A 72,089-nucleotide genomic window follows, 5' to 3' on the forward strand; every position below is an offset into this window, starting at 1 on the left:
ATCAATGGAAATAAAATGTATCAACCCATGGAGGTCTGGATTTGTAGTGACACTCAAAATTAAAGTGGAAAACCACACTACAGGCTGATCCAACTTTGATGTAATGTCCTTAAAACAAGTCAAAATGAGGCTCAGTAGTGTGTGTGGCCTCCACGTGCCTGTATGACCTCCCTACAACACCTGGGCATGCTCCTGATGAGGTGGCGGATGGTGTCCTGAGGGATCTCTTCCCAGACCTGGACTAAAGCATCCGCCAACTCCTGGACAGTCTGTGGTGCAACGTGGCGTTGGTGGATGGAGCGAGACATGATGTCCCAGATGTGCTCAATTGGATTCAGGTCTGGGGAACAGGCGTGCCAGTCCATAGCATCAATGCCTTCCTCTTGCAGGAACTGCTGACACACTCCAGTCACATGAGGTCTAGCATTGTCTTGCATTAGGAGGAACCCAGGGCCAACCGCACCAGCATATGGTCTCACAAGGGGTCTGAGGATCTCATCTAGGTACCTAATGGCAGTCAGGCTACCTCTGACGAGCACATGGAGGGCTGTCCGGCCCCGCCAAAAAATGCCACCCCACACCATGACTGACCCACTGCCAAACCGGTCATGCTGGAGGATGTTGCAGGCAGCAGAACATTCTCCACTGCGCCTCCAGACTCTGTCACGTCTGTCACGTGCTGAGTGTGAACCTGCTTTCATCTGTGAAGAGCACAGGGCGCCAGTGGCGAATTTGCCAATCTTGGTGTTCTCTGGTAAATACCAAACGTCCTGCACAGTGTTGGGTTGTAAGCACAACCCTCACCTGTCGACGTCGGGCCCACATACCACCCTCATGGAGTCTGTTTGCGACTGTTTGAGCAGACACATGCACATTTGTGGCCTGCTGGAGGTCATTTTGTAGGGCTCTGGCAGTGCTCCTCCTGCTCCTACTTGCACAAAGGCGGAGGTAGCGGTCCTGCTGCTGGGTTGTTGTCCTCCTACAGCCTCCTCCACGTCTCCTGATGTACTGGCCTGTCTCCTGGTAGGGCCTCCATGCTCTGGACACTACGCTGACAGACACAGCAAACCTTCTTGCCACAGCTCGCATTGATGTTCCATCCTGGATGAGCTGCACTACCTGAGCCAGTTGTGTGGGTTGTAGACTCCGCCTCATGCTACCACTAGAGTGAAAGCACCGCCAGCATTCAAAAGTGACCAAAACATCAGCCAGGAAGCATAGAGAAGTGGTCTGTGGTTGTCACCTGCAGAACTACTCCTTTATTGGGGGTGTCTTGCTAATTGCCTATAATTTCCACCTGTTGTCTATTCCATTTGCACAACATTTGTCAATCAGTGTTGCTTCCTAAGTGGACAGTTTGATTTCACAGACGTGTGATTGACTTGGAGTTACATTTTGTTGTTTAAGTGTTCCCTTTATTTTCTTGAGCAGTGTATTTTTAAACTAACTGAAATATTCAGTATTCAGACCCTTCACTCAGTACATTGTTGAAACACTTTTGGGTGTGACGGTACAAGCTTTGCACACCTGTATTTGGGGAGTTTCTCCCATTCTTCTCGGCAGATCCACTCAAGCTCTGTCAGGTTGGATGGGGAATGTTGCTGCACAGCTACAGTTCAAGTCTGGGCTCTGGCTGGTCCACTCAAGGACATTCAGAGACTTGTCCCGACGCCACTCCTGCATTGTCTTGGCTGTGTGCTTAGGGTCGTTGCCCTGTTGGAAGGTGAACCTTCGCCTCAGTCTGAGGTCCTGAGTGCTCTGAAGCAGGTTTTCATCTAGTCTCAACTAGTCTCCCAGTCCCTATCGCTGGAAAAAGATCCCCACAGAATGATGCTGCCACCACCATGCTTCACCGTAGGGATGGTGTCAGGTTTCTTCCAGATTTGACTCTTCGCATTTAGGCCAAAGAGTTCAATCTTGGTTTCATCAGAACAGAGAGTCTTGTTTCTTGAGTCAATTAGATGCTTTTTGGCAAACTGCAAGGGGAAAGGGTGTGAAAATAAAAAATAAAGGACAGGATCTTAATACATTCCGAATGCACTGTATATAGTGTATTTCAGGCTTAAGGGTTAAGTTTAGGCTTAGGGGTTTTGCGGTTAATGTTATGGTTAAGTTAAGTTAAAGGTTAGGGAAAATAGGATTTTGTATGGGGAAATATTTTACTCAGGTCGGATTATGTTTTGTCACCTGTTGAACATGCTCAACAGTGACGATGTGACAGTTAAGGAGTTAGCCAGTACCACTCTCCTTCTGGACCTACAGGAACACTGAGGATAATTTCCTGGGCTTCAGGGGAAAGGCTTTGGAGTCTGGTCAGACTTGCCAGACCTCAACGACCTGTGCAACCGGACTGGAGTGGAGCTCAGGTGGACACGGACTGATATGCAAACTGAGCCAGTGACTGCATTTGATGCAGTTGTGGCAGATTGCGGTGTTGTTGTGGAGGCTTCTGTCAACCATAATGGAACATCTCATCATACATCCAGGACAACACTCCTTGGTATCAGACAGATGTAGCTCCTGCAACACTGGACTGGCCTGAGGCTGCAGGGGAAACTCGCTGCTCTGGACTGTGCTGACCACTCCGTCTCCCATTCCATGTACCAGAATGCTGCCATTGGCGAGGACATTCTCACCTTTACGGTTAAGGCGAGGCTGCAAGTTCTACCAACAAAATATAATCTAGCACTCTGCTACCCTGCAAACCATGACCCATTTTGTATTCTACATGTCAAATGTAATGGAGTCCATTGCCTATGTTGTGAATGGCTGCTGTTCCTACAAGGATTTGTACATTGCTAGACATGACCCCCTTGTTGACCTGATAGCCAGCGAGGTGAGACAAGTGGTCTCACCAATAGCACACATGCATAAACATTGTTGTGTAAGGGGAAGCTGGTTTGATGTTGATGATGATGTGTTTTCATGTGGGCCAAATACGACAGATACTGTTGTTGTGGGGGGAGGCCAGGGGGAGGTGCTCCTTTTGGAAGTGGGCTGCTCATTTGGCAGCTACATGGAGCAAGCCTTTGGAGAGAAGCTGCTTAAATACCAGCCCCTCGTGGTACGCCTGAATAGCCTCGGGTGGAGGTGCAAGCTGGTAGCACTGATATTTGGCAGTCTCGGGCCACGTACACAGGCTTGCAGTGCGTGGCCTCCAGATTGCGGGCCTGACAAAAACTAGGGCAAAGCAATTGGCTAGGTACTGCTCTGTTTCTGCTGTCGTGGGCAGCCTAGCTGTTTGGAGAAGGAGGTGCTTTCTGCACCCTTGAGTGCCAGGCATGCAGGGACCTTTGTAATGTTTGGATCCTTTTTCTGTAAAGTATTTCAAATGTTTGTGTGTGTGTGTGTGTGTGTGTGTGTGTGTGTGTGTGTGTGTGTGTGTGTGTGTGTGTGTGTGTGTGTGTGTGTGTGTGTGTGTGTGTGTGTGTGTGTGTGTGTGTGTGTGTGTGTGTGTGTGTGTGTGTGTGTGTGTGTGTGTGTGTGTGTGTGTTCCTCATGGTCAAGGAAGACTTTGGAACATGTGGTGACATGAGAAGGGGGATACTTTCCTGACGAAGTTTCTTGGAGGCCTCAGTAGGTGACGAGAAAGGAAAAGACGAGCATATCTTCGGAAGATATCAATATTCTTAGAGCAGGCTCCTGAAGATGTCATTAGACTGTTTGTGTAGAAAGAGATGTCGTTGTAGATCAGGAGCTTATGGTCATGAAGACCGTGATCTTGTTATCTTCTCAAAGTGCTCTGCAGGAGCCTTCTATCAATGTGTTTCAAATACAAAAAGTGGTAAAAAAAAAATATATATATATGCAAATTGTCTGCGATTTCGCATAGATTAAAAACCTAGGTAATGAGTTCAACAGCGGCAGGTAAATTCTTTAAGAAAAACGATATTTCGGGCCGAAGCAGGTCCATTGTCACCCACACTTGATGTTCATTTGTACCTCAGCATTTGAGCTGAAAAACCTATCCAGAGAGAAGTGTCTGCATGTGTCTCTCATCTCTTTGATGGTGTAAATACAACCCTCCCCCTCTTCCTCCTATCGCTCTACCCCTCCCTCAACCCACCACTCATCCTGCCCCCTTCTGTCACACACAACTCCTCCGCCGTGCTCAGCGGCTAAATTACAAATCTCCTGCATGATATAGCTGGAAGCTCCGGCTGAAGCCCCCATTCAAAAGATTGGTGGGCCTCCTATCTTCTGAGAGATCTATCTGCTCCCCCCTGTTGAATAAGCAATGAGAGAGTCGGTCCCAGTGGCCTGGTCTGTGCGACCCTCCCCTCCCTATCCCTTTACCTCCCCCTTCCTGTCCCTGTCTCCATCTCCACAGATTGTCTTCCCCCCCAGCCCTCCCGCTCTCTCTTTTCTCAGTCAACAGGACCCTACACAGGCACACAAAAGAAGGCTCCTGGCTTAGTAGGCTGGTGATGGATGCATTTCCATAGCCATCTCCGTTATCTTGGCGTAACAGGTCTCAGGCTTCCCTTTTCTCTCAGCTCTTTGCAGCTTTTCTCTCTGGCCTTTTTCTTGTAGTCCACCGTTTTTTCCGAAGGTCACTCATTAGTACTCCTGAGCATTAATGATGACCCCCTGATCACTGGCTTGAATGCTGGGTTCAACCCGATATTGAGCAGCCAAGCCCTTGTCCCCGCCCCTCTCGGACACCTCTCAACCCGGGCTGAGTGCTGGGGCCTGCTCGCCAAGGTCAAGGACTGAGTGACATAGGGGACCCAAAACAATAGGAGGCTTCTCCTTGTCCTCCCCTCATTTCCATAGACACCCCACGGCTCTTATCCCAATGGTCACCCAAAATCAAGATGGTCTCAAACCATTTTCAGGCCCAAACAAGGGAATAAAATGGTAGCCAAATGTTTCTGTTAAAAAGTAGATTCTCTTTATAAGTCAGGAAAACAACATGCAAATTGTATGCAAAGCCGACAACAGAACGCCTCACTCTTTCAAATATGGCAAACAAGATTATTTTTCTTATTAATATACTAAGCAAAGCCTTTGACAATGAAATTAAAATCAACCAATATTTCCGCTTACAGCAGACCTTATTATTTATCTTACAGCAGGCCTATGCCGGAAACCTTGAATCACACAATAACAGGGATTGTGGTGGAAAATCCTCAACAATAACCCCCTTTCATTTATGCTCGCACTGCAGTTTCTGTTTCCACTTCGCTTCTCATCTCACAGCTCTGGAGTTTCACTAGTAGTGGTCTTGATGGCTTTTTTTCCCTGTGTGGCTCTTTTTGGCCCTCTGGGTCAGGGGGCGAAACAAAGCAGAACCCATTTTGAGTCTGACATGGTCTCGACCCTCTGAACCCAAGGCAGTCCCCCCAGCCATGGCTCGACAAGAGGCTCTTCCACGACAAAGGTGCAGTTTGTAACAACCTTTGGTAGGGGGGAGTACAACAGAGAGGGTTATTGGGCGTTACTTTCACCTTTTAAGCCCTCCTGAAAGGAGTTAAAATTTTTACTACACAAGTCACGAGGAAGTCCCAGCTCAGCACAGTGAGATTGTATGAGATTCAAAGCTCAACAAAACCTTAATCAGAGGAAAGTCATGGTTGTATGGGATGTCTGAATCCTTGTTCTAATGGTACCATGTTGACATCTACAGTATGAACTCAGATAGAGGTTCTGTGTCTAAAGAGAATGGCCAATAATAGTGCACAAAAGTACTTGTGTTCACAATCTTTTAAAATCATAACAATTCCGACACAAGAGTCCGTCAAATCATTGGTTGTGCCATGTAGCCAAGTTAACAGCCTAATGGATCTCGGTGTATCTGTCATCTTAAATCACGAAAGTTCGAGTCAAAATCAGATACCACAACCCTTGCTAAAAACCGCATTCCGTCTCGTAAAAACACACCCATCGTTTACAGCGCGGTAGCAAAAGAGAACACATGAGCACACTTTGCCTTTTGTCATTTACCAAACATTTGATCAAATCTTACAAAGCCTGCTTAATATTTAAAGCCACAGCCATGCAGCCTAATGGTCTGGGGCCACAGCTAAACTCTGCAAGGGTCAATTGTTTTATGAGGATTAATGAAGGGGTGACACAGGCTACGTCGTATCTGTACAGTTCTCCCTTTGCCTGAGCACAGCCAGGGCATATTAAGAGGAGTGAGTAAGGTTTGCCCACTTAGCTGATCCACATAAGTGGCTTATGGATGTTTTTCCTGGGATGCTCCACGCTTACGCTCACCATTTCTTTCCCACCAATTCATTTTTCACCATCTGATCAACTCCCCCTCGCGAAGCCCAATGAATCCCCTTTACATCTACCCTTGGTGTAGTTTCACGGGGAATGCGGAGTTTGTATTTGGGTTAGATTTAATTACGCTTGAGTTTGTTTTGAGAAATGAGGCTCCCAGATATACAGCCAAAAGAAGGTGGTCCAGACAGACTGCCAGATGGAGGGTGAGGTTAGAGGACTTGCCACAGCGGGTTGCCCAACGCTGTAGACCCAACAGTTTTAGCTCCCTAAACGGAAACCTTGCGGATGTCAGTGGTAATTGCTTTGACGCCCCTTAATTTGGCTCTAATCCCATTTGGACACCAATTTAAATCCGATGGAAAGAGGAACATGGGGCCACATCTGTCCCTGTCCACCTGGCTGACATCTGTACACTGCTTACAGTGAATGAGTGTTGGGCACGTGACGTAGGCCTTGATCCGAAAGGCATTACAGCTAACTTAAACAGACCCTGTTCCTATAGCCCACTTCCGTCCCTGATGAAAATCTGCTTTAATGTTACGAGACTGAAAGCCTCTGAAACTCTTAAGCCCTTTAAAAAACTGCAGGCCAAAACATGTTTTAAAAAAACATGGGTGGTATTTCTTATGCACACTAAAAATACTTGCGGCCCACGGAAAATGGTGTTGCATTGGTTGGTATGGCTTACATATGGATGATCCCTGGGTTTGGAAAACAAAGATGTCAAATGACAGAAGGCGGCTCAGAGGGATTGTTTCCACTGGACTGCCCTTTTCCATGAATTTCCATGTGGACAATCACTTGGATCCCCAATCACCCTATCCAACCACCATCTTCACGACAACAAACAGGTCTTTCATGTTGTTTTTTCTTTCTCTTCCCTCTGTCCTTCCTCTCCAAAGCACGCCTGCATGCACTCTGACACGTTGCAACTTGGACTCAGGGGTAGACGTACCATACAAAATGTAAACCTAGCACACTCCAATTAGTATGACATGTTAAATGTCATATTCTATGTATTCATTTGTGGATGTCTATCAATTGCAATTCGTGCAAAACGTTCTGGATTGCAATTCGTGGCCATAGTGGAGTTTTGAGTGTGACTGTTTGAGGTTGTGGACAGGTGTCTTTTATACTGATAACAAGTTCAAACCGGTGCCATTAATACAGGTAACAAGTGGAGGACAGAGGAGCCTCTTAAAGAAGAAGTTACATGTCTGTGAGAGCCAGAAATCTTGCTTGTTTGTAGGTGATCAAATACTTATTTTCCACCATAATTTGCAAATAAATTCATAACAAATTCTACAATGTGATTTTCTGGATTTTTTTCCTTCTCATTTTGTCTGTCATAGTTGAAGTGTACCTATGATGAAAATTACAGGCCTCTCTCATCTTTTTAAGTGTGAGAACTTGCACAATTGGTGGCTGACTAAATACTTTTTGGACCCACTTTATGTTAAGAATTTGCTAAACGTATAATATGCTATGAATTCCGATTTGTTGTGGCTAACATGACCTAAGTGGAAAGATGGCTAACGCTAACATTAGCTAGGCTAAGGGTTAGGGGTTAAGTTTAGGCTTAAGGTTAAGGTTAGGAGTTAGATTAAAGGGTTATGGATTAGGGTTAGGGTTAAGGGAAGGGTTAACTAACATGCTAAGTAGTTTCAACGTAGCTAAAAAGTAGTAAGTAGTTGAAAAGTTGCTAATTAGCTAAAATTGTCCATCGTGAGATTTGAACACACAACCTTTGGGTTGCTAGACATTCATGTTATATTTCAACCCAACCACACTACTTTCGTTTTTGCCGCAGGACCTCGATGCGAACCTCCTTCAAGCTAATGAGCAGTCATTCTGACTGCAACGTTCTAATAGTACAATTAATGTCATATATTCTTTCGCAAAAATTATTATTTGGTTGTGTTTATGAAGGTCTTAGGTAACAGACTGCAATTCTTTATTTATTTCAAGTAAGGCAATAGAATTTTCATTAGTTTATGTAGCTGTGGGTTGTATTTTTTTTTTTTAAATACACACACAAAGAAACACCACAATTCAAGTGTTCAATAAATATTATTTGAGGAGTGCATTTGTTACTGTATGATTTTCTGTTTCATAGTTGCATGTGTTGGAACAAGGTAACAATTTATTTTCATAACAACAAAATCAAAAAATACCCCAACCATGAAGATGAAAGGTTAGCAAGATGCCCTGTAAAATTATGAAAACATCTGTAGTCATAACATTATTATAAGTCCCAAGTATGCTTGATAAATAGTGAAAATCAGCACAAAAGCAATAATGGCATTATAATTCATAAAAGTGTCAATATGACAGCAGTTAAAAATAGTTCATTATTTATACGTCAGATACTATGGCAAATTTGGTTCAAGTTTCCAGGCGTTGTGTTCTTGTTTCTTTGTCATCCGAATGGAGGTAACACATGATCTCTCTGAAGCGATCCCGTGACATGGTTTCTCAGAAGAAAGGCATCCCCATACATGTCTGACCAGAAGCTGAACAGACATACAGGATTGAAATGAGTGCTTGAAGCTCATCGACAGATCCCAGGCAGTGTTTCCATGCTCCCTGTGTGTCGCAGCCACAGTACTGTCGCTGATGTGCTGCAGCATTTCCATGTCACATATAGGGCCTGCACTCTCAGTGATGTCATTTTGTGGTGATAATCAGCCCATTGCATTGTCTCCAGTTCTCTCTTCCTCTCTCCTGTCTCGCCATTTCATTTGGGGGCTCTTTTTTTGCGCTTAGGCGTCGGAGATGTAGGTTCAGGCTGAGGCTCAGAATCAGACGAATAATCATCAGAGATGTCATAATTAATTTCTTCCCCACCATCTGAATCGTTTCCATTCAGATCTTAAATAAATAAGCAGCATAAAAGCAGCATCTTGATCTTCTTGTCATTGTAAATTATGCACGCTCTCACTGTGTACTCCAAGTAGGCCAGATAAGACTGTTTGGGTTTGGTGGACTAATGTAGGGTATATACCATTTATCAGGGTGACTATTAACTGGGCACGTTCCACTGTTTGGAGAAGGAGCAGGCCCTACTGTTGGGAGATCCGTTTTAAAAAATTAATCTAAAACTGGTTATAACTCCATTTCTGTTTGTACGGGACAGAGGGAGGGATGACTTGAGTCATATTTTTATTTATTCATGAGCAGTCCAAATGATTGCTTAAGCAGTTCTAGTGTTAAGTAACCTTCTGTCTTATGTAACCATATCAAACCTAACATATCATTCCTGGATTTACGTTTACTATGTTACGTCTAGTTCATGAGACCAGGCTGCACGTTGAAAATCTCCCTGAGTCAATGTCATGGTTCGGTTCACTGAGTAAGAGGTACACAACAAAGAGCAGTGAACTGAAATGGCCCAGTCCTTGCTACATCTGCAACCGCCAAGCAAGAATCACAAGAACGGTGGAAACGGACATGGAATAGCTGTCCTCCACTGTCAAGAGGATGACATTTACCAGAGCCAGCTTCTTCAGAACAGAGCAGTTCCTTTACAATTGTGTACCATTTACAGAACCGGATCTTGCCTTTTAATTTATAAAAAATATATACATATCTGAAGAAACACCAATTTACAAGTCGTTTTATCTTCAAATGAAAATAACTGATTGACACCTGCACACATTGGTGGTCCATGAATGCTTTCATAACAGCGGGTATCCTGCTTAGAGTCAGGACAAGTATGCTTAGGGCATGTAATTAACAATTCACTTGACACCCAGCGTCAGAACACGTCATGACACGGTCATAATATGTCATAACAGCTGACATAACTTTTCCTAACCTTTTATAATATGGTCATAACACTGTCACGACACATACATTTAGACCTGTTGTGACATATATTGTGCTGTTTTATGGTTGGTTATGACACCTACATAAGAGTGTCCAAAAAACAAACAAAAAACTCCCTCAATGCTCTGTTGCTGATGACTGGGATGAACGCGGGACCAGATTCGAGAAGCAGGACACGACAACCTCTTTTTGTCTGATGATTGACATGAGGACATGTACATGATAGGCCAATCTGGTTCATATGATGATGACAGTCACAGCGCTTCTTGACATTGTCATAAAGTTTATATTCTTCGTCCAGGTAAAGTGACACAGATGGTCATAATAATATGATGACAAAAACAAACACTAATTAGAGCATCCACCAAGGAAACGTCTTGGCAGGGACAAAATGAATTTGAAGACATTTGAGTGTTTACACTCTTATGTAGGTGTCGTGTGTAGGTGAAATAACCAGTCATAAACTAACGCAATATATATCACAACCCACGTAAATATAATGGTCTTGACAGTGTTATGACCATATTGTGACAAGTTGTGTCTGCCGCTATGACATATTATGACATGGTTATGACTTATTATGACATGGTTATGACTTATTATGACATGGTTATGACTTATTATGACACGGTTATGACATATTATGACATGGTTATGACATATTATGACACGGTTATGACATATTATGACACGGTTATGACATATTATGACATGGTTATGACTTATTATGACATGGTTATGACTTATTATGACATGGTTATGACTTATTATGACATGGTTATGACTTATTATGACATGGTTATGACACTAGGTGTCAAGTAAAAGTGTTACCAAGTAAAGTATAGCCGAGGCTAGGTATCCGTTTGCATCTAGCGCATAAGTTAATGTGTTAGTTTATGTTTAAAGGAGCCAAGCTATTTACCGCTTGTGTGCAAAGAAAACACAATTAAATTCAAATCCATGCACATTTCCATCGGCTTAGAAATGAGAGATCAACAGCATGCAGTGAGGGTAAAAATTGCATTGTAAACATGGCATAGAAAAACGAGATCGCTTATCTCCAGCACTAATTGAGAGACAAAATGATTGTCATGTTGACTCGTCAATTGTTCCACCTGTTGGGTATGAGGCAGACAATTTTCCATCTGGGTGTACATAAATCCTTGTTAAATGTAGAGCCAATGGAAAGTTTGCCATACACTGGCAGCAGCAACCTACAATTATGCTGCATCCTGCAATGAAATTAATGCTGTTTGAGAAATCAAGCTCCCTAAGGAGTTAGCTGTTTCAAAACATGTTTAACTGGTAAACCATCCACTTCCATTTAAATGGGTACTATGAACCCAAATACTCCAGCTGGATAGAAAATCATACTGCATGCATTAGAAGTGCTTGGGAAGCCATGGAGAAAAGACAATGTGATAAAGTTTGATTCAAACTTGTCTACATTCTTGTGCATCATCAATTCATAAAAATGTATAGTGTAGTAGGTTCCTCCAGTGGATACTTCAAAGGCTTGTACTGCAAAGGATGAGGAGAGATATTGATCCGATTCCTCAATGATTCCGGTATTTATACCTGCATGCTTCAGAATGCACTTTTATGTCTTTCACTTTGAAGCCCTCCATCTTTCCAGGCGGGTGTTATATTTTTTATGGTGAGCGCCTCTTTAATATTTGAAATACCCATTTCTTCCCCATTTTTGACATTGTTTTCCGGTCCCATTTGAAGGCCTCCATTACACTCAGACAAGTCACAGGAGACAGGTTGGCCTTTTTTTGAGTGTAAATGTGAATGAATGGCGACTGCGACAAAGGCCAGCCAATCTGTCTTTTCTTTAATCTACCATAGACTTGAAATGCCTCCAAGGCAGGTTCAGGTGTAGTGACAGGCGAGTCCATGCCCTCGCTGTCTCTTCACTTTATTGTGCTCTCTGCCAAACAGTCAGTCTCCATGCGCTGTGGGGCCTCTCTCTCTCTCTCTCACTGAGACTCAACATCTGTCAGACTTTACAATGCAGCTCGGGCATATTGCAGTGATCCTACTGATTCAAAAACTGCTTCCAGATATTGAAAAGTACAGTTGTGGAAATGTTGTGGGTGCATTTATTAATTGCATTTGTTTGTTTGCAATTAACCTTAGAAAATAAGAGTGTGGTATTATTTAGCGCTGGGGAATTGGCTGCATAGGAAGGAAAAAAAGACATGTAGCCTAGTTATTTGGTCTGGAAGCACAGAACGGAGGGGATACTAAGTCTGTCTACTTCATTTGAACAGTACCTTCATAACAGGTGCCTAGCGGCTGTCGGTCGACTACACTCATCATAAAAAGGAATTGGTGAAGAACACAGTAAGGATGAAAATACCATGAAACAGCATGTCAACCAACCTACTACAGTCCATACATTAAACTGTGAGTCCAAAAAAAAGCATGCTATGCCATATACTTTAGTATATCCCTGTAGGATGTTACGGGCAGCTGGCATATTATAATTGTATGTCTGTTTTGCCTCTAAAGAAAATGCCATTCCTCCTACTTGGCAATAAAGTCCACGCTTTCAAATGTCTAAAAAAACGGAAACATTTACCCTTTAACCAGCCACAAGGGAATAGTTAGCAAAATAAGAAGTTATTCACCATCTAAAACCCGTCTGTAAACCATGGAAGTTTGAACGAGAGTCAGCATGAGCGGCAGAAAGCTTGTGTACATGGAGACTTGAAAAATAACTAAAAATGAAGTTATGGCCTGTCAGTTTTCTGACCAGTTGCAGGAACCTAGAAGATGCCCATGACGGCCTATACACCATTCTACCCCGACACAGCTCAATACTTTTATATCTGACCCAGGATAATAGTGTAGGAATAGAATACACAATGCAGAGATGCATGAGGTCCCATTGGTGTGTTTGTGTTTCTGTTTGTGGGCATTTGTTCCCGAAGCAGGCACCTGGGGGGGGGGGGCGCAGGGAATAATAGTAACAAGAGTGTGAACCCTGCACTTCACTTATCAACAATCAGCATGTATCCCTGTCTCATTTACATTCACACCCGCAACCACAGAGGCACTCAACACAGCATGTAAGAGTGGGAATATCTGCTCTTGTGGATGGAACCTTCATGGACATGAGAATTGAAATTCACTGCCGGTTTTGGGAGCGGTTTCTCTGCTGCAAACTATTGTAATAATCAAAGTCCTTACTATAATACACAGGTGTTCTGCGTTGCACTGCACGTCTCCGAACCCCGATGCATGTGATCGACAGTGTATGAATTAACTGTTGCAGAGGAAAAGGAAACAAATTCACATCAAGTGTCATCACTGCTAATTTGTCTACAGAAACTAAGGGCGTAAACAACGAGCATGTCTCGTTGAGCGCTTAACATGGGCATTTTATGCTCCGTTTGTTTCTTTGTCATATTTGCCTCCACTTTTCAATGATGGTAATATAGGTGTGGTAGAGTGAATTGGAAATAATGGACATGCATACCACTACAGTAGAAAAAAGGTGCACACCACTGGTTGACTTAATATACACTGGTTGGCTCTGTAGCCTCTTGCTGTTGTAACGGTCCATTATCAAAGTGCTACTGCTAATGCTTTGAAACAATCTCCACCATTTCTCCACAAATGTGAAACACGTGAAAACCCCCAGTTGTTTGCATAATGGTTGTCGCTAGCTATATCTGCTTGGTATTCATTTCAGATCAGACGAGAGACGGAGGTGGAAAGGATCACAGGGAAAGCACCACATCTGCATCTTCCCAGTACTCTAGGCCCGCAGAAAGAGAGAGAGAGAGAGAGAGAGAGAGAGAGAGAGAGAGAGAGAGAGAGAGAGAGAGAGAGAGAGAGAGAGAGCAATTACCAGGAGCACACTGAAGGATCAACTTCACTTCAAAAGAGGCAGCAGCAACACCCGAGTATCCCGCTCCACTACTCTACACAGCCACCTTGCAGTGTTGTAAGTGTGGGTAAACATGAGGAGATCACAAGCCTTTTAATAGCAGACAGATCTGAAGAGGTCCCCACCTTGTGCCTGCCTGCCTGCCTTTCAGATGCTCAGACAAGCCTCACGGAAAGAGAAGACAGGCTTAGCCTTTCAGGTATACCAGGCACTTGTGTACTCTCTCTTTCTGTGTTTCTCTCTGTGGAGAGGGGGTCTTTCTCTCTATATATCTGTGTTTCTCTACACACTCTGCTCTCTTCCTCTCCAGTATTATGCCAACATCATTCTCCCGCTGAGTGAAGAGGGAGAGTGAGTGGTAAGGAGAGGAGGAAAACTGCCTACATTTGATTTTTATATGCATACAACTCTGGCAGGTTCAACACACTCGGAAACTTAAAACTTCCCCAAAGTACATGAAACCTGCAGCCATAATATGATATGATATTTGTCAAAACATAAACTGAAAAGTCAGTTCTTTCCATTCATGTTCCATTTATTCTGCATAGCCTGATACAGTGCATTATCTCTGTTGTATGAGATATCGGTAAATATAATCAATAGTTGTCGTCAAATATATTGGCACCCTTGCACTTTACAATGGACTGCAATGGAGCAAAATGTTCTGTTTTCTCGTTTCAAATAGTTGAAAGGCTATTTTAACCCTGTAGGCACCTGCAATTTACCACATGTGAGGTGAATTACACATAAACGAAAATCACTTGCCTCCAACCAAATTCATTAGAATTTGCAATAATTTAGTCCAGGCCTTTTTTTTTTACTTTAAAGTGAAATATCAACATTTCAGTTTTGATTTTAGACATGAGTCTGTGGATACCAACAATCTGAAGAATCTGAATGGAAATTCTGAGGTGGAGGAAGCCCAGTAGTCAGCAGTGTATTTGCCTTGAATATTTGCACTCATCAGACTTCTATTCAGTTTATGAGTATGTTGATAGGGCTGTGTGGATTAAGAGGATTGCATCAACTACTCCAATCTACAGAGTAATGATATCATCTGGAAGGCTGACATCTGTTGGCTGACAATTGTAATTACAGCTATATTACTGTACATTAAGCCTGGGCAAAGAAGACAACCAAAGAGAACTACAGTACACTGAGGTATGAGAAAGGACATGATGGGGTCCTAACCACGCAAGCAGAAGACAAGGGAGGAAACTCCATAGAGGTACAACATAATGGGTGGGTTGCACCAACATGGTTTATATTAATCTAGGTTAGAACTCATCTAGATTTGGTAAATGGAGGTTTTAGAATTAATCTTAATCAACCAGTGCAGGCAATTTCCTTGTGTCTAGCTAGCATTTTGTCTAAATCATCCAGCATTTGATCTAAATCAATTCTCATACAATAACGAAATGGTTGTGAAATCACAGTGTCATACAGCAGATGACATGGGGTGAGTATAGACTTCTCAAACAATTTGATAGAAGCAGCTTCAATTTGATTGGCTGTTGCATGCAATATTAATTGTGTTTGAGTTGCGTCATGTAACAGCAAAGTTGCTTGAAATGATGTCGCGTGCAACCTGTAACAGCAACACCAATTGGATCTGCCCCTTTTTTTCAATTTTCGCCTGAAGTGAAATACCCAAATCTAACTGCCTGTAGCTCAGGCCCTGAAGCAAGGATATGCATATTCTTGGTACCATTTGAAAGGAAACACTTTGAAGTTTGTGGAAATGTGAAAGGAATGTAGGAGAATAACACACAATATATCTGGTAAAAGATAATACAGAGAAAAAAAAACATTATTTTGTCTTTTTTTTTTTTGTACCATCATCTTTGAAATGCATAGTGTATTATTCCAGTCCAGGTACAGTATACATTTTGGCCATCCAATGAACCATTGCATTTCCGTACAAAATGTTGTGTCAAGACTGCCCAAATATGCCTAATTTGTTTGTTAATAACTTTTTATGTTCAAAATTGTGCACTCTCCTCAAACAATAGCATGGTATTATTTCATTGTATTAGCTACTGTACATTCGACAGTGCAGATAGATTAACAAGAATTTAAGCTTTCTGCCAATATCAGATATGTGTATGTCCTGGGAATGTTCTTGTTACTTACAACCTCACGCTAATCACATTAGCTTACATTAGCGCAACGGGACACCGGGACACCAATCCCACAGAAGTTAAATCATTAAACTATGATTAGTGTCGAGTGATAATGGATTCACCGTAGCAATATATTTGAATTATATTTATCTTGAAACAACCAGCTCTGGTCATCGCTAGCTTGCTAGCAAAGTAAGTTTTCACTTCGAGTCACTGGTGAATTTAATTGTCGAATGAGTTAGCTGACAAGTTGAGTTATGCAAACATGATAAGCCACAGGAGCTAAAATTGTGAATCACACCAAAAATAAAGCACACACTGAGATTGAACTTAAGCCTCCTCTAGTGGCAGTCAACATTTTGTTAAACTAAGTTTAAATGTTATTTTAATTCAATGGAGCAACAACATTACATTTGATATTGTCAAAATTAAACTTAGTTTAGAAGAAGGATTACATTTAAATAGGATTAATTTAAAACTAGGTTTAAAGTTTGGTGCAACACGATTAATAGATCGACCTTGATTTAATCTAGTTTAAGAGGTTCTCTATGTTGGTGCAACCTATCCCATTTCGAGGTCGGTGCAACCCACCCAATAAGTGGGTAGGTTGCACCATAACTCTTAAACTTGGTTAAATCAGGGTTTATCTATTAATCGTTTTGCTAATATGTTCCATTTCATTCTGTGGGAAACTCTGGTCATGAGATCATAAGAAAACACTATCCAGAATGCTTTTAGTACCAGTGCCTTAGATGTAATTTGTTAGTTGGAAAAGCCCTTTCTGCTACTGTGAAACATTAAAATGCCATGCATGTCTGTCCTTGAACAGTAAAGCTCTCCTCTCACCCTTCCCTCCCAACGTTGAGTGACCCTCAGTAAAAAGCAATGCTCCTCTGTGACTCCTATCCAACAGATGTTACATTTCTCCTGTGATTTATGACCGGGCTTAGAAAAGGGTAAACAAATTGTTGTCACAGTTATCACTGCAAACACTGTTTTTCCACCAGGCTTATCTGCACCAGGTCACAAAATGCAAAGTCAGCCATGGGTCCAAAACAGGACAAGGTGGGGGAGAGGGGGGAGTGTAGACAAACTTTACGTTTTTCCTCTTACCACGCTAGGCCAGCACTGGCTGCACATAAACATGCCAAGCTCTCCTTCCTCCCACCTAACAAGCACATGTGCACCCAGGCACCCGCACGCACACATGCGCACACACACACACACACACACACACACACACACACACTCCAAGATGGTGTAGAAGTCAGACGTCTTTGTCTTCGTCTTGTCGTGTGTATGTATCTTTTCTATATATTTTTTCATATTTTTCTTAACCTCAACTTCAACATACTCTCCTGCAATCCGCCTCACCCAATGTGGTATATATCTGCTATTTTGCTTAGTTTAGAACCGGGAACCCCCAACAGAAGCTAGACAGCTAACTAGCTACTAGCTAGTAGTCAGCTAGCCACTGCTAGCGGTCATCAGCTAACCTTAGCCTGGACAACTCTTGCCAATCTGCACTGCGTGATTCTAACCAGAGCATATCAGACTTATTTTAACTTATTTTAGCGAGCAAGCTGCTATTCGAGTGTCCACTACTGGCTAACGTCTCTGTCCCGAAGCAAGCACCAATTAGCCTGGAGCTAGCCTATGCTAGGCCCATCTCCCAGCTAGCTGAAGAGGTCCATCAGCCACTCCTTGGGCTACAATACCTTGGCCTGGACCCCTTTTTACTGCTGATACGGAGCCCCGCCGATCCATTACGTCGGAAGTCCATCACTGGACTACCGACGTAATCTTGCCGAGGGGTTTTGTCAACTAGCTCCTCCGTTGAGACATCCCCTGAATGCCCATCTGCTAGCCACGGCCCGCTAACTGTCGAGAGCATTTCGGACTGTTAGCTGAAGAGGCCCATCGACCCTGCTGATCCATCACGACTGGTCTGCCGACATAACCTCACGAGGGGCTAGAACAGACTTCTTCCATCGCAATGTCCCTATAAGGCCATTCTGCTAGCTTGCTAGCCCCGGCCCGCTAGCTGTCTGAATCGCCTTGTATCCAGCTGGCCTAGCTACTCACTGGACCCCTATGATCACTCGGCTACGCATGCCTCTCCCTAATGTCAATATGCCTTGTCCATTGCTGTTTTGGTTAGTGATTATTGCCAAATTTAACTGTAGAGCCTCTAGCCCTGCTCAATACGCCTCAGCTAACCCTTTAGTTCCATCTCCCACACATGCAGTGACCTCACCTGGTTTAAATGATGTTTGTAGAGACAATATCTCTCTCATCGTCACTCAATGCATAGGTTTACCTCCACTGTATTCACATCCTACCATGCCCTTGTCTGTACATAATGCCTTGAATCTATTCTACCGTGCCCAGCAACATGCTCTTTTTACTCTCTGTTCCGAACGTACGAGACGACCAGTTCTTATAGCCTTTAGCCGTACCCTTATCCTACTCCTCCTCTGTTCCTCTGGTGAAGTAGAGGTTAATCCAGGCCCTGCAGTTCCTAGTTCCACTCCCATTCCCCAGGCGCTCTCATTTGTTGACTTCTGTAACAGTAAAACCCTTGGTTTCATGCATGTTAACATTAGAAGCCTCCTCCCTAAATTTGTTTTATTCACTGCTTTAGCACACCCTGCCAACCCGGATGTCCTAGCCGTGTCTGAATCCTGGCTTAGGAAGACCACCGAAAACCCTGAAATTTCCATCCCTAACTATAACATTTTCTGACAAGATAGAACTGCCAAAGGGGGCGAAGTTGCAATCTAATGCAGTCATACTATCCATGTCTGTGCCCAAATAATTTGAGTTTCTACTTTTAAAAATCCACCTTTCCAGAAACAAGTCTCTCACTGTTGACGCTTGCTATTTGACAAACTTCTGCCCCCATCTGTGCCCTGGACACCATATGTGAATTGATTGCCCCCCATCCATCTTCAGAGCTCTTGGTGTTCAGTGACCTAAACTGGGACATGCTTTAACACCTTGGCCATCCTACAATCTAAGCTTGATGCCCTCAATCTCACACAAACGTTCAAGGAACCTACCAGGTACAACCCCAAATCCGTAAACATGGGCTCACTCATAGATATCATCCTAACCAATCTGCCCTCCAAATACACCTCTGCTGTTTTCAACAAGGAACTGCCTCATTACCTGCGTGCGTAATGGGTCTGCAGTCAAACAACCACCCCTCATCACTGTCAAACGCTCCCTAAAACTCTTCAGCAAGCAGGCCTTTCTAATCGACCTGGTCCGAGTATCCTGGAAGAGAAATTACCTCAACCCGTCAGTAGAGGGTGCCTGGTTACTCTTTAAAAGTGCTTTCCTCACCATCTTAAATAAGCATGCACCATTCAACAAATGTAGAACCAGGAACAGATATAGCCCTTGGTTCACTCCAGACCTGACTGCCCTTGACCAGCACAAAAACCAGCACAAAAACATCGAAAAGGTCCTACAATATGCAACTTTTCAGGGAGGTTAGCAACCAATATACACAGGGAGTTAGGGAAGCAAAGGCTAGAATTTTCAAACAGAAATTTGCATCCTGTAGAACAAACTCCAAAAAGTTATGGGACTCTGAAAAAGTCCATGGAGAACAAGAGCACCTCCTCCCAGCTGCCCACTGCACTGAGGCTAGGTAACCACCGATAAATCCATGATTATCGAAACTTCAACAAGCATTTCTCAACGGTTGGCCATGCCTTCCTCCTGGCTACTCCAACCTCGGCCAACAGCTCAACCCCCGCAGCTTCTCGCCCAAGCCTCTCCAGGTTCTCCTTTACCCAAATCCAGATAGCAGATGTTCTGAGCTGCAAAACCTGGACCCGTACAAATCAGCTGGGCTTGACAATCTGGACCCTCTATTTCTGAAACTATCCACCGCCATTGTCGCAACCCCTATTACCAGCCTGTTCAACCTCTCTTTCATATCGTCTGAGATCCCCAAGGATTGGAAAGCTGCCGCAGTCATCCCCCTCTTCAAAGGGGGAGACACTCTGGACCCAAACTGTTACAGACCTATATCCATCTGCCCTGTCTATCTAAGGTCTTCGAAAGCCAAGTCAACAAACAGGTCACTGACCATCTCGAATCCCACCGTACCTTTTCCGCTGTGCAATCGGGTTTCCGAGCCGGTCACGGGTGCACCTCAGCCACGCTCAAGGTACTAAACGATATCATAACCGCCATCGATGAAAGACAGTACTGTGCAGCCGTCTTCATCAACCTTGCCAAGGCTTTCGACTCTGTCAATCACCATATTCTTATCGGCAGACTCAGTAGCCTCGGTTTTTCTGATGACTGCCTTGCCTGGTTCACCAACTACTTTGCAGACAGAGTTCAGTGTGTCAAATCGGAGGGCATGCTGTCCGGTCCTCTGGCAGTCTCTATGGGGGTGCCACAGGGTTCAATTCTCGGGCCGACTCTTTTCTCTGTATATATCAATGATGTTGCTCTTGCTGCGGGCGATTCCCTGATCCACCTCTACGCAGACGACACCATTCTGTATACTTCCGGCCCGTCCTTGGACACTGTGCTATCTAACCTCCAAACAAGCTTCAATGCCATACAACACTCCTTCCGTGGCCTCCAACTGCTCTTAAACGCTAGTAAAACCAAATGCATGATTTTCAACCGTTCGCTGCCTGCACCCGCACGCCCGACTAGCATCACCACCCTGGATGGTTCCGACCTAGAATATGTGGACATCTATAAGTACCTAGGTGTCTGGCTAGACTGTAAACTCTCCTTCCAGACTCATATCAAACATCTCCAATCTAAAATAAAATCTAGAGTCGGCTTTCTATTCCACAACAAAGCCTCCTTCACCACGCCGCCAAACTTACCCTAGTAAAACTGACTATCCTACCGATCCTCGACTTCGGCGATGTCATCTACAAAATAGCTTCCAACACTCTACTCAGCAAACTGGATGCAGTTTATCACAGTGCCATCCGTTTTGTTACTAAAGCACCTTATACCACCCAACACTGCGACCTGTATGCTCTAGTCGGCTGGCCCTCGCTACATATTCGTCGCCAGACCCACTGGCTCCAGGTCATCTACAAGTCCATGCTAGGTAAAGCTCCGCCTTATCTCAGTTCACTGGTCACGATGGCAACACCCACGCGCTCCAGCAGGTGTATCTCACTGATCATCCCTAAAGCCAACACCTCATTTGGCCGCCTTTTGTTCCAGTTCTCTGCTGCCTGTGACTGGATCGAATTGCAAAAATCGCTGAAGTTGGAGACTTTTATCTCCCTTAACTTCAAACATCTGCTATCTGAGCAGCTAACCGATCGCTGCAGCTATACATAGTCTATCGGTAAATAGCCCACCCAATTTTACCTACCTCATCCCCATACTGTTTATATTTATTTACTTTTCTGATTTTTTGCACACCAATATATCTACCTGTACATGACCATCTGATCATTTATCACCCCAGTGTTAATCTGCAAAATTGTAGTTATTCGCCTACCTCCTCATGCCTTTTGCACACAATGTATATAGACTCTCTTTTTTTCTACTGTGTTATTGACTTGTTAATTGTTTACTCCATGTGTTGTCTGTTCACACTGCTATGCTTTATCTTGGCCAGGTCGCAGTTGCAAATGAGAACTTGTTCTCAACTAGCATACCTGGTTAAATAAAGGTGAAATTAAAAAATCCATACAAAATCCCGGCGCCAACTTTTGTTTTCCTCTTTCGATCGGGCTCAAATTTTGCATTCATTATCAACATAACATTGTTTGTCACTGGCTGGCAGGATTTCCATGGGAGGGGAAAGAACACTTATCTTGTGTGGTGGTTGGTGGTTGGTGGTGGAGATGGTGATAAAAGAGAATATTCCTCAAGGAGATCAATAGTTGTTATTCAGGCTCCGGCTCCCACCACTGAACGCAATGACACTGTCCCATGACTCTGCCAGTGTATTGATTTGTATTTAATTTGAACTAAGTGATGGATATGGGACATACCAGGGAGAGAGGCATCGGTCAAATAATTACCAACATCTATTCATTAATTGGAAGGCAAAAGAGATAGAACAGTCAATATTCATTAAGAGTCACAATGACTTTGCAAATGCGTTGTTCGACACAGGAAGGTCTAGAAATATGCCATCAAATCAGTGGTCACCTAGTCTGTGTAGCAATGTCCTCCTCCTACAAGACTACATTCCTATTTTCTATTGGGCATTGGTGAATCTGGACATACAAAAATGAAGAGTTTTTCATATGTTTTAGTATGAGAGACTTTTCTGAAACATCAACAATTTAACAACTACAGCCGACACACTGGTTTTAGAACAGCAACTCATCAAGGGTTTTTCTTGATTTTTTTACTATTTTCTACATTGTAGAATAATAGCGAAGACATCAAAACTATGAAATAACACATATGCCAAGAGTGTGCAAAGCTGTCATCAGGACAAACGGTGGCTATTTGAAGAATCTCTTTTTTGGGTTACTACATGATTCCATATGTATTATTTCGTAGCTGCAATGTCTTCACTATTATTCTACATTGTAGAAAATAGTCAAAATAAAGAAAGGATTAGTAATAATCTTACTAATCGTAGTAATGAGTAGGTAATTCTAAAACTTTTGACCAGTCGTGTACGAACACACCATTTAGTGTGCAGCTAGAGTTTAGCAACAGCTGATTCTCTATGTCCTCTTTAGTCCCCTATTCATCACACTAAGAAATTAATTAACGGAGTATTCAGGAACTAATTCAAGTCTGACAATCTTGGTATAGTTTTAGTGCTGTTCGGAATATGATTTAATACAGCAGATGGATATCATTGCTGTTATGGGCTGCAGCAGGCATGTCATGCAAATGCTGCATAAATATATAATGAGCTTCAAAAGTATTGAGATATTTTTTGTTGTTTTGGCTCTGTACTCCAGTACTTTATATTTGTAAATGATGTAATGACTATGAGGATAAAGGGCAGACTTTATCAGCTTTAATTTGAGGGTATTTCCATATTGGTTGAACCATTTAGAAATTACGGCACTTTTTGTACATATTCCCATTTTAGGGGACCAAAAGTATTGGGACAAATGAACTTATATACAGTACATTCAGAAAGTATTCCGATCCCTTGACTTTTTCAATTGTTTTGTTACATTACAGCCTTTTTTCCCCCTGATCAATCTACGCACAATATCCCATAATGACAAAGTAAAATCAAGTTTTTCGACATATTTGCAAAAAAATATCACATTTACATAAGTATTCAGACATTTTACTCAGTACTTTGTTTGAACCACCTTTGGCAGCGATTACAGCCTCGAGTCTTCTTGGGCATGACTCTACAAGCTTGGCACACCTGTATTCGGGGAGTTTCTCCCATTCTTCCCTGTAGATCCTCTCAAGCTCTGTCAGGTTGGAAGGGGAGCGTCGCTGCACAGCTATTTTCAGGTGTCTCCAGAGATGTTCGATCAGGTTCAAGTCTGGGCTCTGGCTGGGCCACTCAAGGACATTGAGAGACTTTTCCCGAAGCCATTCCTGCATTGTCTTGACTTTGTACTTAGGTCATTGTCCTGTTGGAAGGTGAACCTTCACCCAAGTCTGAGGTCTGGAGTGCTCTGGAGTAGATTTTCATAAAGGATATCTTTGCTCCGTTCATCTTTCCCTTGATCCTGACTAGTCTCCCGGTCCCTGCTGCTAAAAAGATCTCCACAGCATGATGCTACCACCACTGTGCTTCACCATAGGGATGGTGCCAGGTTTCCTCCAGACATGATGCTTGGCATTCAGGCCAAAGAATTCAATCTTGGTTTCATTCGACCAGGGAATCTTGTTTCTCATGGTCTGAGTCCTTTAGGTGCCTTTTGGCAAACTCCATGCGGCCTGTCATGTGTCTTCTTTCTGGCCACTCTACCATAAAGGCCTGATTGGTGGAATGCTGCAGAGATGGTTGTCCTTCTGGAAGGTTCTCCCATCGCCACAGAGGAACTCTGAAGCTCTGTCAGAGTGACCATCGGGCTCTTAGTCACATCCCTGACCAAGGCCCTTCTTCCCTGATTGCTCAGTTTGTCCGGGTGACCAGCTCTAAGAAAAGTCTTGGTTGTCTTCTTCCATTTAAGAATGACGGAGGCCACTTTGTTCTTGGGGACTTTTAATGTTTTGGTACCCTTCCTCAGATCTGCTTCCTCAATCCTGTCTGGAAACTATACAATGTATTCGACCTCATGACTTGGTATTTGTTCTGACATGCACGGTCAACTGTGGGACCTTTATATAGACAGGTGTGTTCCTTCCAAATCATGTCCAATCAATTGAATTTACCACAGGTGGACTCCAAACAAGTTGCAGAAACATCTCAAGGATGATCAATGAAAACAGGATGCACCTGAGCTGAATTTCCGAGTCTAAGTAAGGTATTTCTGCTTTTTTTATTGATAAATTAGCACAAAAAAAGTGACATTTTTTCCTTTTGTTATTATGGGGTATTGTGTGTATATTGATGAGGAACATGTTTTATTTAATACATTTTAACATAAAACATAACATAAAATGTGGAAAAAGGGAAAGGGTGTGAATACTTTCCGAATTTCACTGTATGTATTAAAGTAGTCACCCGATATGGATGAACATACCTTCAAATGAAGCTGAGTCTGCAATTTAACATTTAACACTTTAAAATCATTTAATTTGCTGGAGTACAGAGACAAAACTAAAAAATGTGTCACTGTCCCAATACCTCGGGGCTCAAAGTATAATCAAAAACCTGGTAGCATGCAGTTGCAGTAGTGATGGGGAGGGGGGGGGGTCGATTTCACAAAATTCACTCAGTCAATATAATTATACTCTATAAAAGATTCAAAAGCACTTTATTCTAAAATGTAAGACATTTGAAATGCATACGTCAAAATACTTATAATAGAATTGTGGCCTGAAATTAAATGTTGGCCTCTGTTCACTTTAATACATGTACATTTAAAAAAAAGCTCAATATTGCAATTCAATACATCTAACAATGACGATAACGATTTTGTGAAACTGGCATCTCACATATCAAAAACACTGATGATAAAATAAAACTGGCCTCTGTAAAATTACATTTTGGCATCTGTCCCCCCTTTATTAAAAGTAAATAAAAAAAGCCAATATTGCAATACGATACATCTTGGTTTTAAAGAGCTTACTGTGCAGTTGAGTCACAGGAAACAGTATGGAACAATAAACAAACTTGAATCACCACAACTTGTGACCGAAAAGCTCTTTAACATCAACTAGATACGGAGATCCCTCTGTTGCACACCCAGCTCTATAGGCATTAAAATGCTCAAGACGTATTGTTTGTAGGGCAAAAGTAACCAACAGTAAGTAACCTCTCATCTTTAACATGGTGGATTTTCTGAAAACTGGCATCTCACAATGGACTTTAAGACAGACAACTAAACGATACATATTTCCATGGTGTTGGGCGCTTTTAACACCATGGTGTCAATTGGTACCTGAAGAGTCTCAGCCATCTTACAGCCCCAGTCCACCACATTTAAAGATAACATTTTACCAGGACCGATCATGAGGGTTGGTGTCAAATGTCTGCCAACTGTATGCTATTTGACTTGTGTTTTTTTGCCAATGTTTTAGTTACATTTAAGCTTTTGAATTGTTTCATGAAATGATGCTTTGCTTCATAGCGCATGCACCAGCTATGCAAAACTGGTCTAATTTTAAGCATACATGTGGGGTAACGCACCATAAAATGATGCTTCGGTAGCAGCCTCTTTTTTTGGAAACAATTGCTTGAATAACCTGTGGTCGTTCTGCGATTAAGTGTTTCAAACAAAATGTGTAATACCCTTTGATATCATTGGAGAAAATACAACGTTTACTATCTGAAGCAAACAGCAACAGTAAATACCAGTGTAGATCATTTGGACAAACAAAGTCTCCAAAGATAAGTGGTAGATCGCGAAGTAAACACTAGGACTGGATAGCATTTAACCCCAAGTCATTAGAGTCCTCTCATCAACTTCACTGCAGGAGGTTTGTTGTTTTGCGCCATGTAAAGCCATAGTTAAAGCTCTTTATTCTCCCATCTACTTCATGTGATGTTGTGCACTTGTCTATCAAGCGCAGTATAAGCAGGCACATTTCATATTGTGCCACTCCCCTCCAAGATATCATGCATAATATCCACAGAGAAGTTTTCAGGTGTATTGACGTACTTCAAGGAGTTTCGAATGCAAGAGCGTTTAACACCCAGCACACAGGGAAGACTGGGATTTGCCTCCTTTTCTTTGGCAGTGTTCTGCGTGAAGTGCCCGGGTTCGCATGACTATCTTGGGTGAATCTTCATCAAATTCAGTCTGAAAGTCCTCTACCTCAGCAAGACAAGAGCGGCAACAATATCTGGCATGACTCAACAGAACCACATAAAACAGTGAAGACCAAGGTTGTCACCTGTAACGTGGACAACAGTTCTACAAGATCATACAAGACGGCAATATTTCCATCCCTCTCAAGTACTTTAATATCCTGCACAATTGGATCAAGTATTTTAGAAAAGCCATATATTTTAATGTCTTGCGCATGAGATAAAGTAACCGAATGAATATTAGGTAGAAATGAGTTGAACTTGAGAAACATTCCGTAAGGTGACATAGATTGCTCCTAATTTATGTACTCTCCATTTTTGATCCAAGAGGATTTGCAGTTTCAAAATCATAGAAAAGCTGTATCTGAATTGCATGCTTCTGTTTTGAAAATAGAGCATGGCTCTTGAACAGATCTCCATCACGGAAGTCATAAAGTATTCTTGAACTACAATCAGTCTGCATCATCTCCTTTACATTAGGGTGTTTGTAAATTGGGATGTAAACAAATGTATCAGTAACAACAATTTGATCATAGCCTCCAGTAGTCCGATTGCGTTGTGTATCACATCTTGTACCAAGAACGTATTCAACTGGGCCACAGCTTCCAGGCCTTCCACTCCTCTTACAGCGACACTGGTCTGCTGGGCATCTACTTTGTCACCGACAAACACCACATCGACGACATGATGCCCTTCCTCACTTTCCTGTAAAATACTGCCTTCTCCTACTTTCAGAATTTAATACACCAAAAGGATTACATTTTTTCAAAACACTGAAGAATTTTACACCCAATGTCACTTTTAATAGGCTCCTGTATAGACACTTCACAGATTCTTTAGCTTGAATATGAATATCATCAACTATCTCTTCCATGGAAATTACCAAAGAGTTAATGGTTGTTTCAACTACACCTTCCGCTTTAAGGTCAGCTATGGTTGCAGCGCAGCTGTCTACAAGACTGTTATTGACAAGGACTGAGTCAGAAGGGGAAAATGACTTCCTGCTACATATTCAGCTGTAGAGGGGCTTTCACAGTGATCAGAACACAGTTCATGTGCTTTATAAAGATGCTTTCAGAACCCAGAAAAAGTACCATAAAATTGTGAACCAGCCTGTCCGCATTTAAGATGAAGTGTTGTGTCAAGGAATTAGCATTTGCCTGGGGGCTTTTACAAAAGCAAAACAACATTTTAGATGATATGACAAAGTTGTGTGAAATGAAAAAGGTTCTTTCCTATGCTGTGTTTTAACCCTTTGCAACTTTAAAACGTTTAGTAACTCAATGCAGCATCCGAGCCCGCAACTCTGCAACCCTCGGATTAACCTCAGTGGCATCAACATCAATTTCATAAATTGTGGTTTGCAAGAAGTCGTACACATTTACCAGATCCTGGTTGTACGAGGTACCAAAGACAAAATGAGCTTTGAAAAGCTCATCAAAACAGGCAAGAGAGTCTGGTGACTTACAAGGTATTGCCTGTTTGTCATTCACAATGAAGTACTTGTGAATCACACTCCTCTGGGTCCCCACAGCAAGCAGATAGGGTTGAAAGCTTTCCATGACGCTCTCCAGATGCCCCTGGATGCTGGTCCCAGTCTGACACAATAACTTAATTAGTGTGCTATTAAAATGAATCACAGTTCACAAACAGTTTGTGAAAATGTAAATTACAGGTACACATGATCTTACCGTGATTTGTCCATATTCTTAAAAGTAGTTTATAGGATTAGGAATGGGGACAGAACAGTCAACTGTAACCTCACCTTGATAAACTTCACAATGTGGTCATTGAAAGTCAATATATATAAAAAATATTTAAAAAAATAAAAAGAGTTCTTAACAGGGCATGTTTTTTTTTACCATCGCAGGTGTCGTCTCCTTCAGACATGGCTGATATTTTTCCTGGTCTCTTGCGGCAAAGAGGTGACAGTGGAAGAAGGTGGACAAGGACCAAAATGGAGGACATGTCACTGTCCCATCCTGAAACTACACATTTTCACTGAAAGTTATATTCCATTTTGCTTTCAAAAATATCTCTCCCTTCCATTAGTATAATCATTTTATTCCCGCATACCATTCTTCACTTCTCTTGTGGATTCAGCATCTTGAACCAGGTCTTGCTGGTTGCCTGTCTGTGTGAGGCCACGGTTTTGGTCAATGACTTCCTGCTTGTAGAGAGTAGGACACTTCTCCAGGAACTTTGCAGAGGTTGCATCACCAAACATCAGCGTAAAATCTTGCTCAATCTGCAGACAAGATGGAATAAGTCAAGACAGAACAGTAAATCATTATGGTGTGGCACTATCGTCATGTAATATATCACAGTCCTAATCAGACTGTTGTAGAACAGAAAACAATTGTCCCGACAGTTTCAAGGCAGTACAGTCGAAGATCCACATACCATTCCTGCTATGTCTTGGAATCTTGGAAAAACTTTACTGGGAATCTTGGAAGAACTTTACTGGGTCATGAACCATCTTTTGGCGATAGACGAACGTCTGCTTCATCTTCTCCTTTACAATTGCTTCCTCAGCCGTATCCTTCATCAGTGCAATGGCCTCACAACACAGGCGTTCTGTTGTTGGACAGTTTTCCTCTCTGAAGGGGTCTCTATCAGCTTTTGGACCACTTGCAAACACAGTGAAACTTTTACAGAATACTGGGTTTGTCTGCCCTATACAAGTATATACAATATTGTGTTATAAGATACATAAAACAAGGCTCGGAAAGTCTGCAAGGGTGGCCATGCATGCAGTTATGTCACCAGATGAAGAGTAGGATTTATTTCACTCAGAAACAGAATTCATACTAAGAAATACTAAAAGAGTCAGAGACTAAGAAACAATTGCTTATACAGATGTAGACATACAATTATTCTCTGGTCATTTTTTTTATTTAATTTTTTACCTTTATTTAACCAGGCAAGTCAGTTAAGAACATATTCTTATTTTCAATGACGGCCTGGGAACAGTGGTTTAACTGCCTGTTCAGGGGCAGAACGACAGATTTGTACCTTGTCAGCTCAGGGGTTTGAACTCACAACCTTGCGGTTACTAGTCCAACGCTCTAACCACTAGGCTACGCTGCCGCCCCGTGTCATGAATGAGAGTAACTACAAACAAATTTCAGTCTCCATGCTAGATATCCACTCCCATCTTCTGCATTGTAACAATGCTCCTAAAGTAAAGTAGATTTCAGTTTGAGTGAGCAGGTTAAAATATCTTCAGTCATTTTTATCCTTAAAACTACAGATGCGACCATAGATGAAGATTTGCTCATTCAACAGGTCTGACCCTCGCAGTGCAGAACGGCTTTTATGCCACCAGAGTTGGGCTTAGGAGAGAGGGCAGAGATGGTGGGCATACAAACATGTTAATAGATCTATAGTTTAAATAAAAACAGCACCCAACAGTAAAACAATTAAATATTGACATTCTGGACAAATTGTAAGGTGTAAGAGTCCCAGAGAGTTAAAAAGGTTTGACTTAGTTTTTAATGTACTTACATAACCAAACTTGCTCCTAGGATCGGCCAGGTATGGGAACAAGGCATTGATGCCCTTTGCGTAGTCCTCTTTAACACGCCTTGAAGGACTTGTCCTAGACACACACACTTCACTGTTTGAGATCCAAACAAAAGTATTGATGTGTAAATCACAACTTCTGCTAAAAAAAAAAATTGTGACAGATACCCATGTTTACTTGTCATTTGTGCGACCAATATCTTGACCATATCGCGTCTTCTGCTATCTGTTAAGCTTTTTGTCCGAGCATACTCATTCATGGTCCTCTCTCCTCCAGGTTTGTTCCACAGAATGTCTTCAATCATCTAAGTTGGAGTAATTGAAAACACCACGATCACCCTTTCACAACTTTCACTGATGTAATTTATCACTCAATCGTCAAGTTTGGCATTTGTTTAAACTGGAAATGTGCAGTACTTACATGGGATAGATGATTATCCCCAGCTGTCTCTCTTGTAGCACTCTGCTGCAATATAATGGTGTCATCCGAGTCCCCCTCATTGTCTCCACCGTATTTTGATAAGGAGCTGCTTGTTGAGGAGCTCCAAAAATCTAGCAATCATGTTAACTGGTGTGATTAACACTAATTATAACACAATTTAGGTGGAAACATCCATTATTATGATTAGAGGACTTTTGTTAACGACAAGCGGAGTACAAAAATGTAACATTTTGAATTGATTAGGCCCACTACTGTTCTAAAAGGGGTGGGAGAGGTGAGCACAATTTGTTTTTTTTTATATCAAAATGAGAAAAGAAATCAGCAGATATATCTGCTTGTCTCACATATTCAGAACATGTGTTAGGCTAGCCAAGACTGTATGGATGAATGGTGAAGCTCTAAGCTAATAAGCAATTCACCATAAGGATCTGGGTCTTGGGGTAAACAATTCTCCAGCACACCAAGGTCTTGTTTCTATAGAAGACACTCAAACACCTCCTCATCAACTTCAGTCTTCGAGTCATCATAGACTTTTAAGTCCAAGGTTGGAATGTCAAATTTATTGGCAACTGTGAAGACAAAATAAGATTGCACAACCTTATTGATTACATATGTTACATATTTTTTAGAGAGAAACCAGAACAGAAGACAGAAATCAAGAGGTCATCTTTACGTGAACATTGTAACCCCAAAACAGACTTAGTGCTCCTTTCCAAATCAATTCCAGTTATATGCACTCTACAGCCTGTCTACTGCTGCCACTTACTGAATTATTATAACAGCAGTCTGAGTATCATAGCAATACACCACAGATAGCTATCAACACTGAGATTGTAGCGGCATACAAGTGTTCGTATCACTTATTCTTTAAAACCATTAATGACCTGCAAAGACAATGAGCACTCTACAGATGAGCATAATTAGACAACTCCCCCCAAAAATAAACCAATCTTTGACTGATCTGTGATTTAGGGAGGAGCAAGTTTGCATTGTATTCATTATCAGCGAGGAAATCGGCAATCAGTTTGACAGAAAATATAAAGTAAGTATATTTAAAGTGTGCCGGTATAAGTATGTTGTTCCATGGGATATTGTGTCAAATGTAAAACGTTTCACTCACCACAATCCAAAAAGGAATTGAAGGTCAGTTGCCCCTCGTAACAAATGTACTTCTGACAATCCCTGTACTTCCTGCATCCTTGATGACAAGAAAAAGTTCATTTAAATCGCATTAACACAAATATGCACAAATTACAAGAGAGCAGTGCTCCGTTGAGTAAAACACGTGTTGCATTGACCTGCCTGCCGCTAAAAACTGTCTCCTAACAGCTCTCTTTCCAGGGTAAAAACGCACGTGTCCTACCGACCAGACAGCAGCTAAAAATGGTCTAACTCTAAAGTTCAGAGTAAAATGCAGGTGTTGCACTGACCAAACTGCAGCTAAAAACCGTCAACTGGTAACAGCTCTAAAGTTCAGAGTAAAACACACGTGTTGCACCGACCAAACTGCGCAAAAAAACAAAACAAAAACTGTCCATCAGCGCTGTTCAGAGTAAAATGCACCTGTCTGCACCTACCAAACTGCAGCTAAAAACCATCAACCGGTAACAGCTCTAAAGTTCAGAGTAAAACGCGCGTGTTGCACCGACCAAACTGAGCTAAAACTGTCCATCAGCGATGTTCGGAGTAAAATGCTCCTGTTTACACCGACCAGACTGCAGCTAAAAACTGTCTAATAGCTCTAAACTTGAGTGAAACACACGTAGCACAGACCAACTACCGCTAACTATCTGCTAACAGCTTGCTTTTCAGAGTAAAACCTGCTGGCAGTAGTCAGTAAAGTCCGCCAGCTGGATAATAGCTAATACCGCTCTGTTGAAAATTTAAAACAGGTGATGCATACTGTCCATAAACCACTGAAAGTGGTATAACTTAATGTTACTGTTGCTAGCTAGCTAATTAGCTCTAGCTAGATGCTCACATTGGCATCTGACGATGGAAATCGTGCAGTACCAGTAAGCCTACACTACAATGTTAGCTGTAATGTTGCTCAACAGTTTTAATTTACACACAAAGTTAACAAATAACAGTGAACTTACCTGGAATTCTAATTAAGTTTAGAAATGAAGAAATTCTGTGAGTGACTTCTGATGTTCGACGGATCCACGCTCTCGATCTGTCCACTCTTTCCATTCACGAGACACTTGCAAATGGACAACGGCGGCAAAATCTAAATTGAACCAACATCAATGGGCGTGGTCATGCTGTTTTACTCCAATTGAATTTAATCTGTAATTTTGCTCCCACTCAAGCAGCCACTAGTAATAATTACACTATTTCATTTCACTACTTGAGAGGAAAATCATTTTAACTCCAGAAAAAACACTCTCCAGTTTTTTTCAAGTAATCTAGTAAAAACTATAGAAATCACAGGAGTACAATGAAATCATAAAACTGCAAATTAAAAACATTGACAGGTCAAGGAATCAGACTCAAAATCCTCCATCAATGATTAAAATACACCATTCGGGACAAGATCTTCCAGATTATAACTATTTTGTAAGGTGTTCCAAGCTGATGGAACAGAGGACATAAAAGCCCTTTTACCAAATTTAGTTCGGACAACTGGAGCAGTTAGCAGGATAAAGTTCTGCGAACGAAGAGAGTAGCCACCACATTTCTGAAGAATAAAAATGCCCAAATAAAATAGTAGTGAACCCAAAATGGCGTTGTAAATAAAGGTATACCAGTGACTGAGCCGACGAATGACTAGAGAAGGCCAGACAACCCTGGTATATAAAGTGCAGTGGTGCGTAAGGGTATTGCAGTTTGCAGTTTAAAATAAATAGCAATGCTCTATGGTAAAGGGTGTCAATTGATCTCAAACATAAATGTAGCTGATACTAGCCTCCTTCTGGCTTCAAAAGAAAAACAGGCCTTATTTCTAAAATAAAATCCCAACTTCAACTTCAATTTGTTTGTAAGCTGTTGAATATGCAATTTAAAAGAGACAATCATCAATTAAAATTCCAAGATATTTATATGAAATTACAGCCTCAATCTCATTTCCCTGACAGGTAGTAATAGGTGAAAAGTTCAGAGGTCTATTTCTTGATTTAGAAAACACCATTAATGTGATAATATCTGATCGTGAGGTCATTGACCTAGTTTTAATGGCTCTGTGCCCACATTATCAAACAGAACTGACTAGAAAATTAGTGTTTCTTTCAACGATCCAAGTCATTATTGATTTGACTGTTTCTTGTGAAAGTTAAATGTTGAGGGATTTGAGGTTTTGACGTTTTGAGGCAGTTATCAACTGGAGTTTATGGGGTAATACACTTTTCCTGCAGCAGTTCATTTCGTGACAAACCTCCACTCCGATGCCCAATTAAATCAAGAAAGTAAGGATCACTAAAGTTATTTTGTGGAAGTGTGGGTTATGGATGAGGTAGCCTAAGTGCAAAGAGGCATCTACTTGAAAACCAAATATGTGTTCTCCTTCGCCCACCACCATAGTGTTGCATCACAGCGTCAGTACCCTAGTTAGGGCCAAGGTTGTGGTTAAGTTGTGATGATCACAGTACACGGCACTCAGCGAAGACGTGCGATGAAGAGGGGTCCTCCAGAGAACCATAAAACTGTCACAACACATCACAGGAGTGTCAGTCGACTCAAGCTGCCTACACTTCGAGAACGTCGCTAAAATAAAGAGCAGAGAACCAGAGACCTCGGAGAGCGATCATCACTTACTCAACTTGACACAGGCTGAATATTGCATTAAATGGATCCGAGTTGAGAGAATTCCTCGAACTCCTTTCCTCTAGCTGAGGACTAAGTAGAGACTCAGTAGAGTAAAGGAAAGGATTGGTTTTATCCTCAACTGGTCAGTCAGGCTTTACTTGGTCCCAAATGTTGCCAATATCTGCCAAACTGGAGGTAAAAACATATGGAGTGTGCTTCTAAAATGGTACTGTGGAAATCAGGAGCGTACAGCTCATGAGAATGGGTTAGGAAGTCTTCCTCTTTGCAAACGGAAGCAAACCAAATAGGTCTCAGCACCTTTGTATGCATAGCCTCACTGCACGAGGAGAGTGCTCGCCAACAGAGGCAAATGTAAATGTGAAACAGAAAGTAAGAGCCCAACTTGATAATTAGAAAGTACTTGGGTGGAACATTTGCCATAGAGAAAATCTTTGCACGCTATAATAAATGATTCTAACTGAAGCAGTGCTTTAAAGAATAGTCCAAATCAATGCATTGGCAAGTTAGCATTGAGTGTGTATTGCCCTCATTGTATGGTGTTAGAATAGATTCATTTGAGTTCCCCTTCCCTTTCATTAGTTCAAGCTAACATTGAGCTCTGCTTGCACCTGGGGTGATTTCATTTCAAGGTAATTATGCTTCTCAAATTATTTCTCCCAAACAAAATCAAGTTAAAAGCATACAAATTGTTTCCAAGAAACCTATGGTGACAAAATGTTGGACTTTGCAAGGACAAATATCCAGACACAGTTTGAAAGCACCATTTCGAGATGAACAAATCACACCACGCTACGGGAGATGCGTAGCAAACTGCACTTTGGTCCCATTTCTAAGGGCTCTCCTGCTCTCACATCCATCTACCAACCCCAAAGAGGGGGGCAACCCAAATGCACCATCAGCATTGAAGTTTGGCTGAGCTGATACATGGGTGTTATGTTCCAAATTGTCTCCAGATGGAGTGGGGAAGGCTAACCCCTCTGTCTCTTTTGCCTCTCCCCACATTAACAAAAGAGTACCCCCACCTCCTCTTCCACCCACCCCTCTCCTCTCTTCATCCCCCCAATTCTCAGTTCAATGTTTTAAGAATCAGGCGCTTGAGAAATAGCCGATATTGGGAGACATCAGGCAAGACCTTAATTCAGTGGAGAGAGAGAGATAAAGAGAGAAAGAGAGAGAGCTGTTGGGCAGGTGCAAGCCGTACACATACAGGATGGCGATTAGGGGGAGAGTGGCCCTGTGTGAGGCGAGACGAACATCTGTGCCTATTTCGGCAGCACACAAAAGACTAGAGGGGGAAGGGGAAGGACCCCAGCCTTTCCAACATGAACTAGGCCTCACCAAACACCACAGGATGAATTGCATGTCCCAATTTGAGGCTTTCAGTGCCACTCGTCATTAGCATTTGAAAACCCAGGGACATGAGTGCTGCTCACTGGGTAGCTCATGGGGTTTGAGCGAGTGACTTAAAGCTTGAAATCCTTGCCACAAAGCCCAGTGGAAGAATCATATTGTACTGCAGTACTGCTATGCTTTCCTGTGCATAGTCTGTGTTGATATGAACTTTGTCCTCTTAAATCTGATTAAATCTTGTAAAATTATTTTCCCTGAGGATATACTCAACATGGCATCTCTAAGTTACAGTATTGGCAATCTTTTTAACCTACAATTAAGAAATTCCTACGGAAATATCTGCATTGACCCTATCTTGCACTGACTGCACATCACGACTATACACAGAGCATACAAAACATTAGGAACACCTGCTTTTTCCATGACATAGACTGACCAGGTTAATCCAGGTGAAAGCTATGATCCCTTATGTCCCTTGATGTCACCTGTTAAATCTGTTTCAGTGTAGATGAAGGGGGAGGAGACAGGTTCAATAATTATTTCTAAGCCTTGAGACAATTGAGACATGGATTGTGTTTGTGTGCCATTCAGAGGATGAATGGGCAAGTGTTACAGGAATTAAACTCTGTCAATTCATAAGAATTTGTATGACCCTTATGTCACGAATATTACAGAAGGTGACTCCCCTTCTAGTTCGGGTGGCGCTCGGCGGTCGTCGTCACCGGTCAACTAGCTATCACCGATCCTTTGTTCTGTGTTCCTTTGGTTTTGTCTGATTGGTATCACCTGTTTTTCTTGTTTGGTTGTTAGGGTGGGGTTATATAAGTTTGTTCAGCCCGCTTATGTTTCGTGCGGGCTTGTTCGTTTGTTTTGTGTTAGAGTGATTTTTGTTTGCATTTTCGGGTTTCGCGCTGTCCGTTTTTACTTCTGATCATTCGTTTTCCTACTTTTGTTCATATTATTTTTCCTGGACATTAAAGCGTGTTTTTCCCACATCCTTTTGCTCTCTGTGCCTGACTCCACACCTCTTCACTCATTAATCGTAACACCTTATTTGTATAAAATGGACAGAGCCCAGTCTTAAAGTCAACCAGCACGAGAGTACTGCTATTCACGAGAGTACTGCTCATGATACATTTTACCACAGATTAAACTGAAAATGACGTCAGCGTTTTCTAAATGTTCCGTCTCTTCTTGACACTGGTAGAAAGGCTCTATAGTTCTCAAGCCTTCCCACCTCGCCTAGAGCCAAGGTCAGCCTGTGTAGATAAGCATTCTATCCAGTCTGGCGATATAGTTCATTCATTTCTACCAAGGAACAGACAGTCATTGTTCTAATTCTTGATTATATTTACACACATCATATTCAGTACTAGGATTAAAAAGAAAATTCATACATATACAGTAACATAGTATTCTGATTAGTACATATAAGGTAACATAATTGTATTCTGATTCATATGACGTCCTTCCAACAACAATTAATCTTCACCAATGGTATGGTGAAGATCCGGACTGTGCCCTCTGTTCCATGCCAGCCAACCTCAGGCACATTCTCACAGGGTGTAAAACAAGCCTCACCCAAGGACGCTACACTTGGCGTCACAACCAAGTCCTTAAAAACCTTGCGTCCGCCCTGGAGGACAAGCGAGCTGCCACCAATTCCCTACCACCCACAGCAGCAGCACACTCCTTATGGACAAACTTTGTCCGCGAAGGGGCTAAACCACCGAAGAGCGGCTCGAGACCAGCTGCGCTTGGCTCGCGACTGGAAAATGCTAGCTGACATTGGCCGGCAACTTGTGTTTCCTCCGGAGATCGCAACCACCACCCTAAGACCTGACATGGTGCTCTGGTCCCGTTCAGTCAATAAGGTCTTCATCATTGAGCTCACAGTATCCTGGGAAAACTCAGATGAGGCTTATGAGCGAAAACATCTGCGCTATGCTGATCTAGCTGCCGAAGCACGGCATCATGGCTGGAACACAGAAGTCCGACCAGTGGAGGTGGGCTGCAGAGGTTTTGTGGCAACATCTACAACCAGACTGCTTAGAGACCTGGGAATTAAGGGCCAGAGCCACGTTCGGCAATCAAAGCTGTATCAGAGGCGGCAGAAGGCAGCAGTCAGTGGCTCTGGATGAAGAGGAAAGACCCCAGCTGGGCCCCGAAGTGAGAGGGCCAGGAGGTATGCGGTCAACAATGCTTGACTCAGGGAGGAGGATGCCCCTCCCCTACAACAAGGCAACTCCTATGACTAATTGGGAATGGGACGCAAGCGTAGGATTGATCACCCTGTCACTGGCCGCCTTTGGGGAGGGTGTATAGTGGGAAAGGCCGAAACACCCTAGGAACCAAAGGTACACTACTGACGATGCACTCCCCAAATTTCACCACGATCACTGTTCATTAACTTTTGGAAGTGCTTGCACAAAGGATAGTAACATCTCATCCTGTGTTCTTGGAATCTCAGTCAGTCCTGATTGAATTAGTCATTATTGATAAAAATTCCCTAAACAGCAAGACACAAGAGCCTTTGAACGGGGTATGGTAGTAGGTGCCAGGCACACCGGTTTGAGTGTGTCAAGAACTGCAACGCTGCAGGGTTTTTCACTCTCAACAGTTTCCTGTGTGTATTTTTTTTATTTTTTTTTATTTAACTAGGCAAGTCAGTTAAGAACAAATTCTTATTTTCAATGACGGCCTAGGAACAGTGGGTTAACTGCCTGTTCAGGGGCAGAACGACAGCTCAGGGGGTTTGAAATTGCAACCTTCCGGTTACTAGTCCAACGCTCTAACCACTAGGCTACGCTGCCGCCCCAAGAAGAATGGTTCACCACTCAAAGGACATCCAGCCAATGTAACAACTGATGGAAGTATGCTTTGAGGAACATAACACAATAGTCAATTCAGAGTCCACCATAGAAGATTGTATTTAACATCCGGGGCGCAACACTATAGAATATACAGTATATATTTTTTTTCACCTTTATTTTAACCAGGTAGGCCAGTTGAGAATAAGATCTCATTTGCAACTGCGACCTGGCCAAGATAAAGCAAATCAGTGCAACAAAAACACAGTTACACATGAGATGAACAAACGTACAGTCAATGACACAATAGAAAAATCTGTGCAAATGAAGTTTGGAGGTAAGGCAATAAATAGGCCATAGTGGCGAAGTAATTAAAATTTAGCAATTGACACTGGAGTGATATATGTGCAGATGAGGATGTGCAAGTAGAAATACTGGTGTGCAAAAGAGCAGAAAAACAAATATGGGGATGAGGTAGGTAGTTGTTTGGATGGGCTATTTACAGATGGGCTGCATACAGCTGCAGCGATCGGTAAGCTGCTGTGACAGCTGACGCTTAAAGTTAGAGAGGGAAATATAAGTCAGTGATTTCAGTGATCTTTGCAAATCGTTCCAGTCATTGGCAGCAGAGAACTGGAAGGAAATGCGGCTTGGCTTTGGGGGATGACCAGTGAAATATACCTGCTTGAGCGAGTGGGTGTTGCTATATATCTGCTACAGGTGGGTGTAGCTATGCGACCTGCCTTTTGTCTATCCCTTGGATTGTAATAAATACCAGAGCTCAAACCATCTGCATCTGGGTCTCCCCTTGTGTCGTGACAGTTTGTATCAACAATGGTTCACCACCCAAAGGACATCCAGCCAACTTGACACAACTGTGGGAAGCATTGGAGTCAACATGGGCGAGCATCCCTGTGGAACGCTTTTGACACTTTGTAGTCCATGCCCCAACGAATTAAGGATGTTCTAAGGGCAAACAATATAATATTATTACAAATGTTTTGTACACTCAGTGTATATACACTATGCTGTATACACTAATTCAGTCACTATGCTGACACTCTCACACAAAACCCACACACATTCACATGCACTATTCACATACACACCCAACGACACAACACACACGCATACACACACTCATCATATATTGCTGCCACTCTGTTCTTTAATTTACTTCTTTTTTTTTTATCTATCCTGATGCCTAGTCACATTACCCTGCCTTTTTGTACATATATCTACCTCAAATACCTTGCTCCCCTGCACATTGATCTAGTACTGGTATATAGCTTCATGCGTATGTCACATGCATTTTTGGGAAGGGCTCGTAAGCAAGCATTTCACGGTAAGGTCTACACCCGTTGTATTTGGTGCATGTGACAAATAACATTTGATTCGATTTTTTGTCATTCTCACACCAGTTAGCCACATGAAAGAAATCAACAATCTGCTGTCTAAACCACATTCAAGGCCCTTTGTGGAAGTTGACACATCAAAGTTGCGTCTCCAGAATTGGAGGGAAAAAAATCTATCCAATCTTGAACAATTTGAACAACTGTACCTTTTAAGTATGTCAAGTTATTTGAAAAACATAGTTAATGTAATTAATATCATGAAAAATAAAACACTGACTGGTATGTGGTACATCAAACTTTTCAGAAGAGAATGTCACATTGGCATGAATGATCGGGAGACAGGCGTAGGAATGCGTAATATGGTTTTTAATTCACCCAAATTACGGCGTGCCATGTAAGGGCATGGGGATGAAGACCAAACAAACACGTAACAAAAACACAGGGTTGAAACCCAAACAAAAGAGCGAGGAGTACCTTGAATAAATAACACACGGGACGAGACCCGTAATCATCTGAGCAATCCACAAGGGCACGAAAGCCCAAAACACACAGCACAGGTACTCACACGCACCAACGGACATTGTAACAATAATCGACAGCACCATGGTGAACCTAATGGACACATACACACCAATACAATCAGTGGGAATAGGGGTCAGGTGTGCACTATGAACGTTCCAGAGGGATCCGTGACAGTGAAAACTCTTTGGATGTGTTATCACTTATTTAAATGCCACATGCAAATACCTGTTTTCTTAAATATTCCAATACATTCCAAGATTTGCTTAAGTGAATTATGAATGATAAATCATTATTTTAACTATTATCATGAAATCAGTTATTAGTTATGACATCATTGAGGTCTGTCTAAGTCAATCTGTCTTGCTCAGAAACGGGTATCATTTGGAGGGTAAGAGGGAGAAATCAGTGATCACTCCAGACCAGGTTAACGAGGCCTAAAACCTATATTTACCTTGATGCAATAGGATATGTGGAAAAACTGCACTTCAGATGAAACACCTTCGAATTTTGGAATTATGTGCATATTGTTTTGTATTGCTAGGTATTATTAGGAGCTAGAAACACCAGCATTTCACTGCACCTATGATAAGATCTGAAAATCTGTGTACGTGACCAATAAACTTTGATTTGAATTTGTGAGGGAAATCATGTGAATTAAAAGAAAATGCTCTCTGGACCAATAATAATTGCTTTGAGGAACATAACACAATAGAAAATTGTATCTAACATCCAGGGCGAAACACTATAGAATATTTACTTATTATCATGTATGACCACTGGACCGCACAGAGCATCATATTTATTTATTTTACCTTTATATAACTAAGCAAGTCAGTTAAGAACACATTTTTATGTTCAATGACAGCGAAGGGAGCTGCCTGTTCAGGGGCAGAACGACAGATTTGTACCTTGTCAGCTCAAGTGCAGGATTTGAACTTGCAACCTTTCAGTTACTAGTCCAACGCTCTAACCACTAGGCTAACGCTCTAACAACTAGGCTACCCTGCCGCCCCCGTAATAAATAAAATACATATGTGAAGCCATATGTAGGTCGGCAGGAAGCCTAGTGGTTAAGAGTATTTTGCCAGTAACCAAAAGGTTGTTGGTTTGAATCCCAGAGTCAACTAGGTGAAAAATGTAAACTTACCCCTAATTGCTCCGGGAACTTAACCCTAATTGCTCCTGTAAGTCACTCTGGATAAGAGTGTCTGCTAAATGACTGAAAAAGTGTCAAATGTACTGAATAAGTTGATAACCTCTCTGGTAGTATGTAGGGCCTGTACGTACATCTAAAAAGTCCATGTAAAAAATGTCCCCCTTTTCAGTCAAGAGGCCAGTACCCAATTACTCCCTCTGCTGGAATAGGGGACCCTTGATCTAACCTCCTACAGAGCTGCCTAGAAGCGCCATGAGGTGGCAAACTAGGCTTTTAGTCACTAAAACTCACTATTCTCTGAGTTCCTCAATTCGAGGGAAGCTCCTCTTTCATTCGAAAAATGGCACTAAATTTAACCAGGAAAGTCAGTTAAGAACAAATTAGTGTGAAAGGCCTACACCGGCCAAACCCAGGCCAATTGTGCCCCGCTCTATGGGACTCCCAGTCATAGCCGGTTGAGATACAGCCTGGATTCAAACCAGGTTGTCTGTAGTGATGCCCCTAGTACTGAGATGCAGTGCCTTAGACTACTGCGCTACTCGGGAGCCTCATATGAGCCCAGTGAGGTGAAATCATTTCAGGATGAGAGGGCGAGAGACACTCAGAAGAGAAACAGAGAATTGGCTGACCCGTTTTCTTTTACATAAGTACATGTTCCTGATCTTGAGTCAGATGGGTAAAGACACAACAATACATTATGCATGTCGAAGAAGTAATTTCCTGCTATCTGATGAAATTCTTAGCAAACAGGTGGGTTCAAGAGCAGGGCCTCAAGCAACTCTAATCACGTATGTTGAGACTGATACATCAACATTGGGCTTAACATTTCCCATACTGGCATTGTGAATAGCTTATAAATCCTAACAAATGGAGTGATCGGGAAATTATCTAGATTCTAGTTGATCAATATATATATATTTATTTAAATTTATGTTGATATGATTTCAAATGATGGCGTTAACCCAGAGTTGCATGCAATCTGAAAGTAATCATATCTAATTGTCAACTTGGCCAGTGCTTGATTCCCACATTAAATCCCCAGATGAGAACAAGTAAGGAAGAAATAATGAAAATTGTCACGCTTGAAGTCAGCATATTTCCTAATTTACTGAAGATAAAGCAAAAAGGGGGGCACACGGGTCAAGTATTGTAACAGAAAGCCAATAGAATCCAAATTTGGTGGCATGCATACTGACGAAACAGTCTGCATCAGCTCAAACAAGTATGAGGAGCAGCAGAGCATTGTGTTCACATGCATGCAGAATATGTACAGTATGAGAGCGAGGGAGATAGAGAGGGAAAGAGTGAAAGAGGGAAAGAACAACAGAGAGAGAGCATATATGAAAGCATGACGTGTGTGTGTGTGTGTGTGTGTGTGTGTGTGTGTGTGTGTATGTTTTCTTGTGCGTGTGCGTATGCGTGTGCGTGTGTGTGTGTGCGTGTGCGTGTGCGTGGCTGTGTCCATTCAGGACTTATATCGATATGAGCCAGGGCTTAATCCTTTCACTCTGATGGCTTCAATGACAGGCATACCATCAGATAAGAGGTCATTGAACTGCAGCCGCCACCTCTTCATTCCGAATAAATGGGGTGCACAGAAAGTGCACCTTTGCTATGAACCACATTGCTTTGGTCATAATGAAAATGTAATGCATTTTAGGTTCCTGCCTCCATCACCACTGTGGCAGACCGCTCTGATATTGTTGATATTGCTTGAATAACTTGCCCCATTTGTTCCTTGATATGGTACACTGAGACGTATTTTCATTGTATGAGAATGCCAACTGACTCACAAGCGACGGCTATACTGTCTCAAAAGAAGGCTATTCCATGCCAAATCTTTTATGTAACTATCATCTGGGATTTTTTTCCCCCCCTTCCTCTCTCTAAAAGAATTCAATTCAACCTATTTGTGAGCTGTGGCCAGGAGCTGTCTGACCCATGTTATGTGCTTAACCTCACCAATGATATTGACTCGTTCTGCTTTTTATACCGCAAACCGTTTTATTAACAGTTCATGGTCTAAAATTGAAACGATGCAACGGGAGTCCAAAATATTCCGCATCAAACTAATCCGCCAACCTCGGATCCAGATCAGGGATACACAGGAGAGAGTAATACATCTCCATATCAATGACAGTGATTTGATCATTTTATCTCTATTATCCCAGCATGAACAAGCTAAACTATTAATGAAGCTCTGGGACAGGAGGACAGGTTGAGCGGGAGGAGAGTTGTCCACCGTATCCATCTGAGAAGACATGACAATGGCTTCATGCGGTGTCTATCTCCAGTGCCACTGAGACAGGAAAAGGCAAAGAGAACCACAGAAAACCTTGACCGAGGCACAGTTGAGACATGCTAATGCCCTGAGTTTGTTTTCATTTCGCAGGACTTCTAGCTGTGGCGCATCATTTTATTTCTGCACGCACCGTCACAACATGTGCTTCTGTCCACTGAAGCCTGAATGACTTCCTGGCATTGGACAATCATCTGGGGGACAACCGTCGGATGTTTATTTTGGCAGAAATATATCATGCGCTCATGCCCGTTTCCTTTGGTCTGGTCTGGTGGCCCTGTGTATCATTGTAAATCCTAATGGAAAGAAGATATTGTGGATATTGTTGCGCAGGATAGTTAAAAACAGAATTAAACCTTGCCTCGAAACAGTACACAAGCAATCTGCAGTAAACTGAGTATGAACAAATGCTCTAATCTTTATCTCGCTTTTACCTAGATGGTTTAAAGATCTGGGCCATTAAAAGTGCGAGGACTTTTGACACCAACCCATGTAACACAGTAAAATACTCTTTGTCACCCTGCATTTTTCTCAATTAAATTCAGTTATTGTGGAGAAGCAATTTGGACAGCCGAGGGAATAATGAGAGAAAAGTGCATAACAAATAGAGAGGTGCGCTATGGATGCCTGCATGGTGACATCTTTTGTTCTATTTTTCCAGATAGGCAAGATAATGATTCGCGGCGATGGGGGCAGAGAAAAGTGCCGCTCACCACAAAGGTGATCTTTCAAACTGTACAGGATAATCATGGTGTAGGGAGGCCGGGGGTAGAAGGAGAGACATATCTCCTTTGAGATCAAGGTCAAAACAATTCACATGGAGGAAGGTGGAAATTCAGTTTCAGAAACACTCACAGCCTCCTGAAACCATATTGATCTAGATTCTGGTTCCTCTTCCCCTCCAGTTCCAAAGTCATTTTTCGAATAGATTATTTTCTTGTCACAAGGCCCACAATGGATCACTGTTAAGAATATACTGTATGTCAAATGAGAAAGGAGGCAAGAGGGAGGTATTGTATGAGGCCCATTGTGCAAAGCATTTTCAAAGAAAAAAAAAGTGACCTACCCATCAAGAACGTCTTTACAACGCCCTCTCTTCCCAAGACCTGAAATTTAAATCACTCAAGAGTAGAATATGGTATATTATCACTGTTTTATTGTGGAATTTCAACAAGGACTCGAACGAAATACCCCTGTATTATAGGTTAAAATAAGACACCTGAAAGTTGAGCGAATGTTTGAAAGGGTCCAGAAGGATTATCATGAGGATTGAGGGAGAAGAATGCTTTGGTTTCGTGGCTAGATAGCCACTAGCCCTGAGGAATGTATAGCACTGTTTTCTACATGCAATCAGTAGGCTGAAACACACACAGATCAATACCCCCCTAGCATAAAGTCCGCTGAGGCGTTGCGGTGAGCTCAGCCTTGAATGAAACCGAGAAAAGTGCCCTTTGCAACAAAGTGAGAGCTTCTTTTCCTTATTTATTCATTTGATTTATGCACTATACCAGGAACTTGATGCATTGGACCCAAATACTGGTAATCCAACTTGATTTAAGTAATAGTGTTGTCTATCTATCTATATAGGTCGAAGAGTAAATTAAAATGTTACATGCATAGGCTATACATTATGAGAACAAAAACTATGAGAAAGACTTTGCAAGCAGACAATCCAGAATTAATTCATTAGCAAGCCGAAGAATCAAACTTTAGGATGTACGTTTAGCCGCATTTGAGAGACGGCTAAGATGTGTAAGAAACTCTGCTTAGTCCCTAATCATCATAGAACTGCAGGCATATGCGCCTCATGATGTGGGAATGCTACTCTCTGACTTAGAAAAAGGAATAGAACGTGTTAAACATCTTGCATCGTTGAGATAGTAGGGGCGAAAAACATGGAAGATGGAAGAGATTCAACTTTTGATGTTGTAAAACACTTTTTTTTGTATCACTTTGTTCTACGCCATATTTCATTTTCTCCCTGGACTGTTGGATGTTGCTCAAATGTAGTCTACCCCCTCCACCTCTCCTCTCTTTTATTCCCAGCACAAATCCCTATTTTATTACCCAGGCAGCCGCGCAGGGTCCTGACCCCACTTCCCTATTGCTGTTTCCTTAGCGTTTGATGCTTGGCTTCCTCTATGTGCTCGCTTTTATGGAGTAACTATGAGCCAACTTGTAGCCAGTATGGACATTCAGCTGATGGATGGATGACCTGACAGACAGATGGAGAGAACGGATGATAGCTGCATCGCCTCAGATTAATGCCTACATTCGCTTTTTTTGCTGCTCTGATAGAAATTAGGTGTTGTCCTCTTTTCTGAGAATTTGATTAAATCGTTTAATGAATTTGTCAATGTCGAGAGTAAGTGACGCTACTGCAGCCTACGTAATTTTCATAGTTTTTCAGCATTTCATTTCTTGACTGAGTACTTAATTGATCAACTGAAGCCCTTTTTTTGTCATCTCACCTGGATGTTTATGGGGAAACACACTCAATCATCAACTCATCAGCACCATGGCTAAGTGACTTATTCCATGAATTACTCCTGTTAATCAGATGCGGATGCATCTAAACAGCTGTTAACAAGATGTCTCCACTAAAATGACTTTCTCATTTTTTCTTTGAATTCTCCTAAGTATTAAGTTACAATGCTTACTTCTTGTTGTACATTTATGTTAATCGCAATAAGATATGGGACTTTTCTCAAAGTTAGCATGAAAAACAAAAAGTAAACACAAAAACCCTTCAAACTGTTGAAGAGGAAATGAATAAAGGAGGGCATTCAGGCTTTCCTCAGACAAAAATGTTATTCTGAAGCCAAATCCCCAAAACAGAAAGCAGAGCATTTTGGGTGAGTGAGTCCATGTTGATGAAGCTCCCCTGTGTTGGGATCTGACCTGTGTAGTTTGACAGAAAATCACAGACATCAATCATTAATAGGAAGAGTCCTGCTGTCTGGCCAGCCTGCTAGGGAACTACAGGAGACAGACACACACTCTCAAATAGCTCTCTTCGCAAGGGTAGAATAATTGTGTGGCACCCCTGGCTATCGCACCATGTCAATGTCTTGTTAGCCCCTGTACTGGCTCCTCTGTACCCCGTAACATCAAGGAAGGTCAGTACAGAATCTGGCACTGTCACACTGAGCTGAGCCAAGGACAGACACAGCCAGGCCCAGTAGTAACTGGGCCGGGAGGAAGACACCGAGGCTGTGAATGATGTGAGCTGTGAAACTCATACTAGTATTGAACCCTACTCAGACAAGACCAGTGACAAGATTTCTCAGACAAGACGAGATGTTTACGTTTTTGTTAATTCAACATAACATAGCCTCGATGTGGTCCATTGGCTTCAAAATACTTTATGGTCCTTCGAGCCAGATAGAATCCATTGTCAATTTTGCTGTTATGACAGAGAAAAGGGGACAGATAGTATCGCCCCACCTTTACTATCCAACTATCCCATCCTTGTCGTCAAATGTTGCTGCAAATTTTTTTTGTGGCAGATATTTTGCATCTAGGTACATTTATTGACCAACCATCATTGCAATGCACAATGTTCATGGCTCAGAGGTCTGAACACAATAAATCAGTAATGTGAAACAACAAAAACAGGAGCATAGCCACATGGAACATACTGTAGGCCTACACATCGATCACTTCAATAATACTGAAAATAATTTCACAAGACATTTCAACAGAAATTGCTCCCTACAAAATACAGAGTATGAAACCCACACAGAGTCACACAGCAGTATTTGTTTATGTTGACTCGAAGATGAGCCTTTAGAGCTGTGACATTGACTCGTTCAACGAAATAGGCTTCGCAACACTCATTGCATATCCTTGCCTGACACGAATCCTCGACTGACCTATTCCAGTTTCAGAAATGTTTTTTTCCAGCCTCATGTGATTGTTCCTTTGTCCTGTTTTCTCTCTGTTAACCCTGTTTGATTCTGTATAAGTAACCCAGTATCCATTTAAGGTTTTTGAAAAGCCTGATAACAGTTTTCAGTGGAGGAGGAAGGGGATGAAACCTGACAGGTGACGAGACACAAACAGGAAATTCAGCCGGTACCCTGTCCACCGAGCACTCTGATACATGTCCAAGAACCCCAAAATACGCCAAATTTATTTCACTCCGCCGACAGTCTTTCATCTTTATGACTGTGTAGAGGTACTCATCAATTGGCAGAACTATTAGCCGAATCACACAATGTGTTTTCTCTCCCTACTTCTCTTCTCTTGCCAGACAGGTCAGATATTAGAAACCTGTATTATCTGCTCTTCCCAGAGATGCCAGTGGAAAAGTTGATTTGCTACACGCGATTGAATCTCCTTATCTATCATCCCTATCCAGCTGTCCCAGCAGACTGAACACAGAGACTGCAATGGGCTATCTGTACTGAGAGAGGGGCAAAAAATAAATAAAACTATCTGTCTAGAGCAATAAGAGAGGCCAGTCAGCAGACATTTCACTACTTGGACAGCTGGGGGGAGTGTATAAATCTTTAATGCAGCCTCCCTATCCCCAAACCCATACCCCACCCCTTCCCAAATATGTATCTACTGCCATTACACCCATTTATCAGTCAGTAAAAAAAAACATTCATCCCCCACCCCAACACCAATACACACTCCGAAAGCAAACTCTAAGGCAAAACGATCAGATGAAGTTAAATCATTTAAAGGAGGACCAGAGACTGAAGGTCATGGAGGACCTTCATTAAAAGACTAACTTGGCTAATTGAAGCTAACTCCTGATGAAAGAAGCTTTCTGTTGACTGGGCCAGACGGCATGGCTGAGTGGCTGTCAATGGCACAAAGAGACCCATTAAAGCTTTATCTGGGTAAATAGAGGAAAAGTGAGTCTTGGCTAGGGGATGTGGATAGAGGGAGAGAGAGAGGTGGGGGAGAGGTGACAGATGAGGCCACTGTGAAGCTGTGGCTTGGTGGGGAATGCATCATTGAATGCAATTACATCCCCCGCCTTACAATCAAATCGCATAGAACTGCTCTGGTGACTATAGGCCTAATTTCATTCCATATGCCCTTCATTCACGTGAAAATGTGTGTGTTCGTAGCCTACCTGTATACTGGAGACTTTGTTCCCCCACAAATATAGACTAAATGTACAGTAACTATTCAAAAGAAGGAGTATTCCAAAGGCCACATGCCACTACGATTTCAAAATTGTACCTCTGATTTACACAGTGTACGAAACATTAGGAACACCTTCCTAGTATTGAGTCGCACCCTCTTTTGCCCTCAGAACATCCTCGATTTGTCGGAACATCAAATCAAAACATGGACTCTACAAGGTGTTGAAAGCGCTTCACAGGGATGCTGGCCCATGTTGACTCCAATGCTTCCCACAACTGTGTCAAGTTGTCTGAATGTCCTTTGGGTGGTGGACCATTCTTGATGCACACGGGAAACTGTTGAGCACGACGAACCCAGCGGCGTTGCAGTTCTTGACATATTCAAACCAGTGTGCCTGGCACCTGCACTGTTCAAAGGCACTTAAATATGTTTTGTCTTGTCTATTCAAGCTCTGAATGGCACACATACACAATCCATGTCTCAATTGTCTCAAAGGCTTTTTAAAGAAATCCTTCTTTAACCCGTCTCCTCTCCTTCATCTACACTGATTGAAGTCGATTTGACCGGTGACATCGATAAGGGATCATAGCTTTCACCTGGATTCACCTGGTCAGTCTATGTCATGGAAAGGACATGTGTTTTTAATGGTTTACGCACTGTGTATATTATTTCATTCATGTGCAAATTGTACAAGTTGTAGATTACAAATTCATCATCTTACTAAAATGATCTACAGAACAATGTTGACATTTTGTGGTGGGTTACTAACCAAAGGCCAAACAAGTGTATTATTCTAACTGTATACATTAGTACTTGCTTTGTTTTAAAGGCCCAATGCAGTCAAAAACATGATTTCCTTGTGTTTTATATTTGACTACTATGAGGTTGGAATAATACATTAACATTTTGAAAATGATTATAATGCCCTGTTATTGTAAGAGCTGTTTGAAAAGACCGCCTGAAATCTTAGCCTGTTTTGGTGGGATGGAGTTTTTGGCTGCCTGTGGTGACATCACCAGTCTGTAAATTAGTTAATAAACCCATAAGAAAGAGTTCCAAACATCTCTGCAAATAACAGCAACGTTTTCAGTTATCCCCTCCCCAATCAGACCAGTCCCAGACAGTGCTTGCAAAATTCTTGCTTGAAAAATTGCTCTTTGCTAAGCAGCTATTTTTGTTTCTTTTTGACCATTTTATTTTAAAACAATCACAGTAAGGTATTTCATTGTTACCCAGAGATGATTTGATATTGAGACAAAAACGGCTGCATTGGACCTTTAATGAATGAGTTCCTACACATACTTTTTTTCCTGGGAGTGTCAGGAAGTTTCGGTGGTGAAGTGGAAGAGAACTTAAAAACACAGCTGTCAATTTGTAAGCACATGTTGCCAGACTGTGGGTTCATGGGTTGGACAGTGTGTAACCTTTACTGAAGTTTCCAGTTAATCAAGCCTTTAATCTTGGAGCGCCTGCTCCCTTTACAAAATTCCAGCCACATAGTGCTCCCTGCGGTTATCGAATTGGGTGCACCTGCAATTAAAGTGACACAGACAAACTCCATTACTATCAATGTGCCTTTGGGTTTTCCTGCTAGCACTCTCCTGCATCAGAACCAAATAATGTTTGACTTTTCGGCTTTGGAAACTTTTAATAGAGTTCATTCCACAATCAACCTCAGTAGGGAGCAGAGTGAACTCTGACTTTGTAGTATTGATCCTCTCATATGTTTACTGGCCCGAGGTCACAGGAATCCCTTTCCCACTCCCAGAGGTCAATAATGTCAATACAGTAAATTAGGTAATTTTGCTGGAAAACATCCTGAGATGGCCCATTCCCATTTGACTAAACTTCATATGTGAAATAGTCAATTACAGCCACATGTCAACTTGTCACACTTCCTGGTCTGAAAAGAGATTGCACAGAGACCTTGCTGTTGGAGATATATCCAAGGGAGGTGGAACGGAAGATAAACAAGCTACCTATTGTTATTGCTACCTACCTCCACTTGCTCATTGGAGACAGAGGATTAGTGGCATTCAACCCTTTTCTTTCCATCGGAAATGGAGAGATAGAGAAGATACAACACCTCCACATAGTGATTTGTTAATTGTCCGGGTATCACAGAAGACACACTGTTCTATTTGAATAAAATACCTTCTACTGACTTGAAATTACACTAAAACATAGTATTGGTTGGTATTATGATAAGCAAGGGAAAATGACTCACTGAGCTCAAATTTAATATAGCATATTTAAACCATGGTAAGAATATACAGATCATGTTTTTTACGTGTGAAGTAGGCACTAAAGCCCAAATGTTAACATAAATCTGTAGATATTTGCTCCAGTCTTTTCCTTGAGATTGTCTACTTGTGATAACAGGGCATGAAAAAGCTAGACGAGAGTGAAGAAGAAATTGACTAGCGCCACAATTCCTTTGAGAGCAAGAATTCACTGAAGCAGACTTTTTTTTTGCTAATGCCATGCACGATATTGCTCCGGTTTAGGTCAGTGAAGTAAAAAGTAGCACAGTTTTGATAAATCGCTCCCCTCATTTTGTTCTGGTTGGAGTGGACACAAAGGACTGACCTCCAGTGCATATTGAAAAAGCTCACTGAGGGGCCAATGTAATCATTGGGCATGGTCGGGGGCAGAGAGAGGAGAGATGCTTCAGACTTGGCTGAAGCATAGCAGGCAGACAGAGCACCGACTGGGGCCACTGAGATGGAGTCCAGTGAGGGGCCTATTGCCAAATACCAGTGCGGAAATAAACAGACCTAAAATAGACAACGGGAGCCAGGAAATGTATTTTATCAGAGAATTAATCAAGAGGGGGAGGGTGGGGTTAGTGGAGCACAATTTAGATTTAGATTGGATTCCTACTGACATCAGGGTTATCTATATGTCTCATACTGGGCGGTGTAATTTGATGTTTGATGGCCACGCTGCGGTCTGATGTATGTTCTGGTGCATGGGTTGTGACTGGTGCCTGTGTTTAACGGCCATGCGTTGTGACAAACGCTCAAGGAGCCCACATTTTAGAGGTCATTTGGTGTTTTGTTGTTTGGTTTTAGGTAAGCTACTGTGAACCTTTGTAACCACATTCTACATCACGATCATTGCTCAAATTCGAGTCTAATTGCATTATTATTTGAGAAGATAACTCATTTTGCCACAGCAGGCAATGTGAAACGTATGCTCTGGGAAAAATATACATGATGATTAGATAAGTTGTTTCACATTTTATCTCAGTTTAACCAACAGCAAAAAAAGGTAAGAATGTTGCATTTATTTGTATTATTAGGTACAACCTGCATACAAAACATTAGGATGAAAGTCTTTCTTTAAAGCTTTTACACCTGCATTGTTTGCTGTTTGGGGTTTTAGGCTGGGTTTCTGTACAGCACTTTGAGATATCAGCTGATGTACGAAGGGCTATATAAATAAATTTGATTTGATTTGATTTGATTTGATTTGACCTAAATCCTGGCTTGATTCCTTGAGCCCCAGGACTCGGCTCTGGTCTGTGGTGGCATCTGACCCCGAATGTTTACGTACAGGCTGCCATTTTATCACACAAACACTTTGTATCACTCCAAGTTATTGTTGAAAAACGTTCTGAGGGGAGCATCAACTTTTTTTTTGCTCCCTAGCAATTAAATCTTTGGGTCAAGCCAACTAACTTCAACATTTCAACCACTCATTTAAACTAGATAGAGAATTTAATTTGGCTACACTACAGTAGCGCAAACCTCCCATTTAGATAAATGTTAAGCCCCAGTTCCTATCCATTTATATGACAATAAATAGGAGTGGAATAGAACATGAGGTAGTTAGTTAACAATGTAAATGCACATCTGTGAACCGTGTGTATTCATCTTGTTTTTTATGTGAATGTTGGCTCATACCCTCCACTTGTCTGTTTCGCCTCCACGATCAGGTATAAATAAAGTGTTTTATTGAATTCAGTATCTGGTGTGCTGACTAGCAATATCTGAACCCAATTTGGCCTGTAATAACATTGGCAAGCAAACACCATTCATGTCAGGTTTCATCCAACGTGGTGTGGTGGACTGTACACTCAGAGATGCTCTGTTCTTTTGGATGCTAGCTAAAAGTGGTTTGAATGATTGTAGCATAAGGTAATTGATACGATATAATAGGGAATCCATAGACAGTGACTTAAAACGATCCATAAGAGTGCACGCAAAGGGAACTTAGCTAAAGTGCTAACATATGACTTCTTGTCTTTCCTACTGTGTATCGGCCTTAAAGGTTTTTCCTTTTTTGTTTACCCGGGTTTTGGCACAATTTAGAAGTCACATTTTCGCAGCCTTTCCTACTAATCTCAACGTGTTCATCATTTTGGTAGGGTGTTGGTTTTGACGTGGAAAATACTTAGAATATCCTGTTATGTGGAGATCAAGAGGGATACTTTTTTTTAATGTATCCCATTCTAATCTAATTTAAGTTGCAGCCAAGACCGCTCAATGCCAAATACCATCAAATCTAGCCTTTGATGCCAGAGCCAAAGACATTAAACATGCTGGATTGTAGTAGTGGGATGCAAGTGCCAGGTGTATACCACAGTATAATTAGGTCTGAATTAGATTAAAGCATCGTATAAACAGTGTCACTCACTTACTAAGGTTAACATTTATAGAAGGTATGTTCGGGTTTGGGTTATACTAGCCGGCACAGTCTCGTAACCATCTTGGACTTCCCTTAAAAAAACACCATTTGTTTATGTTCAGGTGTAAATCAAGATTTTTTTTCCCCCCACGGGATTTTTATCCACATCAAACGATTTCCCATGAGAAACGGTATTTCCCTTGATAGACACAAAAGTCCACGAGGTACATATGTTCGAAGGCGTTAAAGATTCTGGCCAATTTCAACTGCGCAGTGACGTAATTTGAGAGGGAGGGGATTGCCATGCAGGGATCCAGTCTTCAGTAGCATGACACGTATTGGCTTACTCTGCCATTGCCACTCCTTTTTTATTTTAAAGGTATTTAAATATGTATGAACTGTATGTAGGAGTTTTGCAGGTATTGTGCACCGTCTATTCTACTGTGTGCGGCAACGCCGACGAGACGCATCCACTTGTATCTCCTGTTAGCACACTATTCAACCTTGACATTGCCTCTACTCCAGATAGCCGCGTGTCGCTTGATGACGATAGCAAACAACCTATTGTAACCGCCAATAAAAGCAATCAAATGGAGTATGGAATTGCGAAGTCGAGCGTTAATTGCCAGCATAACTATGATACCGGAATAATTAAGAGTGTGCTTTTTTTCCCTTAGGGATTGGTACACAATTGCACACCTCATCACAGTGACAAACAGAGACATTCAATCGACGATAATAACAATAACGACAGAGGAAATGAAACATGGCTACAAGGGATACAATACAGCACTAATTAATGGAGTACGGCTGCAAGCCTGTATCCAAGAGGGTTGCCATGTCTGCAAAGTCAATTTGCATGCCTATTATGTCCGGTAATTATTTCTAGGTTAGCATTCAGATATGTACAGGGTTCTTCCAGTCTTCACACCTAAATGAAATATTTCTCTGCCTCCTCATGACTGATGAGATCCATCTAGAAACAGAGACACCTAAGCACTGTCAAACAGAGCTGTGTGATTCCTGTCCATTTTCATTACCGTGCTAGCTTTTTTTGCATTCGTATGCAGGTCATAAATGCCACAGTGGATTTTGTGGTGTTTAAAATCAATTTAAGTCAATTGATTCATCATTGCAAACTGGCAATCCCACGGCTGCTTTATGTTGAGCTCCATTCTCGGAGTGATCCACCAAATATCCCTAATAGCAACATGTCTCATCATTCTCAACCAGCTACACTGTACATAATATGGGCCTGTGTTAGAAACATTGGGAATGTTTCTCTTAACGCAGGCGTATGTCATTTAGTCAAGATGCCCCAAGTCATCCCAGAGTTCAGTGCGTGATATACAATAGTACAGGCAGTGGTAATCTATAGGAGGAAATGTTCTATTCTTCATTTTTGTATTATTAAAGGTGGAGATAAATGAAATATTCATAAGATGATATGCTGCTTTAATATTCCAATAAATTATCTTTGTATTAGGGAACAGGTTTTTATGTGAAATAGACTGGGTCCACTGATTATATTTCATTGTTTGATCACTAGGTGGGAATATTATGAGACCCAGAAAGTGCCCCCCTTTAGGAAAACATTTAGGACCTATTTCTTGGGCCAATGGCCTTTGGCCTGACACTTCTCAACAAGTTGATGATAGTTTAAATAGTGCTCTCAAATCACAAAGTAAACGTTTTTAGCTTTGCTTTGTCTTTGACTAGTACAGCCTGCCAGCTTTAAATATTACCGAGGGAGAATGCAGAGCAATAATAAATATATAAAAACAATAATAAATATTGATGTATTTACTTTCAATGTATTCACCTAAGGCAATAATACCCCTGTTTACAAATACATTTGAATAAATTAGACCCCCCCAGCCACACACACACACCACAGAATCCCTGAAGTGCTGTAAAATACTTGTTTAACACCAAAGTGGCTCTGTTGTCTTGTTGTTTACATAAGAGCATAAAAAATAGTTAATTGCACTTAAGTTAAAAACAAACACTGTGCCATTACACAACTATCAGGAGATCTCCAACACTCTCAGAACAGCTCTAAAAAAAGATCTGATGTGAAAAGATCTGATGTGATTGGTCAAAAGACAAATTGGTGGAAAAAATATCAGAATTGGGCAGGCTGTCTAAATGCAGCCATATAGACCAGTTCCTATTGTGGATGATGATACCGTTATTGTAGCAGTGGATGGGACAGACAGTAATCTTTCTCACACCCCTCCTAGTCAGAGGGAGATCAAGCGAGGGGGACCCGCTGTGCCTCTAACAAGATGCCATTCTCCGAGGTCACCAAAGGTCACCGAGGTGCCCAGAGTTCATGTGTACTTTTAAGGGACGTGAAACTATATTCAGGCTCCTCAACAGCTTTCTAATTGGATTAGAGCTGAAAGCAGAGTCCCTCTGACTTTTTTTCATTTCCCACTTTTGTCTGCCTCAGTGACGAATGGAGCTTAAGGGCAACGCCGCTCCGAGGTTTCGAGGAGCCAACCTACTCGCGGATTAGGTGATGTGTCTCGACCAATTAAAGACCAGGGCCAGGTGTCATGCTGATTTGAAGTGGAAATTGAGACCTCTCCTGACATCTGTCAAATTTCACCCTCGTTAGACCACAACTGCTTGTTTGAGGGTTTGAGAGGGGCAAACGCCTCTTTTCTCTCTTATTTCTCATTCTCTTCTTCTTCCAAGGTAATCTGAGCTGCCATGCCTTGAACCCGCCTCCTACGCCTCTTCCATAGAGTGATAATCAGACTCACCTGGAGGTTCCCAGCGGCTAGAGCGCCCAGTCAGCAACAGATGATCCTGGTTGATCCCATGGGCAAACAGGGGGGCCTCGCCCCCCTCACACCCACCAGGCCCCTGACTCAGGATCAGGGACGGAGCAGTGGCGTGTATTCATGGATGGCAAGCGAAACCATGCTTCCCCAAAAACCAAGAAATAAAGATAAATAATAAACTTAAATAAACTTTGACTAAATATACATGTTTTACATATAGTTAGAAAGATACACTGCTTCTTCATGCAATCGCTTTGTCACATTTATTTTTAACGTTACAGAAATCGTTCATTTTTCAATAATCTGAGACGGCGCTCAGACATTAGCAATATTTCTCCACTATGTTGGAGTCAACAGAAACACAAAATTACCACATAAATATTCCCTGATGGTCTTCGATCAGAAGTAGTGGAAGGACCTATACTTACCTAAAAAAGAGCGTTTGGTTTCAAGTCGTGTGTCTTTCTGTTATCAAACAGAAATGCAGCCAAAATTCGAGGGCTTGCGCATCCAAATGTCAAAATTACATATTATATGTTGACTAAACTGGTCAAAATAAGTGCAGAATCAAGCTTTAGGATGTTTTAAATGTACAAAACGATTTTCAAGTCTACTAGACAACCGTGCTTCTTCTGAGGCAAGCTGGAACAAAGACAGATCTGTTCCCAACGCGGGCTCTTGCCCCCATGTGTTTTCTCGCAACGTCCACTCCTTCGCTTCGCAAAGGGTCAAAGTTCGCAGGATTTGCACAATTAAACGCTGTACTGAATGAGGACATCTAGTGGAAGACATATAAAGTGTCTCCAGATCCATAGCTGGTTGGGAAGGGTGGGGGCGATGACGTCAAAGTTGCCCCAACTTTCCTGATGAGCGAAATAGTTTGGAAGATTGGCTGCCCTGTGAGTTCTGCTATACTTACAGACATAATTGAAACGGTTTTAGAAGCTTTAGAGTGTTTTCTATCCAACAATAATTATTATATGCATATATTAGCAGTTTTGGACAGATTTCTTTTCAGTTTATTATGGGCACGCAATTCCTCCAAAGGGAGCAGTATTCTGCCTATCCTTAACAGGTTTTAAGCCATTTTGCAACAACTTTGGAAGTATGCTTGGGGTCATTGTCCATTTGGAAGACCCATTTGCGACCAAGCTTTAACATCCTGACTGATGTCTTGAGATGTTGTTTTCAATATGTCCACGTAATTTTTCTACCTCATGATGGCATCTATTTTGTGAAGTGCACCAGTCCCTCCTGCAGTAAAGCACCCCCACAACATGATGCTGCCACCCCCATGTTTCACGGTTGGGATGGTGTTCTTCGGCTTGCAAGCCTCCCCCTTTTTCCTCCAAACATAACGATGGTCAGTTTTTGTTGTTTCATCAGACCAGAGGACATTTCTACAAAAAGTAAGGTCTTTGTCTCCATGTGCAGTTGTCTGTCTTTTTTACGGACATTTTGGAGCAGTGGCTTCTTTCTAGCTGAGCGGCCTTTCAGGTTTTGTCTATATAGGACTCGTTTTCCTGTGGATATAGATACTTTTATACCTGTTTCCTCCAGCATCTTCACAAGGTGCTTTGCTGTTGTTCTGGGATTGATTTGCACTTTTCGCACCAAAGTACGTCCATCTCTAGGAGACAGAACACGTCTCCTTCCTGAGAGGTATGACGGCTGCATGGTCCCATGGTGTTAATACTTGCGTTCTATTGTTTGTACAGATGAATGTGGTACCTTCAAGCATTTGGATATTGCTCCCAAGGATGAACCAGATTTGTGGAGGTCTACAATTTATTTTCTGAGGTCTTTGCTAATTTCTTTTGATTTAACTATGATGTCAAGCAAAGAGGCACTGAGTTTGAAGGTAAGCCTTGAAATACATCTACAGGTACAGCTCCAATTGACTCAAATGGTGTCAATTAGCCTATCAGAAGCTTCTAAAGCCCTGACATCATTTTCTGTAATTTTCCAAGCTGTTTAAAGGCACAGTCAACTTAGTGTATGTAAACTTCTGACCCACTGGAATTGTGATACAGTGAGTAATATGTGAAATAAACTGTCTGTAAACAATTACTTATGTCATGCACCGGGGCCTTCCACTCCTCTCTATTCTGGTTAGGGCCAGTTTGCGCTGTTCTGTGAAGGGAGTAGTACACAGAGTAGTACGAGATCTTCAGTTTCATGGCAATTTCTATCATGGAATAGACTTCATTTCTCAGAACAAGAATAGACTGACAAGTTTCAGATGAAAGGGCTTTGTTTCTGGCCATATTGAGCCTGTAATCGAACCCACAAATGCTGATGCTCCAGATACCCAACTAGTCTAAAGAAGGCCAGTTTTATTGCCTCTTAATTAGCAAAACAGTATTCAGCTGTGCTAACATAATTGCAAAATGGTTTTCTAATGATCAATTTGCCTTTTAAAATTATAAACTTGGATTAGCTAACACAACGTGCCATTGTAACACAGGAGTGACGCTTGCTGATAACTGGCCTCTTTACGCATATGTAGCTATTCCATTAAAAAAAAAGCACCAGTTTCCAGCTACAATAGTCATTTACAACATTAACAATATGTACATTTGTTACTACTTCCACCGAAGTTGTTCCCTCTCCTTGTTCGGGCGGTGTTCGGCGGTCGATGTCACCAGCTTTCTAGCTGCCACCGATCCATGTTTCATTTTTCCATTTGTTTTGTCTGTTTTACACACCTGGTTCCCATCTTATGATTATGTTCCTTATTTAACCCTCTGGTTTCCCTTTCTGTTTTGTGCATGATTGTCTTTCGTGTGTTGGAGTTTGTATCCTGTTTTGTATTTGTTTTATAACGGGATTTTTGTTCCGTTCTCGGATGGAGTAAATACAATGGTTTTACTCGTACCTGTGTCCTGCGCCTGACTCCTTCGCTATCCTCTAGATAGACTCTGACAACACTGTATTTCTGATCAATTTGATGTTATTTTAATGGACATAAAATGTGCTTTTTTTTCAAAAACAAGGACATTTCTAAGGGACCCCAAACTTTTGAACATCAGCTGATTTAGCTTGTTGTAGCCTGCCTACTGCAAGTTAGCTTCACTGACAAGCACAGGTATTACATTTTAGCTAGCTAGCTAAGGATGTTGGGCACTGCACTGATAAACAGCGTGCAACTCGTCACTTATTTACAACAGCTTCCCAGCAGGCAGTCTGTACTTCAGCATGTTTCCAAAGCACTAATCGATACGTTATAACGTTGGGTCAGCTAAAAGCACAGTGCAGCCACAGACTCGATATACTGAGTAGGGACAGAGCACGCTGTTCACTGCTGTCGCTCTGACATTTTTTCAATTTAACAACGATGACCTGCCGATCGCTTTACGTCTGTGGCAATCATTTGAAAGATGCATATATCTCCTACTAACGTTACAGCATCTTTGCTTTATGATGATGATCGGGACCTGTTAGTGGTACAGTAGTTTTGTGATAACTGCATTGTGATTTAAATTTTACAGAGGCAAAAAAACAACAACATGCTGTTTGGGTCATGGATTTTTTATTAACCGCTTACACTTGTGGGAAGTAGCCTTTAAGGACAGGGCTAAATGAATATGTGTCTTACAATATGGAAAGCATATTTATAACCACGATAGCAATTAAATACATGTCAAAAGAATAACTCAGATATAGGGCAGACACTTCAGAACAAACTAAATTTAGATTTTTTTTGTGGGGACTATCTTTTGTTCAATGTAGTGAATCTATTATTCAATGCATGTGTATGTGATAGTAGCAGTAAGGCCAAAAATATATATATTTGTATTCTTCAATTGGTCTTAAAATTCTAAATCAAATAGCTAAATGATCCTTGGCATGACCTTCTTAAAACAATTCCTCGTAGCTTAGTAGACACCCCTCCACCGGCTTATACAGGGCTTATCCGCTTATGGGTTAAAAGGGAACAGTTGGGAAATTATGGGAAAATTACTAGACTAAAGGTGAGGACACAACAGTTAACCTGGCACAAGACTGAATCCAAACATTACACTGTTGTTTTTATACATTGTACATTTACTGTACTTTTCACCGCATGTGTTAATAGCAACATCTAAAAATACTCGAGGTACTTTCAGTTACATGATAAGAATATAAAAATATTTTTGGAAATGTTGATGTTGGTGCAACGTAAGGCACAAAAATGTCATGGGTTTATGGGAGGTCTAACTGGTGTTTCCAAATGGCCACACACTTCTCCAAAGTGTGCATAGCTCCTAAATAATGTCAATGCACTTTTATGACTCAAAGAAGAGTCTTCAACTACTGTATAAGGTGCTTTTTTGAGCTCTCCTAGCTGTGCCGTTGAGGAACTAGAGCCACTGTTATTGTTTACGCAATGCATAAACGGTCCATTATAAATCGCAATCTGTGTCAGGTGGCATAATTTGAAAGCTTGTTCTATTGCAAACATAACTAGCTAAATTATAATATACAATATTAAAGTGTGAGGTAGGCAGAAAATTATCTTCACAATGCAACAAATGCACAATGCAACTCATTCTGTTCAGGATAACCCAGGGTCTAACGTAATCTTGTCTTGTAACTGTACATTAATGATGACACTGCATATTAAATGTGAAGTGCATATTTGGACTCATGGGTCTTTGGCTTGCTTATATGATATCAAAGCAGTATTTATTAAAATCCTCAACGTCTCATCTTTCAAAATACATAGAGACCTCTTAATTTACAGCATTTCCCTCAATCTGTCACAACGCAGGAGATGAGAAGCAGGTACGGGGAGTCAAACATTTACTAGGAACAGACTGGTAACAGGACAGAAACAGCGTCAGCACATGGTTATACAAGGACATATGAACTTTACTGCAGAAGCAGGGAACAGGGACAGATATAGGGAAGGTAATGACAGAGGTGATTGAGTCCAGGTGAGTCCAATTATCGCTGATGCGCGTGACTGGGGGGAGGCAAGTGTGCAATGATGACGACAGGAGTGCGCAATGCTGGGGAGCCTGGAACCCTCGAGTGCCAGGGGAGAGGGGAGAGAGGGAACAGGCGTGACACACTCAGACAATAAAACACTTGCAAAAGTTGCCCAATTAGCGGGAAAGATGGGGGCAAATTCCTGTCACTCGCTATGCTCAAGTTCAGACCGTCTGTCAGTCAAAACCCATACAGAGCTGTGAACGCAGATCTCCGATCGGTGTCCAAATCTGCCAGTGTAAAGGCCTACCGTTAACATCCCAATTTCATTTAAAAATTTTAACCTTTTAATGTTCACACACCTAATTCGTATTCACTCCATTATACATTGTTAAACATTGATCAATGGTTTAATATTTGCTTCCCAACAGCGCTGACAATGTGTTATTATCTTGACAGAGGGCCTTAATGTGCTCCGACATGTGAGTGATTATTTAAATAAGCTGTGACAGTAAATATATCTATACACATGTATGACCTGAGAAATCAGCCTTAGGTTAGCCTGTGGAGATGAATGGCTAGATTAGAAGTTACAGAGGGAGATATGGGGAAGAGGGAATGAGTAATATAACTACGGTATTAGACAATTCACTAATTTTTGTTACAATGTTTACAAACCAGATGATTTAGTACAAGATTGGAGCAGAAAATAAATGCATTGTTTTCTCGCATGCAAAAAGTGGATTGTCAGTTTAGGGAGAATGTATAATAGTTGCATCACCCGAAGGACTGATGAAAGGCTTAAACCTGTTTGACCACTTTAACCAAGTTGAACAGCCCACCATTGTTGTTGGTGTGCCACTGAACCAAGCCCCTGCTACATTATTTCATCCCTGTTGCTTACTTTCACTTAGTTTTGCAGTGATAAAATACACTGAGTATACAAAATATTAAGAACACCTGCTAGAACTTTCTAAATATGAGCATGCATTTATAAGATTGTGCTGTTATTATTTATATTAATAGTATCTATTATTGTTACTATTTATCTTTTTCTGACCGTTTTCCATGTTATTTGGTTAGTTCTTCTTATGGCTGCAATCCCGATAACGGGATCGATATGACAACAGCCAGTGAAAGTGCAGGGCGCCTAATTCAAAACATCAAAAATCTCATAATTAAAATTCCTCAAACAAACATGTATTTTATACCATTTTAAAGGGTATCTTGTTGTTAATCCCACCACAGTGTCCGATTTCAAATATGCTTTACAGCAAAAGCACCGCAAACGATTATGTTAGGTCACCACCAATAAACACAGCCATTTTTTCCAGCCAAAGATATGGGGGGAGGTTTTAGTGGGTGGAATATTAGGACAATTGTAGGTTTACAAAGTTGCAGCTACAGTACGCTTAACAATGGACACAAAATCATCATGGTGCTTTTTTATGGTAAGTTTACAAAAATTGGTTGTGGTAAGTATAATTGAAACTTTGGTATCCTTCTGGTAAGTAGGGAAATACGTATAGCCAATTAGCCAATGGCTTAGCAGATCATAAAAAAGAAGATCCATTTTTACATGGCTAAAAGAGAAATAATTTAATTTCTATTGTTTATAGGAAACTCATTCTACAAATATAGATACGTTTGGGTGGGAAAAGGACTGGGAGAGAGAAATATATTTTTGTCATGGGCAAAGAAACTCAAAAGGGGTGTTTATACTCAATAATAAAAATGTTTATCCGATTGTGCAAACTGTGCGAACAGATCTGCAAGAAAGATGGATTATTTTAAATATGCTATTGGACCAGAAACAGATCTGCCGAATTAAACTATATGGGCCAAATAATGATGATCCACACTTCTTCGAAAATATATAGAATAATTTATTGAGCTCACAAGCAACGAATTAATCTATTATCATGGTGGGAGATTATAATACTGTTTTAAGTACCTCAATGGATCGTAAAGGAAATCACTCTACAAACTATCACCCTCAAGCACTTATGAAGATCATGAATATATTAGAACTAGTGGATATATGGAGGCTGACAAACCCTGACCTAGTGAGACATACATGGAGACTTAATCAAGCTAGATGTATTGATTACTTCCTAGTCTCATTCTTGCTGGCATCAAAAGTATAAAAAGTAGTAATAGGAGACTGAATGGGATCGGACGACCATCTAATTGGCCTCCATAAAACTCAGAATTTCCACGTGGACGAGGATATTTAATCAAAGCCCATTTATTGGATGACATTTTGTTCTTAACTAAGACAAATTAATTCAGAATTTACTTTTTTTGCACATCATAGGTACAGCAGATCCACTTATTGTATGGGTCACTTTTAAATGTACTTTAAGAGGCCATTCAATACAAAAGTCATCATTAAAACAAAAGCAGTTTAGGTCATAAGAGATAAGACTAATAAAGGAGGATTTAACAGCGCAGGTAGATGACAAAATCGGTTAGAGGAAAAACGAAAAGAAATGATCAAGTGTAATGTGTTACAAAAATAAACGAATTGGATGGAAAATGGTGAAAAATGCACATTTTTCTTGAATCTTCAACACAGAAATGAATACCAAATAGAATTTATAGAAACTCATTACAAATGGAGTTTTCCATGATTCACCAAATTACATTTTAAAAGAGGTGCAAAATATTTTAAGCATTTGTTTTGTTTTCTGTCTCCTCTATTTCCACTGAATGATGTTAAATGTAATGATTTATTTCATAATAATAATAATGTCAAGTTAAAAATGTACAGAATGACCTGTGTGAAGGCCAACTTACAGAAGAGGAACTTTTTGAGGAAATAATATATTTTCAGTCTGGAAAAACACCAGGGCTTGATGATTTTCCAGGAGTGGAATATCAGACCTTTTTGATATAATCAAAGATCCATTATTAGCATGTTTTAATTACTCCTATACAAATGGTAGACTTTCAGGTACTCAACAATAAGGTCGGATTTCATTACTACTAAAACAGGACCCAGGTGGTAAGGATAAAGATCCAGTCCATTTAAAAAACTGGAGGCTTCTTCGATGTTACACTGAGAGATCCTGGCAAAATGCATATCACATAGAATAAAAAAGATTTGACCAGATATTGTTCATCCTGATCAAACAGATTTTTACATGGACGATAGATTGGAGATAATATACAATAATTACTTGAAACAATTGAACATTATGAAACATCGAAGATACCATGAATGGTCTTCATAGCAGATTTTGAAAAAGCGTTTGATTACTTTAATTTTGGTTTATCTCTTAAACAATGGTTTACAGTTACAGCAACCCGAGATGTAAAATAGCAAATAATGGTTACTTCTCAGAAAGTATTGAGCTTTTAAGAGGAGTAAAAACAAGGCTGTCCGTTGTCTCCAAATCAATTTATTATTTCCATTGAAATGCTAGCTATTAAAGTTAGATCAAACAAGAACATCAAAGGGATGGAAATCTAGGGGATAAAAACAAAAGTGTCAATGTATGCCGATAACTACTTTATTCTGAAGTCCACAATCTGGATCCTTGCACAGTCTCATCTTGTTCACTATTCTAGCCTCTCTGGATTAAAACCTAATTATGACAAGTGTACCATATTACGTATTGGATGGTTAAAAAATACAGTGTTTAAACCTTGTAGTTTACCAATAAAATGTCCGGATGGTGAAGTAGACATACTTGGTATTCACATCTCATAAAATATAAATGAACTTACCACAACTCATTTCAATAGAAAGTTAGCAAAAATAGATAAGATTCTGCAACCATGGAGAGGTAAATACTTGTCTATTTATGGAAAAATCACATTGATTAACTCTTTGGTCCGATCACAGTTTACTTACTTAGTAATGGCACTGCCTACTCCAGATGACTTGTTTTTTAAATCATATGAGCAAAAAAAATATTTCATTTGATTTGGAATGCTAAGCCAGACAAAATTAAACGTGCCTATTTATATAATGAATATGAGTTTGGGGGGCTAAAATGATTCAATATTAAAGCTTTAAACCTCTCACTAAAAGATTCACTCATACAAGTTAGACTTAAACCCAAAATGATTCTCCAATAGAATATTAAGGTTCATCCTTTGTTCAAAAACAGCCTTTATACAGATTACAACTTCTCATTTCCGACTAATTGAAAATTAAATTTTGTATCACCCTTTCTTAGACAAGCCATACAAGCTGTTTACAATTTCAGTTTTATCCTCCAGAAAAGATAGAACAAATATTACAACAAATGTTATGGTTAATTGGGATCGCTGTCCCTTCCACGGAATTAGCATGAGGTTGTAAGTAACAAGAAAATCTCCCAGGACATAGACATATCTGATATTGGCAGAAAGCTTAGATTATTTTTAATCTAACTGCACTGTCCAATTTACAGTAGCTATTATAGTGAAATAATACCATGCTATTGTTTGAGGAGAGTGCACAATTCTGAACATGAAAAGTTATTAGTAAACAAATTAGTCATATTTGGGAGTCTTGATACAAAGATTTTAACAGAAATGCAACGATTCATTGGATCAGTTTGAAACTTTGCGCATACACTGCTGCCATCTAGTGGCCAAAATATATATGGCACATGGACTGGAATAATACATTATGGCCTTTCTCTTGCATTTCAAAGATGATGGTACAAAAAAAATACAAAAAAACTGTTGGTTTTTTCTTTGTATTATCTTTTACCAGATCTATAATGTTATATTATCCTACCTTCCTTTCACATTTCCACTAACTTCAAAGTGTTTCCATGTAAATGGTAGCAAGAATATGCGTATCCTTGCTTCAGGGCCTGAGCTACAGGCAGTTAGATTTGAGTATGTCATTTCAGGCGAAAATTGAAAGAAAGAGGCGGATACTTAAACTCAAATATGCTGATTAATAAAAATAAACATTAGTTATGGAAAAAACTTTAAAATTGTTATTATATTTATTAATTATATAATGAATAGAAACAGAGGAGTTATGTCGCATATGAAGCTATCGCAAATATATGGGAATATCTGCTCAATCCAATGATTGCAGCACTACCATAAAAATGGATGATGGATGGACTATTATTCAACCATGCTGGGTCATTTATGAACATTTGAACATCTTGGCCACGTTCTGTTATAATCTCCACCCGGCACAGCCAAAAGAGGACTGGCCACCCCACATATGCTCTCTCTAATTCTCTCTTTCTTTCTCTCTCTCTCGGAGGACCTGAGCCCTAGGACAGTGCCCCAGGACTACCTGACATGATGGCTCCTTGCTGTCCCCATTCCACCTGACTGCTGCTGCTCCAGTTTCAACTGTTCTGCCTTATTATTATTCGACCATGCTGGTCATTTATGAACATTTGAACATCTTGGTCATGTTCTGTTATAATCTCTACCCGGCACAGCCAGAAGAGGACTGGCCACCCCACATAGCCCGGTTCCTCTCTAGGTTTCTTCCTAGGTTTTGGCCTTTCTAGGGAGTTTTTCCTAGCCACCGTGCTTTTACACCTGCATTGTTTGCTGTTTGGGGTTTTAGGCTGGGTTTCTGTACAGCACTTTGAGATATCAGCTGATGTACGAAGGGCTATATAAATAAATTTGATTTGATTTGATTTGATTTGATTTGATGAGGCAAGTGGAAAAGGGAGAAGGTAGGGAACTTGTTTACCTACTATATATTAAAGATGCAAATTGGCTGAAAGGAATTGGCATAAATTGAAAAATATATCAGTTTCATTTGAGGACAAAAATGTTGACAGCTGCACTATACAGGTTGCAAAATAAATGGGAAAAGATTTTCGATGTACAAATTCCATGACACATGGTTTATGAACTGGTACAAAAAACTAGACATTAGTCAGTTTTTTAGATTTTTTTTTTTTTTTTTTTCAATTTAAATGATTATATAAAATTCTTGCCACCAACAGAATGCTATATCTATGGGGCATACTACAATCTCAGCTCTGTAGAGTTTGCTGCGAAGAGAAATAATCAATAGATAATTTATTCTGGTATTGCCCCTATGTAGCTTGTTTCTGTTACAGGTTCAGGAACGGTTAAAAAAAAATCACAACATGCACATAAAATGAACCTTACAAATAGCAGTGTGGTGCGATTTGGAAAGACATAAGTCAGTCAATAAATTGTCAAATAATACTCGTAGGAAAGGTTTTCATCTTTATCTCACAATCTGTGGATACTATACGATTTTAGAAAGGTAAAAACATTATGTAATAAATCACTGCACAATTGAACATTATATGGCACATGGAAACCAAATGAGGGTGGTCTGGTGATAGGTGGGATGGGCTGAGAGTGGCTGAGGGTTGGGATTAAAGAGTTTGTTTGGTCATGTATTATTGTTATGTGACTACTTTATACAAAAGTACCATGTATGTAAAATGTGTATGCAAAATGTATATGTACAATGTATGTATATGTAGCATAAAATCTTTAAAAATAAAAATAAAATATAGTTGTCCTCCGAAGAGGGGGGAGGGGAGGGTGTTGACAAATAAAAAATAAAACAAAATAAAACACCTGCTCTTTCCATGACATAAACTAGGTGAATCCAGGTAAAAGCTATGATCCCTTATTGATGTCACTTGTTAAATCTACTTCAATCAGTGTAGCTACAGAGGAGACAGGTTAAAGAACGATTTATAATCCTTGAGACAATTAAGACATGGCTTGTGCATGTGTGCCTTTCTGAGGGTGAATGGGCAAGACAAAATATTTAAGTGCCTTTGAATGGGTTATGGTAGTAGGTGTCAGGTGAACTGCAACGCTTCTGGGTTTTTCACGCTCAACGGTTTCCTGTGTGTACCAATAATGGCCCACCATCCAAAGGATATCCATTGGAGGGTGTGGGAAGCATTAGAGTCGACATGGGCCAGCATCCCTGTGGAACGCATTTGACACCTTGTAGAGTCCATGCCCTGACGAATTGAGGATGTTCTGAGGGCAATAAGGGGTGCAACTCAATGTTAGGAAGGTGTTCCTAATGGTTCGTACACTCATGTATACTGTACATAAAACACAGGAAAATCACCTTTTTGACTGCAGTGGGCATTTAAAGCATCTCTCAGTGCCCTTAATGCCGGGCCGGGCGTACACTACACGACTTTCGAAATCCTAACATCGCTGAGCCCCTCACATTAAACTACCCTCTTTCCTGCAGTTTTTTTGGGGGGGGTTTGGTGCAATTCAATATTAGGAAGCTGTTCCTAATGTTTGGTATAGTCAGTGTATAATGACTCCATAGTATGGCCTCAAAGTTAACCGATTGGTCCTCTTCTACAGTATACGATATGCTATATTTCAATGAATTAACTTACACCTTAAGGATGCAACACTAGCCTATACCTTGGAGAGACCAAGGGCAATCAGTGGTTTTAGCAGAAAACATAAAATATGAGCGAGAGAGAGCGAGAGAGAGAGAGCGAGCGAGCAAGAGAGAGAGCGAGAGAGAGAGCGAGCGAGCAAGAGAGAGAGCGAGACAAGAAAAAGAGTAAGAGCTTCAGACTGTTGTTTTGACATGGTGCCATCTTAGTTCGACCTGGCCTTCTCTAATGAGGTGAGATGGCCCCGTAATTAGCACGGCAGTGGGGAGAGTCAACTGTGGAGAGGTGATCAGAAATTTCATCACCCAATGTGCTGTTGGACTTTAGGAGTTGTTAACTAATAACAAACAAATGATTTACGGGAGCCTGAGAGATTCTGCGGTCTCTAGCCGTTCTTTTGTTAATGAGCAGCAGAGTATGGAGGTGATAATCAGACGCTATAACGATGTACAGTATAAAGTGATGTCATGTATACTTCCTCTATGGCTTCGAGGTCATCAGGCTGCTGATTATTCCCGCACACCTGTCACCATCATCAGGCGCACCAGCACCTCATGACACTCACCTGGACTCCATCACCTCCTTGATTATCTTCCCTATATCTGTCACTCCCCTTGGTTCCTTCCTCGGGTTTTATTGACTCTGTTTCATGTCAGTGCATTGTTTGTGTTTAGTTGGTTTATTGTTTTGTTTATTTATTAAAACACTCACTCCCTGTACTTGCTTCCCGACTCCCAGCGCACTCGTTACATGTGGATGATATTGATTTGGAGGCATGGATTCAATCGAAACCCACGTGTTAATTAAGTCAAAAGCACACAAATGAAGTGTGTTAAATTCTCTTGGAATAAAAAGTTTGATGTAGGTGGGGAAATGAGGTACGTTTGTGATCGGTCCACTCAAAGCTAATTTGGATGCAATTGCACATTGAAGCACGTCATAGTTCATTTGACCCTTTGAGAAAGTGCACGTGTTGCTGAAACAGAGTGTAAGCCATTCCAGTAACTCAATTTTTCCTACAGAATTTCTAACAGATTCCGCAATGGTGGAGCTATCCGACCAGAAAGGGTGCATGTAGGGTGGGATGTAGCAGGCGCTCTTAATAATGTTCTGACATGAAATCATACACGTTTAACCAGGTAATATCAATGGATTAAATAATGATCCATATCGTCTTTTAAGACAAAACTATTAATCTCTCGCTTCCCTTTGCCCCTTTTCTCTGTCATATTCCTTGGACTCAGGTTATAAAAGATTGACCTTCCTTCAAAATAAAATTAATTGTTTCTGGTACTCATTATATTTGTCGTGGAAAAGCTGCTATGCTGGTGAAATGTTTACACAAGTGTCAGCGTTTTTCCTTTATTGGCAGGCACCTAAATGCATGCATTTTTTATTCTGGAAGGGTTTCATATTATGTGTAATACCCTGTTAACCAGTGATAAAGTGAATTTCATTTCAGCAATATCTAGGAGATGTAATCAACTTGCAATTTTTGCTAAGTGCACAAAACTATCATTTTTGTTAACTTTGCATATTTGCTCGGGAAATATTGCCCCACAAGAGTATATTAACGTAAGGGCCCCTAATACGTCTTCCCATCAGACTTTCAAGATCCTTGTCACCACTATCTCCCCTAATCTGTTTAATACTGTTGATGTCTACCCAAATTGCAGATGCGCTGGAGAATGACTAATGTCCTCATAATTTAGTCATAGTGCCGTTCCTGGGGCCCATACATGGGCAGGGTGGACATTCAAATAGCGCACCCACCCTCAAATCAAATCAAATGCTTGTGTTCCTAGCTCCAACGGCTCCCTTTTGTCACCACATAACCAATCACCCAATCCCATCTCCCTGTGCTACCTAGGTCTGCCATAGTAAAGAGAAGACAATAAAAATGTGCCATGTCCACACAGATGATCCCTATGGGTGAGCTAATTGACCACCAGCGGTGAGAGAAAGAGATTGTTCCGAGCTGGAGGTTGTTATGACTCACCTATGCCACATTTCCAATGAGGATTTACCCCAGTGTTTTTCCCAAAAAAGCTCAGACTTTTTAGTTTGAATATACGCGGGAAAGCCCCAATGTCTCCCTGAGCCATGGCTCCAGCGGTCCTGCTCTGATTTGGAGCCAAGGCAAGGTCCTACTTTTCAGTTGGAATTTACATAACAATGGCTAACTGTGAGCTTTCCCACCTTCTCACAAATTGGTCTTTAGTGTCATACTCCTGATGGAAAACAAAATAACTAATGTAAAATATACTGTGTATGTAAAATGTATGTAGTATGTATAATGTGGAAGTAAAAGCCTAACTATTGCTGTCCATTAGTTAACTCCAATTAGGGGAGGGGTGGTAGGATTAGGGGGAAATGATAATGAAGGAAAATATATATTTTAAATAAATATATTTGAAATAATATACACTACTGTTTAAAAGTTTGGGGTCACTTAGAAATGTCTGTTTTTGAAAGAAAATAACATCAAATTGATCAGAAATGTAGTGTAGACATTGCTAATTTTGTAAATGACTATTGTAGCTGGAAACGGCTGATTTCTTTTTTAATGGAATATATACATAGGCGTACAGAGGCCCATTATCTTCAACCATCACTCCTGTGCTCCAATTTATTTGATTTTATTTAACCTTTATTTAACCAGGTAGGCCAGTTGAGAACAAGTTCTCATTTACAACTGCGACCTGGTCAAGATATGTAATTTTGGATTGGAGATGCTTAATGTGAGTCTGGAAGGAGAGTTTACAGTCTAACCAGACACCTAGGTATTTGTAGTTGTCCACATATTCTAGGTCAGAACCGTCCAGAGTAGCGATGCTAGTCAGGAGGGAGGGTACGGGCAGCAGTCGGTTGAAGCATACACTTAGTTTTACTAGCATTTAAAAGCAGTTGGAGGCCACGGAAGGAGTGTTGTATGGCATTGAAGCTTGTTTGGAGGTTTGTTTGCACAGTGTACAAAGAAGGGCCAGATGTATGCAGAATGGTGTTGTCTGAGTAGAGGTGGATCAGATAATCACCAGCAGCAAGAGCGACATCAGTGATACAGTGCCTTGCGAAAGTATTCGGCCCCCTTGAACTTTGCGACCTTTAGCCACATTTCAGGCTTCAAACATAAAGATATAAAACTGTATTTTTTGTGAAGAATCAACAAGTGGGAAACAATCATGAAGTGGAACGACATTTATTGGATATTTCAAACTTTTTTAACAAAAGAAAACTGAAAAATTGGGCGTGCAAAATTATTCAGCCCCTTTACTTTCAGTGCAGCAAACTCTCTTCAGAAGTTCAGTGAGGATCTCTGAATGATCCAATGTTGACCTAAATGACTAATGATGATAAATACAATCCACCTGTGTGTAATCAAGTCTCCGTATAAATGCACCTGCACTGTGATAGTCTCAGAGGTCCGTTAAAAGCACAGAGAGCATCATGAAGAACAAGGAACACACCAGGAAGGTCCAAGATACTGTTGTGAAGAAGTTTAAAGCCGGATTTGGATACAAAAAGATTTCCCAAGCTTTAAACATCCCAAGGAGCACTGTGCAAGCGATAATATTGAAATGGAAGGAGTATCAGATCACTGCAAATCTACCAAGACCTGGCCGTCCCTC

Source organism: Oncorhynchus keta, chromosome 35 (genome assembly GCF_023373465.1).
Source record: "Oncorhynchus keta strain PuntledgeMale-10-30-2019 chromosome 35, Oket_V2, whole genome shotgun sequence".
Lineage (NCBI taxonomy): Eukaryota > Metazoa > Chordata > Actinopteri > Salmoniformes > Salmonidae > Oncorhynchus > Oncorhynchus keta.